Source organism: Phymastichus coffea, unplaced genomic scaffold (assembly GCF_024137745.1).
Source record: "Phymastichus coffea isolate CEN01 unplaced genomic scaffold, Cenicafe_Pcof_1.1 PCOF00111, whole genome shotgun sequence".
Lineage (NCBI taxonomy): Eukaryota > Metazoa > Arthropoda > Insecta > Hymenoptera > Eulophidae > Phymastichus > Phymastichus coffea.
In genome coordinates this window covers 596162-660508 of record NW_026706922.1, presented here as the reverse complement: position 1 = coordinate 660508, position 64347 = coordinate 596162, and the positions used below count along the sequence as shown (strand labels likewise).

At 45.2% G+C, this 64347-nt stretch overlaps 11 protein-coding genes across 21 annotated transcripts; 4 read left to right on the top strand and 7 right to left on the bottom strand.

Moving 5' to 3' along the window:
• Nucleotides 1–8232: 8232 nt before the first annotated feature.
• On the bottom strand, nt 8233–14666 carry LOC131670489 (uncharacterized). Of its 4 annotated transcripts, none has more exons than XM_058946128.1 (6): nt 14220–14666; nt 12899–13181; nt 12164–12266; nt 11228–11741; nt 10504–10657; nt 8233–10043 (listed from the first exon to the last, which is right to left on the bottom strand). In XM_058946128.1, exons 1-6 carry the CDS (start codon nt 14649–14651, stop codon nt 9781–9783), a joined length of 1749 nt encoding a protein of 582 aa, XP_058802111.1. In that variant the 5' UTR covers nt 14652–14666; the 3' UTR covers nt 8233–9780. The 4 variants fall into 4 exon arrangements, with proteins under 4 accessions (XP_058802111.1, XP_058802112.1, XP_058802113.1 ...); XM_058946129.1 differs by having other exon boundaries at nt 11264–11741; nt 14220–14526; XM_058946130.1 differs by having other exon boundaries at nt 11276–11741; nt 14220–14525.
• A 1856-nt stretch (nt 14667–16522) lies between these two features.
• Nucleotides 16523–19474, top strand: LOC131670504 (katanin p60 ATPase-containing subunit A-like 1). The gene is made up of 9 exons (XM_058946162.1): nt 16523–17072; nt 17267–17399; nt 17473–17662; nt 17748–17838; nt 17926–18047; nt 18122–18301; nt 18374–18629; nt 18701–18827; nt 18909–19474. Exons 1-9 carry the CDS (start codon nt 16814–16816, stop codon nt 19105–19107), a joined length of 1557 nt encoding a protein of 518 aa, XP_058802145.1. The 5' UTR covers nt 16523–16813; the 3' UTR covers nt 19108–19474.
• Nucleotides 19475–19514: 40 nt separating this feature from the next.
• Nucleotides 19515–20448, bottom strand: LOC131670505 (RNA-binding motif protein, X-linked 2). Its single transcript, XM_058946163.1, has 4 exons — nt 20247–20448; nt 20019–20171; nt 19805–19934; nt 19515–19740 (listed from the first exon to the last, which is right to left on the bottom strand). Exons 1-4 carry the CDS (start codon nt 20258–20260, stop codon nt 19618–19620), a joined length of 420 nt encoding a protein of 139 aa, XP_058802146.1. The 5' UTR covers nt 20261–20448; the 3' UTR covers nt 19515–19617.
• A 988-nt stretch (nt 20449–21436) lies between these two features.
• LOC131670531 (exocyst complex component 3) lies at nt 21437–23966 on the top strand. Its single transcript, XM_058946203.1, has one exon. It carries the CDS (start codon nt 21712–21714, stop codon nt 23950–23952), a length of 2241 nt encoding a protein of 746 aa, XP_058802186.1. The 5' UTR covers nt 21437–21711; the 3' UTR covers nt 23953–23966.
• A 457-nt stretch (nt 23967–24423) lies between these two features.
• Nucleotides 24424–25195, bottom strand: LOC131670532 (BRISC and BRCA1-A complex member 1-like; the record flags this gene model as incomplete). Its single annotated transcript, XM_058946204.1, has 1 exon — nt 24424–25195. A coding segment is annotated over one exon (756 nt), but the record flags the coding sequence as incomplete, so codon positions are not given.
• Nucleotides 25196–25207: 12 nt separating this feature from the next.
• Nucleotides 25208–30266, top strand: LOC131670530 (E3 ubiquitin-protein ligase RNF123-like). Of its 3 annotated transcripts, none has more exons than XM_058946202.1 (11): nt 25208–25658; nt 25758–25874; nt 25956–26275; nt 26361–27296; nt 27372–27508; nt 27578–27699; nt 27774–28906; nt 28975–29303; nt 29377–29539; nt 29604–29738; nt 29816–30266. In XM_058946202.1, exons 2-11 carry the CDS (start codon nt 25777–25779, stop codon nt 30148–30150), a joined length of 3708 nt encoding a protein of 1235 aa, XP_058802185.1. In that variant the 5' UTR covers nt 25208–25658; nt 25758–25776; the 3' UTR covers nt 30151–30266. The 3 variants fall into 3 exon arrangements, with proteins under 3 accessions (XP_058802185.1, XP_058802183.1, XP_058802184.1); XM_058946200.1 differs by having other exon boundaries at nt 27563–27699; XM_058946201.1 differs by having other exon boundaries at nt 25743–25874; nt 27563–27699.
• A 40-nt stretch (nt 30267–30306) lies between these two features.
• LOC131670547 (sodium-coupled neutral amino acid transporter 7-like) lies at nt 30307–32548 on the bottom strand. Of its 2 annotated transcripts, none has more exons than XM_058946225.1 (5): nt 32327–32548; nt 32052–32239; nt 31615–31975; nt 31284–31533; nt 30307–31206 (listed from the first exon to the last, which is right to left on the bottom strand). In XM_058946225.1, the coding sequence occupies exons 2-5, from the start codon at nt 32149–32151 to the stop codon at nt 30547–30549; spliced, it is 1371 nt and encodes a 456-aa protein (XP_058802208.1). In that variant the 5' UTR covers nt 32152–32239; nt 32327–32548; the 3' UTR covers nt 30307–30546. The 2 variants fall into 2 exon arrangements, with proteins under 2 accessions (XP_058802208.1, XP_058802207.1); XM_058946224.1 differs by having other exon boundaries at nt 32346–32548.
• Nucleotides 32549–34585: 2037 nt separating this feature from the next.
• Nucleotides 34586–35335, top strand: LOC131670525 (cytochrome c oxidase assembly factor 5). The gene is made up of 3 exons (XM_058946190.1): nt 34586–34777; nt 35019–35120; nt 35196–35335. The coding sequence occupies exons 1-3, from the start codon at nt 34673–34675 to the stop codon at nt 35235–35237; spliced, it is 249 nt and encodes an 82-aa protein (XP_058802173.1). The 5' UTR covers nt 34586–34672; the 3' UTR covers nt 35238–35335.
• Nucleotides 35336–35355: 20 nt separating this feature from the next.
• Nucleotides 35356–42322, bottom strand: LOC131670524 (uncharacterized). Of its 2 annotated transcripts, XM_058946188.1 has the most exons (7): nt 42007–42322; nt 40142–40356; nt 38747–38893; nt 37811–38048; nt 37459–37752; nt 36957–37155; nt 35356–36774 (listed from the first exon to the last, which is right to left on the bottom strand). In XM_058946188.1, the coding sequence occupies exons 1-7, from the start codon at nt 42101–42103 to the stop codon at nt 36759–36761; spliced, it is 1206 nt and encodes a 401-aa protein (XP_058802171.1). In that variant the 5' UTR covers nt 42104–42322; the 3' UTR covers nt 35356–36758. The 2 variants fall into 2 exon arrangements, with proteins under 2 accessions (XP_058802171.1, XP_058802172.1); XM_058946189.1 differs by lacking the exon at nt 42007–42322 and having other exon boundaries at nt 35356–37155; nt 40142–41740.
• A 736-nt stretch (nt 42323–43058) lies between these two features.
• LOC131670494 (monocarboxylate transporter 3) lies at nt 43059–51256 on the bottom strand. 4 transcript variants are annotated; one of them, XM_058946138.1, is made up of 11 exons: nt 50986–51256; nt 49918–50039; nt 47514–47856; nt 47246–47434; nt 46794–47046; nt 46416–46644; nt 46174–46350; nt 45221–45443; nt 44870–45115; nt 44677–44802; nt 43059–44109 (listed from the first exon to the last, which is right to left on the bottom strand). In XM_058946138.1, exons 1-11 carry the CDS (start codon nt 51218–51220, stop codon nt 43949–43951), a joined length of 2304 nt encoding a protein of 767 aa, XP_058802121.1. In that variant the 5' UTR covers nt 51221–51256; the 3' UTR covers nt 43059–43948. The 4 variants fall into 4 exon arrangements, with proteins under 4 accessions (XP_058802121.1, XP_058802122.1, XP_058802123.1 ...); XM_058946139.1 differs by having other exon boundaries at nt 46416–46629; XM_058946140.1 differs by having other exon boundaries at nt 46416–46626.
• A 1652-nt stretch (nt 51257–52908) lies between these two features.
• LOC131670544 (uncharacterized) lies at nt 52909–61484 on the bottom strand. The gene is made up of 10 exons (XM_058946220.1): nt 61026–61484; nt 58661–59120; nt 58383–58588; nt 56727–56955; nt 56146–56600; nt 55103–55337; nt 54854–55029; nt 54567–54789; nt 54232–54479; nt 52909–54155 (listed from the first exon to the last, which is right to left on the bottom strand). The coding sequence occupies exons 1-10, from the start codon at nt 61467–61469 to the stop codon at nt 54003–54005; spliced, it is 2829 nt and encodes a 942-aa protein (XP_058802203.1). The 5' UTR covers nt 61470–61484; the 3' UTR covers nt 52909–54002.
• Nucleotides 61485–64347: the final 2863 nt, after the last annotated feature.

Genomic DNA, 64347 nt, shown 5'->3' with positions numbered 1-64347 from the left:
TCACCATGCACCGCTCGCACTCGCCCTCCTCGTCGTCCTACACCGAGAGCGAGAACCAGCAGCGGGCCGCCGCGGCCGCGGCCCAGCAGCAGCACCAGCAGCAGCCGCGCAGCGCCAGCCGCGCCAGCCGCGCCAGCAGCCGCCACACCACGCCGCCGCGCTCGCGCTCGCGCTCGCGCAGCCCGGCCGCGCGCGCGCCGGCCCCGCGGCGCCAGTCCACGCCCTCGCCATCGCCCAAGCAGCTCTTCCAGCCGGTGCCCGAGCCCTCGGCGGCCAGCTACGCGCAGCAGCGCCAGGCCGCGGCCGAGGCGGCCGCGCGCCTGCTGCGCGCCCACGACCTGCGCAAGGGCTCCTTCGCCGAGCTCAGCGACGAGCGCTGCTGCTACGGGCTGCTGCGCAAGCAGTGGTTCACCGTGCACGCCCAGGGCAGCGCGCAGATCGACGTGTTCTCGAGGTTCGCATTCCCCTTCGTTTTCGCGCTCTTCAACGCGGCCTACTGGTACACCTACACGACGGCGAACGAAGACAACGTTGGCCAGAACTGACGATGCCCCGCTCGCTCGCGCCCGGCCCTGTTCCTCCGCTCCCCGATCCCTGCCGCGCGGCCGTCTTCCCTCCCCGAGTGCCTGTGCGCGTGTCCGTGGCTGCGTGGCTGCGCGGTCGGCGGTCGGCGGCCGGTCGGCGGCCGGTCGGCCGGCCGGGGCGGAGGGCCGCGCGCGCGCCCGGCGCGCTCGAGAGCGCGGACCCGCGCCATGAAAGTATGTCGCCACGCGCGTTAGCGGGGCGGGCGCCCGCTCTCGGCGCCGCCGCGGGCGCGCGCGTCCGTCCGGGCCGCGGCCGATCGCGACTGGTGCAGCCGCGCGCCGCCTGCGGCTCGCAGTGCGAGCGGCACGGCCGCGGCGAGAGGCGTTCGGGACGGGCGCGCCCATCGCTGGCCTCATCGCAGCGAAGCATCGTCCGAGTAATGCATTACATCCGGGGTGACCGCGCGCCACTCGTTGAAAAATTAAAAAGCAAAAAAAACAAAAAAAAGTGGACAGACTTTTTATAGTGGGGCCATGTATAGCCACGGCCTATAATCTCCGCAGACAGATAAATCGACGACAAAAATGATGGATAAAATCTTCTTCTTCTAGCCAAGTAAGCAAAACTAATTGTAAGGCTCTAGCGCGTAAGCTTAGCGTACGAACGGCAGCAATAGATTTGCCGGATTACACGATTATCATCGACTTTGAACGAGATTCGAAGAGGGGGACGATGATCGTGTACGCCGCCGTCGCAGGCACACAAGCAAACTGTGCGCGCGAACGCGCGACCTCATTAGAACTTTATATATATACATACGATATTAACAATCGGGGATATAAAAATGCAAGTGTAGTTAAGAAGTGACGTGAGAACGTGAATGGTTAATGGAATATAAATTATATATATGAATATATGCAAGAGAAAAATATGCCTAAACGTATCGAATGATTATAAATAAGTGCAGGCGAAAAATCCAAGTATGATGTTGATTGTGCGGAGGAGACGCGTTTTTTTCTCTTTTCGAAAGCGAACGCTACAGGATCTTTGTGCATCCGATGCTCCAGATGCAGAAAACTGTCGCGCTCAAAACTAAGAATCACAAGGGAACGCCGAGTATCGCGCGTTCTCGTCGGACGAAAGAATTAATAAGATAAGAGAGCTTCTCCGCGTCACGGCGATAAACGTACGACGCTCGCGTATCACGCGTTTTTTTTTTCTCCGCCTCGGAAAACACAATTTTCACGTTTGTATCTCGAAAACGATAAAAAAAGACAAAAAACAGGCAACAAAAAAAAGAAAAAATGAATAAAGAAAAAAATAAAATAAAAAAGAAAATACAAAATACACGCGCAAGGTAAAGTAAAAAAAGAGCGCCGCGAAGTGTTGGCGAGCGTCGTGATACGCGCGATTGGCGCACTTGAAAGGGAAAAAGAGGAATCGAGAGGGGCAAAAGCCGTGCCGCAGGGCAGCTCGTTTCTCGTTAGCTCCGTTAATTGGAACATATGTATAACGGTATATATATATATATATATATATATACATACGAAGACGCGCGTGCACACACACACACACACGCACACACACGCACACGCACACGCACACACGTAAACGCACACGCATACAATCACGTGCGCGAGACAAAAGGAATTCGCGTTGAATTTATTATACATATATAAATATATACATATAAATGCGCAGGCGACTTTGGCGTTGGCCGTGCGGGAGCGCGATACTACCAGACGTTTCGCGATCGAACGCGCAAGGCGCGCAGGGAGCGCTTGGCTCCGCTCGTTCGGCGCGTTGGCGCGACCGACCGAGTGGCAGCTCAATTTGTCGCGCGCCACGTCAATCGAGAGCCAAGGCGAAATCGAAGCCTCGAGCGAAATCGAAGCCTCGAGTGTCCTTCCGAGGCGGGAACGCTCGCCGGCCGACCGCACGACCAAATGGAGATTCGCACGCGCCACTCGAGCCCCGAGCAACCGAGAGCGACGACGGCTAAGCGCGACGAATGCATGCGGCCAACTTGGGCCGGCCGCGCTCCCTCGCCGATCGGACGGACGTTGCGCTCCCCGCATCCCGGAGCCCCGCGAGCCCTCGAGCAGAGCGATTCGCCAACGACGCTCGATTTACCAATCGCGACTCTCTTACTAAACCACGAGGGCGGTGCGACTTACTCCCGACGAACGAGCCGCCGCGGTTGGCGCGCCAGCGACGCCGACGGACGCGTCACTTGCTCTCCTCGTTGCGGTCAAACTTTCATCATATAGATTATTAATGAAAAACTACGCTATACAAATATAAATATACATAACGGGCGGAGACCGCGAACGAAGCAAGTAGTCGTGCAAGGGAAGATTGCGCCACCGCCGACGTTCGGTAAAGTCTCGCACCGGGAAAAAGAGCAGCGCGGAACAAACGAAAATAAAGATACGTATACATATGCATATATATTTATAGATGTAGATGCACAAGCGAAACGGGAGCGCGCGCGAGACTGCGCGGCGAAATGAAAGGAACGCGCGCGCGGGGCAGCGATGGAATCCGAAGAGATGAGCTTTACCGGGAGAAAAGCTATGTAAAACTGATATAGATATATATGTGTACGTATATGCGGATTCGGAAAGTGCCACCCAGCCCGGGGGACTCCGACTGCTCGTTCGCAGCTGCGCACGTATGTCGTACAGGTAGAGAATATATCCGCTCGGGCGTCGCGAGTTCAGAATGTCGCGAGCTTCTAACCCAACTCACATACCTACTTACTCTTTCCATCCCTATCTCCCCCCCCCTCCCGCTCCTCTACCCCCTTTCCCCCGGAAAAACGAGAGTAAAACGAGCTTTTAAAACCAGAAAATCTCGCGGATTGTGAGCTCGCGCTCGCCAAATCAAAAGGGGGAATAGGTAAGCTAAGTACGTGTGTTTTTTGCATGTCGATTAAACCCGTAAAGAAGACAGAGGCAGCTCATTTTTATTGTCAAAGCGACGCCCGCACGCTGACAACATCTTATTACCGGGACAACAGCAAGACGCAACGTGCGCGCGTATACTCTCGGATTATTAAGCATATTAACATACTCACACGATACGTAAACACACACATAAAACACGTACGTCTTTTTATCGCGTTTACGGACAAAAAACAAACAACACATAATTATTACATAGTTATCGAGGTAACGACCAGACTGTAATCAGTGCTGGCTGAAAAAAAAACAGATGTTTTTGTATTATTGTTTTGATGTGAATCGGAGATATATAGCTTATCCCACGCCACGAGAGACGAGGTGTAAACAAGGAAGAAAAAGCAAAAGAAAGAAACAATTAGAAACACGCAAGGGAGGATGGAGATAATTTTTAAACAGCGGAAGTTGTGTATAAATGTTTAATCGAGTTGAATTTACGAAATTTTATTGGATCTATGGGCAGGTTGAGTAAAAAAAAGGGAAGAAGAAGCAAGATCAAGTGGAATGTTATGTACCGCAGGCTCGTTATGTGTCGTCGGCAATTACCCATTATTATGCCTGAGTACGCTTTTACACGAATCATCATTAACACCCATGAACGCAATGTAATGGCGCATTCGATATCTAGTTAATATGTCTCTATTACTGTGTTGCATTCGTTATATAATATGCATTTCCGTTTTATTATCATATATATATATATAGTTTATCGATTATTATTACCGCAGGTATGAGATCGTTATAGTTTAAACCTCTCCGTCGTCCCGTGAAAGTCGAGAAAAAAATATTACATAAAAAAACACATAATGGTAAATAAAAATAACGTAAAATAGTGTGGACAACAGGAAGAAACCCAGGGAATATAATTGTTAACGGAAAAAAAAGAGAAAGATAATGTACGTAATATGTGTATGCACGCATGCGGAAAAAAAATCATCGATGTTATTCTAAAATAAAGAGAAAAATTACTCACAAAAAAGAAAAAAAGATAAGAGAAGAACAAAAGTATGATTGAAAGATGTATAATGTCGCGTCTTATACCTTGAAAATCGCACACACTGATGAATAAATGATTTTATGAGATATATATTACCATTCGCGACCGTTTTTCATTTTAAAAAATTAAAATTTCTTCTGAATACATTATACACACTCGAAAGTATAATTTTTCTTTTATTCTTGCTTTTACAGCCAATTAATAATCAAAAAATAAAACACACATTTACTCACGCAAAATGTACTTTAATCGGATTATCGTAGCAACGTTGTGTGTGGATCGTTTGTAATCGTAAATTAAATTTTTTACATTTCACCTAGTAATCAGAATTACGACAAGCAGAAAAATGAATACTGTGTTGTACATTCGTCATCACTTTATCGTCTGATTATGTATGGAAAATATACGAAAAAAGCTAAAAGCCACAAAAAAATTAAAAAACAAACAAATGTCACCTTTTTTGTGTAAAAGTGTAAAAGAAAACTTTTTGTGAATGAAATTTGTAGTAACAAATCGTTGTAATAAACATCCCGAATCCGACAAAAAAAATCTAAAAAAAGAAAAAAAATAAGAATCCGCAAGTTTTGCAATTTTATTTCCCCTCGCCCCCTTTCTCCTCTCTCGCTATCTCTACGAAAATTCCATTCCCGCAAAACACAAATTTTTTTAAGTTGCCACTCGAGAGCTGTTTTGCCTGTGACCTCCTCGAACTGCGCTGCCGCAGCCGAGGAATTCTCAGTCGGCGAAATCATTGAAACGCTCGAGAACCGAGAGAAGAAGAGGAGGAGACGGCGAGCGAACGAACCTGAAGTAGAGTAAGTATACGCTCGGTCGGACGATACCCGACAAAGCAATGAATATAAACTTAATTAGACACTGCGGCAAGTGAACTTTGGAAAAGCGTCGATATAAAACGAGCTCGTACCGAACGTTCATCCCGCGATATTTTCGCCGCCAAAATACGAAATTTCGTTTCCTGACATTGAGGAAAGTGGTTCCGCGGCGCGCTCTGACGTCATTCGCCTTGATGCGCACACACACGCATCATTCTCGCTCCCGAACAGCGACGCGCTTCTCTCTCTCTCTCTCTCTCTCTTTTCCTATTGGTATGTATCCGATAATTGGCAATATCCAATTAGGCAAACGCGGCTTACCGACGTATCGTGAAAAGAGCGTCCGAGTAGCCTTTTTAATTGGCGAGGGCCGATCGGTGAACGCGAATCGGGGTTGCGCGTCGTACGTATAGCGCGCGGGCTAAAAATAGGCCTCGCCCGCCGACGAATGACGCGCTACATTCGCGAAATAACCTTATTATAAAATACGCCTGAGCGAGCGCGTCGGCGACAGAGAGATAGATGCCTTTGACAGGCTCGCTGCGGTGTACACACGTAGCTTCGCTCGTGACGCGCCCTATCGCTTATGCTCTCATTAACGGCACCCTCTCTGTCTCTCTCTTTCCCTCTCTTCTTTTTCATGCGAATGCATCCCCAATCAATTATACTGTTTACTTCAATGCCAAGACCATTATTATTATTATTACCGTTATTATTATTGTTGCGCCAAAGAGGTTCGGTTTGTCGGATGCGGATTTGGTAGGAAGAATTTGGTGGCTCGCTTTAATGCTGATGCATTCAAAACGTTGTGCAGGACATTCGCGATATATATAGCATTGTTAATTGGGGACTGACGAGAATTTCTGTTTAACCCACTTTCATATCTCAATTGATGCGCAAAAAAAGGAAAAGGTTGAGAAGTGCACTTTAGGTTTTTACTTCTTCTCTTCATTATTTTAATATGATTCGCTTTATTTTTATCTACTACTGCCAATTCGCAAATGAGATTAATATTAGGATCGAGGACTATTATTAATCAAAATGTACTTAACTTTTTTTTGATCTCGCGGTTTTAAAAACTAGAAATGGAAGATTATAAAGTGTGAATAACGATTAAAAACGCGCAAAGAAATAAATTTTCCGCGCACGGTAATTACGCAGGGGCAAACTTAATAAAAGTGCGCTGCATAAATACGAGGGAAAAAGGGCGTACGCTGTAAATCATTCCACGCAACCGTATAAAGTTCCGCAATGCGATATGGTTAGCCATTCGTATATAGTCGGCGGTTTAAAAGCTGCCTCGGCCAGGCCAGCCGCTACTGCGTCGATGTAATATCTCCGCCAATTAGGTGGCGGATAAGAGAGTCGCCGAGCGCGCTTCTCGCCCAAGAACGCTTGTAAAACTTTCACGCAAGTGAGAAGTTGGCGAGAAGAAAGCTGGGTGTACTTGTGTGCAATTACGAGTATACGCGCTTTACGCGCGTTAGCGCGCGAGTCGATTGAGCTCCCTTCGGTTGCGCGCGAGGCAGCGCGAAACGCCTCTCGCCGCGGCGTGCTCCAACCGCTCGAAAAAGCAATAACAGTTGGCTTTTATTGTGATGAGATTTTGCAGCCGCGCTCGGCTACGGTAGACCGTAAAGCAGAAGATATACGTTACGTATGTGCGCGCAGCTTTATTCGAGACGACGACTAACGCGCACGCACGAGCGAACGCGTCGTCGGCGCCGCGCTCGAGAGGAACAGGGTCGCGAGGAGGATACGCGGGCAGACTTTTACGATCGAGGACAAAGAAAAAAAAAAGAAGAAAAAAAAGGGAGGATACGATGTCTCGTGAATAATGCAACTATTGAAATGTGCGCGCGCGTGCTTTACATGCGAGCTCCGGCGCGCGCGTTCTCGCTGAGATCCGGCTGTGTATCGCGAGAACGTCGTTTCCATCGCCAACGAGCCGCGACGATTCGCGCCCGCGTGCGATCCATAAAGTCCTCTCCACGGCCGACGAAAGAGCCGCCGGTCGTGCTTCCACCTCGTCGAGCGTCCGTCCGCGCGGCAGACGTGTGCGGCTGCGCCACCTCCTTTCCGTTTTTCTATCCGAGGGCAAAAGGCGAGTGGCGGCAGGGGGGGGGGGGGGCAGCAGGAGATCGAGGCTTGGGGCCGAGCGAGCGCGCGTGCAGCGAGATACGTAGATCGAAGGTCCCGTTGCGAGCGTTGCCACGCGCGGGAGAACTAGGAAGTGTGCATAGTTCGCTAGATATCTGGCCGCGCGCGCCTCACTCCTTTATCTGGCAGCGCCAGCGACGCGTGCATTTCGTACGTATGGAATGCAGCGGGGCATTATGCGATTTGGCCTATATATCGCGCCACTTCGCTCTGTGCACGCGCGCAATTTATTCCGGGATCGCAGCCGAGCCGCTCCTGGATTATTCTACGTTATGGGCTCCGCCGGGTTCCGCTGCGTTTCCAAAATGAGACGCCAGTTGTCGCGATTCCTCTTCTGGCCCGCCGGGATATCGTCGTCGTCGTCGTCGTCGTCATCCGTGAGCAAGCTTCCATAGGAAAGTTATTGCCTGGTTCGCTTCAACACAACGCGTTGATAGTTGACGGCATCGCGATAAGATACGGCGGCTCTTTCGTAGCGGCACCTTGCGATAATGTCGACGCTCTAATGACTCCTTTAGCCAATCCATTTGTTGGCTAACGATAAGAGGTTTGTCGAACTACGTGATACAACTCAAGGATGCAGTCTAACGATATCTCAATTGAACGCATATCTCGCCTTCAATGGTAAACGCTTGCGTTATACTGTCTCTTTCGCCTCTCGGTTCCTTTTTTTTCTCACCGATAAAATTACAACTAGGCGGGGTTTAATGAAAAGAGTCGATCGTTTTTCTTTTTTTTTAAGATAAAATGCACATTTTATTTACTCGCACATTAGCTTTGTTTTTTCTTTTCTAATACATTATATAAATCTACAATTTATTCCCCCTATTAACGAGCCAATGATCCCCTAGCCGATTTGGTTCTTTCTATTTGGTTCTCTCTATCTACTTGCGCGCTTTGTATTTTTTTTTTCATTCGCTACATTTAAAAGCTCGTATCTAAAAAGTCTCCCTTCGCTTCGTAGGAAAACTACTTATCAAAAAGATCACAAACAAGATTGTACGGCGTAGAAAAATCGATTTTTTTTTTGTTTTATTTGCTTTGTTTTTTCATCTTTTTCTCTGCATTCGCTCTTTCTTAAATCAACGCAAAACTTTGTTCAATAAAAAACGATTTCGATAGATATACAACATACATAAAGAGTAACCTAACTGAACAACCTAATAACGTAACTTTGGCGTAGAAAAGTAGGCGTGACTAGTAATGTGTTAAAATAGTTTGGTGACCATAAATAAGTAAAAAAGGTAAGAAAGTTGGTTTCTTTACACTTGACATTAAAATTGACAAGAATGATGATGAAGAAGGTACTAGCTAACTGTCACAATAACGACGTTTAGAATTTAAAAGTGTGTAGTGTAAAAAGTAGCAATATCATTTTTGTTTATCTATACATATATGTCTTAGCACGTGGTGTATATCCTTTTTCTCTTTTCTTGTATCATTCACTAATCTATATCGAAGCCAGTTAAAAAATAAATAATTTGCTAAAATTATGATTTAGAATAAATGCGAGTTATGCGATACATACATATGAGGTAAATAGAGAGATTATTAACAAATTAATGAATGAATCTCTTTTGACTTGGAGAGAAGAAACATTCGACGCAAGAAGAAGAAATTCGAATATATTATGTTACGCTCATTCACACTGAATTGTCCATTTCGCATCAACGAAATACCTTAATATCAAAGGCTACAAACTACCATAACAATATAAAAAAATTTTTTGTCTCTCTCTGCTTTTCTTTCGTTTCGTAAAAAGAACGGAATCATCGTTATACAAATGGTCTTTCGCACCTTGTCAGAAATCTAATGACGTATTAGCAGCGTTTTCGTAGCTTGAAAGTGTGTTAGCGATTACTGTGAGGAACGTTGACTGATAGTTCGTTGCATTTAAAAAACAAATCATTTGAGCTTTCTTATAAAACGCCAAACAATTCTTGCAACATGTTTTTTTTTGTTTTTTTTCATTTATTATTCCCGCAATAGCGGCGAGTTTTGCGCGTGAAATTCTACGAGAAAATGCGAGAAATCTCAACGCGTTATTACTTTGCATACATCGTTTAACTCGAATAAATCTCAAGGCTCGCGAACCGAGCTTATTCTCTCTCTCTCCTCTCGATCCGCATGCACTCGCACACGCATACAATATAAAAAAAATAATAAATCCGTCCCAGGCAATCTTCATTCGATGAAGAGCCGAGAGGAGCTTGTTTTTCTCTATCTCTCTCTCTCTCTTTCTCTCTCTCACTCGCACATCTCAGTATCTATGGTCGTCATAGATCCGTTGATCCCGTCGATTCTATATGGTTGGTATGTAAGTACCGGCACCGCGCAGCAGCGTGCAGTCGGGCGGATGCTGGTTGATCGAGTTCTTGCGCGTGCGCTGCTTGCTGCGCGGTAGCGTCGGCTGCAGGTTCAGCGGCGGCAGGTTCGGGTGCTCGATCCTCGTCGGCGAGCTCACGCGGGGCCGCAACGCGCCGCCGGGGCTCGTCGTCGCCGGCAGTGTAGTCGGACCGGCGCTACTCCGTGGCGGCATGCCGTACATGCCCTGCACCGAGAATACTGCAACAAACCATGAAGACGTTAAGGTAGATGCTCGCGTAGCAGGTTGCCGTCCGTAGCACCGTGATCGCGCGGCTGGCGAGTATCCCGCGAACGCCACGGCTCGCATACTCGTCGGTCGCAGCAGCAGCAGCAGCAGCAGGTTGCAGCGCGTCTCTGGCGGTCACAACCCGAACTAAGAACGTTAATCGATAGCGAGGAGCGCGCCAGCGGCGACGTCGTTTACGTGTCTCGCCGTTTAGACCTGTGCACGCACGCAGCCAGCCAGAATGCGGATACACCTTCTCGGCTTTTTGCCTTTTCTTTCGTTTGCATTTCAATCGCGCGTTCTGACCCCCCCCCCACCCCCCATCTTCCGCGCTCCCCCCTCAGCCCACCCTCATGCATAATTCAGCGCGCGCGCAGCCCCGAAACTTAGGTCGCGGCTAATGAAATAAGCCCCGTGCGCCCGCGCACTTACTTGGATCGCACGGCTCCAGCACGTCGTCGAGCTGATAGTACTCGCTCTTCATCGAGTGCGGCTCCTCGTAATCGACGAAAGCTGTGTTGTCAAAAGCCTTCTCGTCCTTCGGCCGAGTCATAACAGGCGACGGTGCGGGAGGCTCATTGTAAGTCTGCAAAGATCGACACTGTCAGTGACGGCCGTGTGGCGTCCGAAGGTTTTCTCTCTCGAACGACACCAAACAGTGATTACACGTGGATGCAGATAGGAAAGTGTTAAATGAGAGTATAGGCATGTCGTGCGAGAAGCCAGGCTTGTTGTGCGCAACGCACTACGTTCGCGATCGATCAATTGTCGCCGGCAAGCTGTCGTGCTCCGAACGCGCCGTGCCCGTCAATTGTCAGCAACGTGCGTGCGCGACGCTCGCAGGCGTCGGACGACCGATTCGCGAGCGCTAAGAGTAAAAATGAGCGAGAAATCAATCGCGAGCGCGGCGGATAAATGACATCGGCTGAATAGTGGCCGAGCAGCGACGGCAGAAATAGGCCAAAGATCAAGTCGGAAAAGAAAGAGCGGAACATCGGCGGAAGACAGGCGTGCACAGAGATAGCTTCCGAAAGATAAAAAGTTGGTAGACAAATAGATAGAGATAGAGAGATACACACAAACGTACACACACGCACACACACACACATCTAGAGCGTGCGAACAGATCTAAATTGCGCTGGCAGTGGGCTCTTACATCCGAGTGGTATGACAAATAAATTGTTGGAATTGCCTTGAGGTTTACATGTTCAGACGGGCTCTCAGGGTAATGTCTCCTACTGTGATCGTGGTGCTGGTGATGGGCCAGGCCGAGCATGCCGCCGGCGACGTAGGAGGAGCCAAGGGCTTGCTGCGAGGGCGGCGGCGGCGGCGGCGGTGGCGGCGGCGGCGGCGGCGGCAGCTGCGGCCCGTGGCAGACGCTGCCGATGGTCTCGTAGGTGTGCTCCTCGAGGTAGTGCCTGGTGGTACCGCGCGGCGTGAGCGTGGCCCACATGACCCGCGAGTCCTCCTGGCCGCAGGGGTACAACACGGCCGCCTCGTGCTGCAGTCTGGCTATGGTCCTGCTGCTGAGGCAGGGCCCCGTGCCGCTCGTCGTCGTCGTCTGCATGCTCGAGCTCGCTGTCGAGGTGGACAGCGTGCTGTTCTTGTTGCTGCGGCTGCTGCACTGCGACGCGTCGTCGTTCACGTGACGGCTCACGTCGTCCGGCTGTCTGTTGCCATGCGCGTTTCGTAGTCGTTGTCGTTGTCGTCGTCGTCGTCGTCGCCGCAAAAGCCCAAAGCGCAAAGACACGCAATACACAGAGAGAACAGATCTTTATGATGATATGAATATGTACTCGCACCTCCACGTACTCCCCGATACGAATATGCGTGTGCCAAAAAATATCGATGCGGGATTATATTGAGAGACCAGCGAAAGGGAAGTAAGAGGGCAAAAAATACAGTGACAATATCGAAGAACGCTGTGCTATATACACTTATATCAATGATATCGATTTCATGACCGATCGTACGCGATCGAAGCTAAGTAAGCGAGTAACGACGATGTAATGCTTAGATGACGACGACCATCATGTAGATCATGTAAACGATCAGCATATAGATAAACCATCAAGAAAGCGTGAATACTTACAGTTTGCACTTGATCAGCATCGCCGCGAGCACAACGCCGATCAGTATAACGCCGACGCACGAGGATATTAGCACCAGAAGCCACGTGTCGTCGAGCATGCTACCTGCGAATTTCCAAGCAGCACCAAAGAGTATTAGTCGCAGTGCTCGGTCGCGTCGCTCGCGCACGCCAAATGTTAACCCTCGCGGGATGAGAAAATGAACTGCCGCCGACGAAAAAGAATCAACAGTGCCGCGCGGCGTCGCTCTTTTATGCATGGCGACATGCCTTCTCACTCGCACGCCCCCCCCCCCCCCCCCCCCCCACCACGGTATCGCTCAACCATCGAGATCTTTACTGGCGATACCTACGCCTACACTCCTTTTCACATCCAGCAGATATGAGTTTCTCGCGCGCGCCTCGATCACTGATCTCCCCTCGACCTTTCCGTTTTCCTCCTCTTTTCCTTGCTCCAGCCGTCCGCGTTGATTTTGGATCTCGGAAAGAGCGAGGGGCCGGGAACGCAGCCGCGCTCATGCACGCGGAAAGGGAAACAACAACAAGCCGAGCCGGTCGAACAGAGAAACAAAACAAATCCGATGACAGAGGTGATCCGGCAGCGAAATGCGCCTGCACGCGACAGGCCGCGCGCGCGGCGCGAGCGAGGGTGAGGGGCGCGCGGTCCGGCCGGGAAAAGCAGCCGTGCGGCGCGTCGGGGGAGGGACAAGAAAAACAAGGGAGCAATCGTGTACGCACCTTGCTGCGGTACCTCGACGTAGTGGACGCCCTCGGCACGCCACTCGCACGAGTGCCGGCAGGGGCTGCTGTTGAAGCGATTGTCGAGCAGGGGCAGGCCGGAGGATCCGCTGAGCGCGCCGCTCGGGTAGTAATCGGCCAGCAGGAAGGCCGGCACGGGCGGCGGTGGGATCTGCAGGATCGCGTTCGGTGGCGGGCCTATCGCGCACCACGAGCACGTCGTCGAGTCGTCCGCCGAGTCGTTGACGGTCATCGTGCCGCTGCTTGCCACCTCCGCCTCCGACTGAAACAGCCACGCAACCTCGTCATTCCTCTGCCTCTGCGGCGCTCGGCGGCAACGCAGACGTGCGCGCACACGAGCAGCAAACTCTTGCCGCTGACAGAGGCCATCAATTGATGTACCATTGACAGTCGGCTTTTAGCCGCGCGGCGGCAGCGTCGTTAATGGATTTTTGATGATACGATGTGTGCGACGCGTGTGCACGTACGTCCCAGAGCCCCAGCGCGCGGATCATTATAGCCCCATTATTTTTCGTGTACGTTTGCAGCGGCAACTACGCGCAACACGCTCGTGCGCGAAAACTGTACGAGACGCGGGGGTTCTCGCGCGCGCCGTCGAGGCGTGAAGAAGAGCGTTTCGGTGTGAAAAATGCAGGCGGATAAATCACGCGCCACTGCCTCTCTCGCGAGCCAAGTGCTCCGCGCGCGAGTTGGTAAATCAGTAAGCGCGGAGAGACTGAGATAGCGAGTCTCACTGGCTCGCTGACACACATCCGACGGAGGGCTTTAGACTCCTGACGTAGCAGCTCGACGAGCGCGTCGACGACTACGTCTCTGCGGCCGCGTTATATTTAAACGGTCGCGTACGTAAGCACACTGTCGTAGTTGCTCTTCACCGACACTATTTCCGCGTGCGAAGCCAGCCTCGTGACGCATGTGCTCGCGCGCGCGCCACTCTCTCGAATTCCTCGCGGCCCCGTGCAGCTTCGCCTCCTCTCGCGCCCGGGAGATGATCGGCCGCGCGAGAATCGAGCCTTCGCGTCCTTGCGTTTCTTCGTCTCGGTTTCGATCAACCAACCACCCCACACGCTCCACTGGCATTCGACGTGCACGCACACTCGCGCGCTCTACACCCGCGCGCAATCAATCGAGGAAGAGAGAGAGAGAGAGAGAGAGAGCACACGCCGAGACCAAAACAAGGCGAACGCTCGCACCGCCAAAGCTCGCTCCACCAAACAACACAGGTCCGAGCGGGATTCGGCCCGGCGAGCCCGAAACGAGGTGGAAAGCAAGCTACCCGCAAAACGGGCAGCACACTCACAAGGCTGGCCGCGTCTATGGAGTCTGCATCGCAGCGGCAGCGGCCGCGGCAGCAACAGCAGCGGCGACAGCACGGCGAGCGAGGATCAGCGCGACAGCCGTCGCTGGAGCGGCACTCGCGCACACGACGCCTCGCTGCGCTAAGTGGCGGCGGGCATGCCAGTGGAGGCTGTTCTCGCGTCGAACGCCGCTCTTCACCTCGGCATACTCGCGGCGAGCGTGTGCCAGCAGCGCGACGGCGACGATTCACGCCAGTGCTCCGCGCCGTCCGTCTGTATACAGACGAGAAGAGCCGTGCGCGCGCGCTCCCCCACGGCGCGAGCGAGCGAAGCAGCCAGCCAGCGAGCGAACGAGCGAGCGAGCGAGCGAGAGAGAGAGGGGCGCAGATCGAACCGGGACGCTCTTTTTCTGGTGCGCGCGCGGGCCGGAGCATCTGCGCCGTGGGCGCAGGCGCCGGCCGAAAGGATAATATTGAACCGATGCGCGCGGCGCGCAGCGCGCGCTGCGCGCGCTCCCGCCGCGTACGCGCCGCGTGCGTGGCGCGCGTGCGGCGGCAGCGGCCCGAATCCCTATCCTATTAATTGGGCACCCGCACCCCCGCCCTCTCCTCGCACCTTCGGGCAGCTGCTGCTCCGCGCGACGGCCGACGCGAAAGCCCCGGCGCGGCGGGGGCGGACGGCAAAGTCGTCGTAACTGGCCGATTGCTGTACGCGCGCGCGTGCCACTTTGCTTCTTTTATTGCGCGGCTTTACGATGTTTGAGCGGAGGTGTGAGAATTAATGGGTCGATCGGTGCCGGGGCTTACGACGATTTCCGAGTTTCTCTCGCTCGAGAGAGATCAGCTGCGCGCGAGCATTTACGGGATTAATTGCGGCTGCCGAGTTTATGGCCGAGGGACCGGGGGTGGAATTCGGGAAAAATGGGGAGATCGACGTGCACGGTGCCGATTAATAATCACGATGATCCGAGCCTTCGGGGTTGCCGAGCCACGGGCGTGAGTGGGGCGAGAGTGGAGGCACTAAGTGCTCCCACGATGCGCTCATATAGCTAATCATCCTATAATGTAAACCGTCTCCTCCGCAGTGATTACTATTACGTAGTGGCTGTTGCAACTCGAGACACCACTCGCTGCCGGGCGCAAGCATTTTCAAAGGAATGGATACAGAGTCCGGCGGCGGCAAGCGGCGCGCTGCACACACCCGATAATGCAAACGAGGCGCGTACGCGTACGAAAGCACAGCGTTCAGGTGATCGCTTACGCGAGAGCGCGCGACAATTTATGCAAAATCGTCTTTACGTAACGCCCCGCTGCTCGTTTCGCGGCATAGTTCTCTCTCGCGCGTACCGCGCGCGGCTACGCCTTCGTGGAGCGCACAAGGTAAAAGTCGTGCGGCGGAGCCGTCGCGTTTTTTGTCACTGCAAAAGGAAGCGAACGAGTGTCGCTCGCATGTCCCTCATTTACTCGCTCGCGCGCGAGTGCGTGTCGCCAAACCACCTCTCTCTCTCTCTCCGCGCTGTTGTTTGACAAGCGCCCCCCCCCCCCCCCCCCGAAGCTGAAAGGAGAAAAGGAAAGGGATATTGTCGCACGCGCGCGTTAACTGCTGTGACACACTGGATTACTTGACGGCAAATTTCTCAACGACGCTTTTCGATCGTGATTTTTCTAATTACTCTTTCTTTTTGTCGATCTCGATGGGTGTTTGATCGCTTTACGAAATGAGATCCGGCGAAAGGAGAAACGCGATAATTATATTGAATGTCGGGAGAGCCCATACAAGCCCATCAAACGCGAAAAAATAGAGGCGAGTGCGCGAATGCCAGTGAAGACGTAAAACTACTCCCAACAGCCGTGAGGTATTAAAGAGAAAGAGAGAGAGAGAGAGAGAGAGAGAGAGAGAGAGAGAAGTCGGTCGGCAATTAAAGCGGCAGAAAAAGAACGAGTGTCTCGACATAGCTGTTAAATCATTCACCTCAGCTCCCGCATCCAAATACGATCGATCCGTAGCGTTCCGCTCTCCTCTGCCAGCTCGCGACAATTTATAAAGTTTCCTTGGCGGTCGCACAAGGCAATCATCTCTCGCTCTTTTTTGACCTTCCCCCCGCATTTGGCTCCTCTAACGTAATATTCAACAAAAAAAAGAAAGGAAAAAGAACACACGAACCATTTAACTTTATCGCGTACATATGATGCACACATGTAGCTGGTCTACCTTCTTCTCTTGCGTGTGTGCGTGTGTGTCAATTCCCTTCTCTTCGTGTGATCTTGCTACATCTCAGTATCTTTCACACACGCACATACGAGCTCGTCCCGTAAACGCCACCATCTCTCTCTCTCTCGCACGCTTTGTCGTGCGCTTATACACACACATACTTGAGTTTAGAGTCACGTACGAATAAGAGGATAACAAACAGTTAATGCACGTTGTTCCGTTATAGTACCTACGACAACGACAGTTATCGCACGAGCGTTATTAAATGCTGTCGTTGTTATCCGAAAAGTGTCAGAAGGAAACAAAGTCTACGAATGAATCGTAGTCGTAGTCGTAGTACGACGAGCTGCCTGCCTATTTCGGGAAGTTAACCTTGAGTGCAAGGATGTCTATTAGCGAGATCTGCGAGAACACCAAACTCGCCAGGGAGATGGCACTTACTGGAAATTATGACACTTCTGGAGTTTATTACCAAGGTGTTGTCCAGCAAATTGGCAGGTTACTATCTAGCATCGTCGACGCCAGCAGAAAAGCCAAATGGCAGCAAGTACAGTCACAGATCGTTCAGGAGTTTGAAAAAGTCAAGGCCACCTCCAGCACGTTGCAATTATTTAAAGTTGAAACACACAGTGATAGGCTCATTGGTTCGTTTTGAATAGCTTTTATTGTTCAAAAGAAATTGTTTGAAGGTTGCTTTGTGTTGGTTATGTGCAGTGTTTACCTGCTCGATAACTTTTCTTTTTATCGAGGTCCAAATTGACAGCCTTCAAATTCTTTCTGCTACAATTGTTTATGTGTACAAATTATAATGGTTTATTTATTAATATGTTGTGTATAGCTCCAGCATGTATATCTTATGAAGAGGCAGCACAAAATACTGCACTCTGGTCATGTGGACCTTCTAGCAATTGGACACCTACTCCACCAAGAGATCCGGATGTATGGCCACCATTGTCACCTACAGAACAAAAGTGAGATATTTTTTTTATTTATGTAGAATAGATTTTTGTTGAACAATAATTTATGAGTGTTTTTTCAACATAGAAATTCAAGAATACTGCCAAGAAATCAGCAACAAAAGCCACCAAATCGATCCAACATACGTAAGCCTAGTATAACATCTGCTAAGAAAACAGATGTTAAACCAACAACTCGCAATAATCAAAAAAATAATGGCACTGATGATAAGAAAAATGTTAATTCAAACAGTGTAAAGAAAGATGATGTAAATAAGGTATAGTTAATTTTATGTAATACCCTCATAATGTTATCATCGAGTGTAGTCAATATTTATTCTACATTTATTATTCGTATTGTAGGATAAACTAGAAGGAGAAAAGACAGATGTGGAAGTTGAAGAGAGAAAGTTTGAATGTTCAGGCATTGATCGCGATCTTGTAGATACATTAGGTATAACAGCAACTAAATATCCATATCGCTTTTAATACTTTTAATTTGAGTACTATTTAATGTTTTCTTAAATATTTTCATTCTTAGAACGGGATATTGTACAGAAAAATATTGATATTCATTGGGATGATATAGCTGACTTGCATGATGCAAAGCGCTTATTAGAGGAAGTAGTTGTTTTACCAACCTTAATGCCAGACTTTTTCAAGGTAATTGATAATATCACTTTAAAATTTTTTTTATTTAAAATAAGTCATAGAAAAAATAATTCTAAATATTTCAGGGCATTCGAAGACCTTGGAAAGGAGTTCTTATGGTAGGTCCACCAGGTACTGGAAAAACTATGTTAGCAAAAGCTGTTGCTACAGAATGTAGTACTACTTTTTTTAATGTTTCGTCTTCAACATTAACATCTAAATATAGAGGAGAGTCAGAAAAACTTGTTCGGCTTTTGTTTGAAATGGTAAGATCTAAATTTCCTAGAATTTATTAATATACTGAATTCTAAAAATAATTTAATGTCTATTATTTGTAGGCACGGTTTTATGCGCCTAGTACAATATTTATTGACGAGATCGATTCTTTGTGCTCGCGACGAGGTTCAGAGTCTGAGCACGAAGCATCAAGGCGAGTAAAATCTGAACTTCTAGTTCAAATGGATGGTATAAGTTCAAATAATGAAGATCCTACTAAAGTAGTTATGGTTTTGGCAGCTACAAACTTTCCCTGGGACATTGATGAAGCTTTAAGAAGGCGATTAGAAAAGCGAATATACATACCTTTACCAAATCGTAAATATAATTCCTCATAAAGTTTTGAAATAAACTGAAAGGTTTTTAATAACTTTAAAAAAATATTTTAGGTGAAGGAAGAGAAGCATTATTAAAAATTAATTTACGAGAAGTTAAAGTAGACGAGTCAGTCAATCTTAGCGATATTGCCGAAAAATTGGAAGGTTATTCGGGAGCAGATATTACGAATGTTTGCAGGTATTTTAAAATTCGTTAAATTAAAAGGAGAGTTATAAAAGTAAAATATGTACTATTCTTATTTCTATTGAACATTTTTAGAGATGCTTCTATGATGTCTATGCGAAGAAAAATTGCTGGTCTAAGGCCGGATCAAATAAGACAGTTGCCAAAAGAAGAACTTGATTTACCAGTATCTGCAGCGGATTTTGATGAAGCAGTAGAAAGGTGCAACAAAAGTGTATCACAAGAAGACCTTGAAAAATATGAAAAATGGATGAACGAATTCGGTTCGTCTTGATACCGTAGCTCTTGTGCATAATTATTGGATTTACAAATGTATTTTTTTACCAAAGGCAGTATCAGCCTCTATTATAATGTGAAAAAAGACAACCAAATTAATCCAAATGCCTATTATTAACTAAAAAATATCATTTTAAATGTAAAATATGACTGTCGTGGGACCAGTAACTTCAATCATCAATGTGAAGGGTACCTACCTATTTTATGCTATTGTTGAAGCATATATTACAAGTAATTTGCTTGCAATTTGTACTTAAAGCTATCCTTCGCATAGGTTTTCATTCAAGTTTCATGGTCTGACATGTAAAATTTGACTACGCACAATTAAAAAAAAGTATGTTATACATTTTTAATTCTTTTATCTGTTAGTGAATAAATTTAATTATTATAAGTATAAATGTTTATTTATATATTTTTAAGTAATAAAATACCATCATGTTATAACAAAAATAAATTCATTTTTTATTGTAGAGAAAGTAACATAAATTTTAAGTAATTCTAAGCAAACTTAATTAAATTTTGGCCCACATCCTTCCTTTATTAATTTTTTTCTTTCTTCATCGGTTTTTTTCGTTATTGTTGGAGGGGTATAATTTTTAGCATGATCCACCCTGATTGTCCTTCCTAGAATCTAATTACAACAATAGATTATTAAATACTTATTGAAATCAGCAATAATATAATAGCAACTTTACCTTTATTCCATTCAGGTTGTCAACTGCAACAATTGTACTGAGTTGGTCTTCATAACAGAGAAAACCATAACCTTTAGATCTACCTGTTTCTTTGTCTCTGATTAAGTTTAGATTGACAGGTTCTCCATACCTATAAATTTAGCGCACATATTTTATTCAGTTTCATTGAAATGATTTAGTAAATATTATAGCATATTAATTATTAAAATTTTACTGCGAAAAGATAGTAATCACGTCGCCTTCAGTCAGTTCAAAAGGTAGTCCTCCTATAAATATCCATGCACTGTCGTTATAGTCATCATGCCAGGATGTTTTTGTATTTGTATTTAATTCCTGAGCACTTAGTTTCGTTACATTTTTAACATTCCTACAATAACAAATTGTTAAGATGTAAATTTTTAAATGCAATCTGTGTATTCATACTGATATATAATTTACTTACGTCAAAGGATTCATAACTGAGTTTAACAAATATTGACTTATTCAAAGTAAAGAGAAAACTTTGAACTCGAATTTTTTTTATATTATTATAATAATTAATGCATAAAATACATGAAGATATTTTTTATAAAACTCCATTCACTGTGATCCATGAATAGTGAAGGCAACTATGTGTATAATATTATATTGGTTGCGCGGCTGCAACTGCGCAATGTGCAATTGCTACTGCGCAACCGGATCCATGCATCTCAATAAGACCTCTGAAAGATAGTCACGTGGTACAACAATTCACGTGTATGTTACATACATACATACATACTACACGCATTTGGTTAGACGCGCGAAATAAATCGTTACATTACATTTTAAATTGCATTTTAAGATTATGCTAATTATTCATTATTACTAATTAATAATCTGATTTTGTCAACTGTAAAAATCTCAAAATTATTGTCGTTATGGTAATAGTAATAATAACAATAATGCAGAATAATCATGTCAGAGTTGGAAAATTCGTTAAAATAACCATTTTGAATGTGATAAATTGTGAAGTTTAAATATACGAAACATAAATGTTTTATAATTAAATCAACTTTCCGATTGCAAACTATAACTGACTAATGTCGTAAATAATCAAGTGATAAGTCAATTAATTATTTTGTACGAAAATAACAAATTAATTTAAATTTTTAACTTTAAAATCTTAACAATCAATTTTAAATAATTTTATTCATTTCGTCTTAGCCGTGAAAAGTCAACTACAGTTTGCTGTTTATAGCTGTATATATTATAGTTAATTTATGAATAAGATTATACATCTCAATATGTTATAGGAAGTAATAATATTTGACAATTTTTTCTATATTTATGTATTTTAAATTATGAAATAATTTTCTTATTTCTCTCAAACTTTAGTTGATTATTTAATATTCAAATTAGACAGTTATAAAATTTTTAAATTATATAATCATATCATATGTTTCATTGTGTATTGGAGTATTTAAGTTCGTTTGCAAGAATGTTAGTTTATGAACAGCCTATATAAGTTGACACACAAAAAAGAAAAATGCGTTCATGACACAGATAAAAGTGTCATGAACGCACGAAACGTGTCTAAATAGTATAATTACGAAAGTGATACCAAGCATACCGTAAGTGTACAACTTATTGGCTTATATTTTAACATGGCGTCATATTGGAGGCGTTTTTGATTGGTTCACAACTGCAAATTGTATATAAAGTACACCAATTGTTTACTTCGTGGATGTGATGGGCTACAAAAATTCTATAAATCTACTTGATAACTGTCAAGTCTTTCAACAATTAAAGATTACATATTTTTACACTTTTCACTTATCATTAGCAAATGGTCTATCGTTACACGGTGTTGTGTTGCGTTAATTATTTTGTTTCAATTTTTTCTCAATTTTAATGCTTGACTCGAAATTTACAGACAGCATATTATTATGTATGATCTAAAAAAATTGGAAGAAGACGCCAAAAGTGCAGCCACAAAGCATGTCATTAATATGCTGCAAAGACCAGGTCAGTTGGAAAAAGTTGATCAATATAAACGCCGGGTTACCAGAAAGAAAACGTCAGTGGAAACCATGCTAAAAACTGCAATGCAAAGTCAATTGGACGGTGTAAAAGTAGGTTTTGATCAGTTGCAAAAGTCTTTGTCTAGTATTAAATTAATCAAGGAAGAGCTAGATTCTGTTGGGAAATTGTTTGAATCTGCACCAACATTTAATGCTAAATTACAACAAGTTCAGTATGAAAATATGCGACACTCTCAGTATGTCACAGCCAAGGAGAATTTAAAGCACATATTTACTGTACCTGAAAGTGTAGAACGCACAAAAGCATGGATTAATGAAGGTAAATTGCTGCATGCTCATCAAAGCTTGATGGATCTGGAAAGTTCTAGAGATGATTTACTGTATGAGTTACATAAATTACCTAATGAGAAACCAGCTGATAAGATTATGCTAAAGGCATATTTTGAGGATGTAGAAGATCTTTCTCAAAGAATGGAAAAACAAATAAGATTAATTCTTAGTAGAACACTAAATACTGTGAGAAAAGAACCAACTATAATTGTCACAGTGTTGAGAATAGTTGAACGAGAAGAAAAAGCGGACCATTATGCAGTGCAAAGGCATAAACAAACTGGATTTATGCCTCCAGGAAGACCAAAAAAGTGGAAAAATATTGCTTTTGAAGTATTGGAAAAATCAGTAGCAAATAAAATAGAAGGTACCCACATAGATCAGAGAGCCGATACTAAAATGTGGTTGGTGAAATATCTTGAATTAATAAGAATACTTTTTGTGGAAGACCTAAAAGTTATAAAAACTTTATGTGTTCCTTGTTTCCCACCATCATATGATATTGCTAACACACTGATTCAAATGTACCATACAAGTTTATCTTTACACTTGAAAGATATTGTTAATGAGGGATTGGAAGGAAATGAATATGTGACTTTACTAGGATGGATAATGAATACATATAATGGACCTGAAATGATGGGTATACCGGAATTAAAAATCAATGTCGATGAAATTGGACCATTACTGAGTAAAGAAATTTTAGATGATTTACAAGATAAATATTTGAAAAATGTGTTGCAAAATTTTGAAGATTGGATGAATAATACATTGGAAGGTGAAAAAAATGACTGGTGGAAGAAAGAATTATCTGGTATCAATGTACATGAAACTTACCATCATACTTCAGCTCCTGTTATCATTTTTCAAATGATTGGACAAAATCTTACAGTAACTAAAACTATAAGCCAAGAATTGACATCAAAAATGTTAATTCTTTGCATTGCTCAAGTTACTAAGTATGGCTTCAGATATAGACCAGCAATAATGGAATTTAAAAGTAAACATTTTGAGGATCGAAGTCAAGTACTTTATTTCACTCAACATATGATTGCTGTTGTTAATAATTGCTTGCAATTCATAGAATTAGCGCAACAAATGAAACAGCAATATTGGATGATCAATACTAATGTTGAAATTGCAACTAAATTTGAAGAACTTGTTGATAATTATCAGAAACTTCGAAATGAGGCAGTGTCAATTTTACTTGAAGAGTCATTCCTGGATTTAGAACAACATTTCCATGATTTATTAACTCCAAAATGGATGTCATCTCCAATTCCTGTTGAAACAATTTGTGTCACTTTAGAGGATTACTTTCAGGATTATAATCATTTGTCTCCCAAAAATTTTGAATATGTCATAACAGAGGCACAAAATTTGATTGCAAAACGATATATTTCAGCTATGTTACAACGTAAAATTTCATTGAAAACTTATGATGAATGTTTGACATGTACGTCAAAAATAATAAGTGAAGCTGAAAAATTAAAAGCTTTCTTTTCAAGACTTGCACCTCAAGTAGAATTAGATTCTCCATTTGAAATTATCAAACGTCTTGCAGAAGTATTAAGATGTGAAGATTCTGAAATTCTTTCTCTCGACTTGCATTCATTAGTAGAAAAGTATCCAGACATTACTGATGATCAATTAGTTAGGCTTCTTAGCCTTCGTGGTGACATATCAAGAAGTGAAGCAAAAGAAAAAGTCTCTTATATACTTGAAGCTCAACGTAATAGAAGAACTGTTCAATCTAATCCCCGTAGTATATTCAAGCACATTATAATCCAAGACAGTTTTTTAAGTTGGAAATAGTAATATGATTATGTATAACAATGTTTTTATTTAAAAATATGACAAATTTGTTATAGATCATATAATTTATAATATGTTAAATTTGAGACCTCGGAAATTTGTAGATGTAATCAGTTTTTTAAATATTAATCTAAAAAAACGTTAACAATAATATTGCATAATTAATTATCAAGAATGATATTAATATTATTAGCGTGTTAATGAAAATATTTTTTATATTTTAATTATTAATAGGTGAGTTGTATCAAAATTTTACAGATGGATAAAAAAATGAATAAAATTGATAACAAATCATTTATTATACACTAGTAATTTTTCAATTTATACATTGATATCAAAATATATCATGTATTTACCATTTTTTTCGTAAAAAGTATTAATTTAGCAAATTTATACATTATTTATCATGACATGAATAAAATAAAATGTATAGTTTTAAATTGTAGAAGTTGATCATTTTATAAAAAATATGAGAGGTAGATCTTAATCATTTTTCAGATGCAGCTTTTTTCTTTGATTCTTCAAATGCTTTGAGTATCATTGGATGGATGGCTGTATTGAATTGCTTTAAAGGAACACGTTGTTTTGGATGAGCAAGAAACTTCCCCATTAAATTATGTAGTCCTACAGCATCTCTTGATACTTCCATAATATATGAAGTATTTCTAATGTCTAATTTTTTAAGTTCAATGTAAATTTCTTCACATTTGTGTTTTTGACAATTTAACTCATGTATGTACAATACATCAAAGTAAAAATTTGAGTTCTTGATAAGTTCCTGCACAGAACTATCGGCCAAATTAAATCTTGGAATAATATTAGATCGAGTGTACAATAATATTACCCTAACCACATAATCATCAAGTAATTTTTTATTTTCTGATACCTGTTGATGCACTATATTAAAAATTGGTTGTATATTAAAATATTTTTCATGTTTGACATTGCTTTCTTTAATGGCATCTAATGATGGAATTATGTCTTCTTTTTTAAAATTAGAATGCCAATTAACGTTTTGAGAATCCAATGTCATTATGGCAAATTCATTTCTTAAATTAAATGATAACTTGTTGTGTATAAATATTTCACTTATACGCTTTGTCATCAAAAGTGAATTGTATTTATCACCATTTTTTGTTTTGAATCCAGTTGAATTGGGTTCAATAACTGTGTCAATTACTAAAATAATTTTTTCCGCTACGTCTAATGGAATATCCATACTGACAGTTTTATTATAGCTAAAATTTTTTACACGTTAGCAATTAATTTTATTATAACACACAAGATATAAAACAAACCATGATATAAATTATTTCTCTCGATGAAAAACCAGGTCTTTACAGATTTGGTACTTATCAAAACAGCTGTATATACAATTAGTCAATCCGTGTGTGGGAAGTACGTAGCTACCTTGTGGAGATCACATACATATATATGTGATGTGAAATGTAAGCCAGTGTTGTTGCGCGTAGTACAAAATCGGATGGACTATTTTTATTAAATCATGTCAATCTTTTACCATATAAGACAAATTTTACAGAGTATAGTCAACGAGTCTGACATTCGAAATTAATGAATTCTCAATGGAAACTAGTCACGATCATTATCTACAATGTAAATCAACGAAAATAAGTTCCAACAAAACCTCGAACAGAGTATTCTAACCTGAAATGTGTTTAATATGTTTACATTTATTTTGTTTTTAAGTAAGTATTTGTTTGCGTATGTGTCATTTCAATGTCGTCATTCATGATTGAAAAGCAATAATCTGTTCGCATATTGAATGATAGTTACGCTTTTTATAGGTATTTTTAGTGAATCAAGATGAGTTTGACAGATTTGGTATCAAATATTTTTGGGCCAAATTATTTTCAGGATCTAAATTCCTTAAATCATGATTCAAGTAATAAAGCAAATGCTGAGTATGTATATTTAATAATCCACATGATAAAACAATAATAATAATTCAAAGATGAAAGTATTTATCTAACTTCATATTGCAGAATCCAACAGATAATAAATATTATTGAGGAACATGTGAGTAATACATTTATGAAAGATTTTGTAAATAATGTAGAAGATACAAGAGAAGGAAGACTTGGGCCAAAACTTGTCAGATTAGATACTTCTAGTTACCATGGCTTATTTATAGCGTCTCCAGACAGACTTGCTGTTCATTCGCAAAGTAATTTCAGTACATTGAGAGCAAATACTGGTGTCTTTCAAGGTAAATGGATGTATGAAGTTCAATTAGGTTCAAAAGGTGTCATGCAAATTGGCTGGAGTACAGTCCAGTGCAAATTTAATCAAGAATCCGGAGTTGGTATGTCGTGCTTTTACTTGTGATATTTAGCTTTTAGAGATAGCAGTTTAGTATGTTATGATTACATTTGGTGGTTTGTTAACAGGTGACATTATCAATTCATATGCATATGATGGCAATCGAGTGAGAAAATGGAATGTGTCAACGCACAAATATGGAGAGTCTTGGCTTACTGGGGATATCATTGGATGTACAATAGATATGGATGAAGGCACACTATGTTTTTACAGAAATGGAAAAAGTTTAGGTGTGGCTTTTGAAAATATATCAATGGGCCCAGGTATTGTTTATTTTCCAACAGTCAGTTTGGCATTTGCTCAAAATCTGACTGCAAATTTTGGAACAACACCAATGAGATATCCTGTAGAAGGTTTTCAATTACTTCAAGAAGCTCCAGTTTATCAATTGCAAATATCAAAAGCACTTTTCCAATGGCTGGAAGCTTTACTTTTGCAATACAGAGACATAGATGAATTCGAAAAACAATACAAGGAAGAACAAATTATAAGTGTCAGAGCCTTTTTGGCATGTCTAGCTAGAAGCATTTTCAAACAAATTGGTCCACTTATTGCAATACCTTTTATTACTCAAGAGATTTTTGTGCCATTTATTAAAAAACTTGCAAAAATTGACAGTACATTGATTTACAACTGCTTAGATCTTATGTGGACATTTTCAGAGAATCACGAAATTAAGAGCTGTTTAGAAACTACTGTTGCCTACATGTCTTCTGTATTTCGTCAAGTTTCTATAGTTCTAGAATATCCTGACCAACGTACAATTCTGGAGTTACTGAACTGTTTGTGTCAACACACCAGAACTAGGCAACATCTATTGCAGTTTATTTTATTTGACAAAGTGAAATTCGCAAATTTCGTTCACGTTAAGCCATTAGATGAAGACTGTTTTAGTAATGTTGTAAATAAAATATGGTATGATACCAACCCCTTAGATCCGTCAATTGAAGCAAATAAAGTGCAATATTTAAAGGCTTGTGATAAAATAAAGTATTGGGCATCAGGTACTTTCTTTTTCTATTTATTTTAGTACAATTCATATAGTATATTGCTAAATAAACTATTTTCTTTTGCTATAGAGGTGGAAGCACTCCAGGTGGAGCTTTTGACAATACTTTTAAATAATAATGATGGCAGTGCGACCACGCCTACTTCAAGAACAATGTTTTTAAGAAAGTTTCGACGTTTTGTTCAAGAAAATTTAATGTCTGGGCGTGTAAGTTTCATTTCCTGAACATTGAGTTAATTGGTCTTTATGCAAAAAATTTAGTCTGAACTTTTTCAGCCTATGTCGATGTATCAGACTTCATTACCGCTAACACTTTGCTGTTTTCACCGTCTATTGGTGGCTTTTAGAATTTTGTGGGATAATGAAATTGGAACAAATCTACACTATATACCCTGCAGGTTTATAAAACTTTCTCTACCTTCCACTATAAATTTATCTTTCGTTTATCTTATGTAAATATTCGTTATTTCAGAGCATTCTGCGACGCGACGATTGATTATTTAGGAATTGATAGACTAGGTGGAGTGATATCTCACCTCAACAAAACGTTCCGAAATGACTTACTCCAAATCCTTGGCAGCGATCACGAAGTTCTTAATGAATCCAACGAATCGCAAGCAACGACGAACACGCAAGAGGCAAGCGTCAGAGTTGTGGATTCACCTGTATTTTCAGTTTTCGTCCGAATGATGAACATGAATTCTATAAACGTTGGAGGATCAACACTTTTAGAAAGAATAGGATACCTTCCTTACTCCAGAGAGGATAATTCCCCAATGAACTTGGGTTCGGTAGACTCAGCTGTTTCTTTATTCGAATTATTAGATGGAATTATTTTATTTTATCACGCTGCAGCGAAAAAGCAAGTTGCCAAAGTGGCAAGCATAAGAGAGATCATGTTAGAATATGCCGTAGCTATCTCAGACTTGAAGACACGTTTAGATTTGGTGAAAAATTTGAAGGACGACGAGTCTTTGAGCGTGCAATTACAATTACAGAAAACTATTGACATTTTTAACAAAAAATTGAGTGAACAGGTTCGCCACATGGCTTGGGTCAAGGCTGTTGTATACTCAGAGGAGAAGCAGGAGCGTTTAGTTTGGTTGTTGAAAATAGTATTACTAACGTTGCAAAATGCTAGCGGGAGTGGAAATCTTTTCAGTTTTGTTCCAGAATTCTATTTAGAAATTTTAGTGGATTTGATCAACAATTTGAAAACTCACATGCACCCAACAGTATCCATAGAAAATATTCCAGATTTTCAAGAACTTTTGAAAGACATCGCTCAATTTTTATGTGATCATTATAAGGATGATCGTATTGTCAATGCGAATTCGAAGGACACGATGATTTTAATGCTGGCTGGTTTCGCCTCCAATCCAATAACACTCAACGCGTTAGAAAGTGTTTCTCGAGAATCGAGATTGAAGATGGTTTCGAATTTGATCAGATCGTATGAAAATAGAGCTTGGGCACAGTCAAATTTTATTTTGGTGAGATTTTGGCAAGGTAATGGTTTTGCATTTCGCTATGATAAAAGTCCACATCTTAATAAAAAAGTTGGACCAAAAATATTAAATTTAGAAGCAACGTCGCAACCTCTGCGTAAGTCGAAACTTTGTAAAAGTCATTTTGCAATTGTAGATTACTAGTAAATATTTTTTTCATTTTAGAACCGTGCCCATCTTTGGTATTCCAAGGTCACATAAAAGAAGTTCTGATGAACAACAATCAAGCAACTACGTTGTTTTTGAATTCATTATTAAATCGTTTGAACTGGGCATTCTCCGAATTCATTGGAATGATTCAAGAAATTCATAATGCGTCGTCAAGGCCAGAGCGAGTGTTCATTGAGTCGCGACAATTAAAAAAGTGTGCCACTTGCTTCGAGTTGGCTGTTTCGCTATTGAGGGTTTTAGAAATGATTGCTTCCTGCGCTCCCGATGTGTTTTGCGACTTTAATTTGTCATCTAGTGAGAATCTTCTTGCCAGGTTATCTCAGGTTGACGAAGTTTTACAAATTACAAGTTTGAAATTTATTAGAAAATATGTGTATAACAAGGAGTTTTTTACAGTTACTCTGTCAAATATTAAATCGAACTAGTATGCAGACCAGTTCTTTCCAGCACATTGTGTTATTAGATATACCAGACCTTCAGACAGTTGATCATTTTCCAATTTTAACTGCTGTTATGGGAATAATTATAGCTTTATTGAAAGATGATTTGTCATTGACTGGTAATATTTTTAAGTTAGTTTTAGTTCTATCTAAATGAATTAATAATTATATTGTTTATTGCAGAGTCAGACGAAATTCCTACAGTGACAAAAGTCTTATTAACTGAACCTAGCTTCCAAATGGCTTCTTTGTATTTTGTATTAGGTGATGTGAAAAATACAAAAATGAAAAATTTAAAACCCTTTTCATTCCAAAATTGTAAGTATCTTTAATGCAATTATTAGAATAGTATACTTTTATATACGATATACCTGATGAAAACTTCATTGTTCAAGATCAAGGCCCAGATGGAATATCACAGACGGAAATAGAAACAGTGAAGAAAGTTATTCAACACTTAGATATTGCTCGTACGAAATTACCATTAACGGAGACTCCCTGCAGCGACGACGATCTCTGCACGATATGTTACGCTTATCCGATAACCGCATGCTTCAAACCGTGTAATCATTCTTCTTGCCGCGCTTGCATAGACAGACACCTTTTGAACAGTAGAAATTGCTTTTTCTGCAAGGCAACAATCAATCAAGTCGTAACGACCGAAGGCAAAGTTTTACACGAGTTCTCCAGCGACTCGTCGACTATCGATTCCATGGACTCGGACGCGTAGCAGCCTTAAAAAACAACAAACTAAATTTATCTTGTTATCTCTGTGAAGTTAATGTTACTAACGTGAAATTTTAAGAGGACGACGGTGGTTGTAAAATAATAAAAAACGCTCTTTAAAAAAACAATTTCAAATAAAACTTTTATTTCATTAATTAAAAAAAAACTATAATACATTGTTCAGTTCTTTTTTTTTATTGCATTTTTGAAGTAGAAAAATAGGAGCAACTATATATATATACGTATATATACACACGTCAGTCTTTGTGTTTTCAGATCCAATCTCATACGTGACCCGTGCGAAAAAATTATCAAATTAAAATTTCTTTTCGTATAAAATTTATCATGATTAACAGTGATGCCAATAGTTTCTCATTCAGTCAAATTAATACAAAGTTGTTCATGTACACAAACTTGTGCCTAATTGTGCTTTGAAACCGGTAACCAAAGGACGCTGTAGTGGTTTTTTTTGTAAATCCTGAAGAGCTTCTGTAAATACTACTCCACAAACGAAAGCTCCCATCGCGGTTAGCAAAATAGCAAATATTATTAAAAATCTATCTTTGTTTAAATACAAGGAAGGATCCTTATATAAAATACTTTGGAAGAGACATATTCCTGGAAACACAAATATAAATGCAGCAGATAGGGAACCCATCATATTAATGAGTGGTGCTATGTCTGGTACTAATATTGCGATAACTAAACATAGTGTAAACCATATGATTGTTATCGCAAATCTAATTATAAAATGACAATCGACATCTTTACCAAATAAATTTAAAATTGCATCTCTTCCACAGTACAAAACAATAGGATAAGTGGTAAAATTTTTTACTGCTATTGCTATTATTGCAATTGTGAGTGTTGTACTCTTATCTGTGTAGCCTTGTAAAATATCACTTGGGACTTTTCCTATACCAAATGTTGCATATCCAAAATAGCCAACTATAGAGTATGCAAAAAAGCAGATGACCATACTGATTACTGCACAGTATGTGAATTTTTCAATTTTTCTGTCTTTCATGCAAGCATACGTAGGTATGGCAGTCATGTGGCACTGAAAAAAGGACATTAAAAAAATTAAATCAAACTTTCTAAATTATTAATGTATTTTAATAATTTTTCAAATCATACCTGGTATGCAAAACAGATGATTGGCACTATTTGTAAAACTTGGGTGGGCTCTTCTGGCCAAATGTGCACTGGCTTTGAAGGCAACTTATGATGATCTAAACTTTCATAGATTATCAACCAAATGACATAAATAATTGTAACACAGCCAATAGAGCTGGCATAGTTCAAAGCATCAAGCCTTTTGAAAAATGACAAAGGCAAAATAAAAATAACACTTGTAAGACATGTTATGAATGTCCTTGACAAATACCTATATTACATAAAATTTATAATTAATCATACAAAAACATGTTATTAAATTATTTTTATAAAAATTAATAATATTTTCTACCATGTATGGCAATAATCCATGCCAAAGTAAGTGGCAAAAACTCTATCAAATTGATCTCCTATAACTATCAAAAAAGTAACACAGCATCCAAAACTGTATATAGCCACACATATTCCACAGAAGAACAATGACTTTTGACCACATAAACCTGCAAAAGCACCTTGCATTGTTGTGGTATCTGTGACATCGCCACAGTTTGCTAGAATAACTAAGGTCGTAGTAATGAACACAAGGAAGAACAATTGAGCTATTATTGCTGTTGCAACCCCTCCTGACTTATCAAATGCTTCTGGAAAGTTTAATAGTCCAGCTCCCAATGTGGCATTGATCATTAAAAATATTGTACCCCATGACCCAGTTCCTTAAACATAGAATACTTTCTGTTAAATTAAAGAACAGGAATCTCAATGCTAATTATCTTTGAATAGATTACAAACCTGTTCGTCGATGAGACATTTCTCTAGAAGGGCTTACTGTTGATAAAACAATTCCACTGTTGATGAGACCATCTTCATCCTCTTCACTGATGTAACTCATTTTTACAGTTGAATTAAATTAAATCAAACTAGCTATTTACTCGTAGCTCAACGAACAAAAGAGAAAGTGTGATGCATATTTTTCCCCACTGTTGAGTACGTAAAAAGAGCATAGGTCAAATGACGAATCAAACAATTAATTAAATAAAACGTTAGATAATATTAGTCATATTTACAGTAGTTACGATTGCATACATTTATATCAAATTAGCTACCGTCAACATTTCGATAATCTCTTGTGGACAGCAAACGCGTGCAACAGATAATTCTACTGAAATCCACTTTGACTTTGACAATTCACTTTATGAAAAGTAATTTACGCATTTAATTCTTCTATCTACGAAACAAACAATAACAGTGGAAAGTGGAATGTAAGACTGTAAGAGGATGAAACATCACGTCAAGGGAATATTCTATCAAAATAAATATGTGTGTATGTAACTGTTACCAACGTAAATATATTTACACGACTTTATATTATCTATAATAGCGTATCTATATCAGCTTCTGAAAAGTTTGAAGCTAGAATATCATCTTATTTGTTTAGACAAATTTGAGCGATATAACTTGAGTTAATTCTTAATTACCACTTAATTTATATTTTCAAGTAAAGATCTAACATCCAATGAATATTTCGAGTTTTTTTTAAACAATTTGAATTCGACTTTGTGAAATTAAATTGGCAACAATGCCTAAATCATACGCGCAGTCGCAATCATCACTATTACGCAGCGTTGCTGCTCGAAAATTTTTTCTCGGAATCCCTGGAAATTATTGCATTACGTTAAATGGGATAATTTTTAAGGACACTGAAAAAAATTTTCCAGCGGCAACGCTGCTATTACGTTCCCAAAAAATTAGGCATGAGTGTTGGTTATTGGAGTCGAAATAAGAGACCCACCGCCATTCAATTAATCTAATCTAGCTGAAATGCTATCAAAGCCACGATGGCTCAGGATAGAACACCGATTTTTCATGTATAGATATCCGCGGGGTTTGATTCCCGGCGGGTACCAATGACTTTTTTCAAAAAAAGTGTATATGCCAAAATTAATGTGGCTCTGGTCTGGAGGTTCGGATTACATCTTAAGCTGTAGATCCAGTATCCGGGGATGGGCTTCCCGGGTACTTTAGGAGTCATTTGCCATTTGTCTTTCCTTAGAACACGATTAAATTACTATAAAAGCAGTCCGAATGTTTCTCGAAAAGACCCCCTCCCCAACTTATAACGAAAAAAATCTTAGAGAGCCACCGCCATCTAATAAACCTAAACTTAAACCTAGGGAGTCGTCTATTGAAGCTTCATTGCCGTCACTGAGATAATTAAGGCATTTAAAACAGTATTTATATTTTCTTCATGCATCTAAAAATGGAGCAGTCAAACAAACGTCAGGAAGAAGAAGCGAGGTGTGCGCTATTATTAAAGCAAAATTGAAAATAACCTTATTACAAAAATAATATTTACATATAAATATTATTTTGTATACGCACAAAGTAATTTAACAACTGTCTTCATTAATTCGATCTATAGCCATTTATTTGATATTTTACAATATTGAAAATATGTAATTTATTCATCAAGTACCTATATTTTTATCTGCATTTATCCGCATAAAGCATTGGAAATATTTGAAGACAAATCATGAACCTAAGTGTGAACCACTACACCAGAATTAATATACTTATGTTAACCGTAAAAAATCATTAAAAATATCTAGTAATTATATTTTAAAACAGTACTTATACATACTAACATCCTATGTATTTATTATTTATAAAGTATTGTAAATTATAAGTTTGCGCAACAAGAAATTTCAGAAATTCTAATTGATTTCGTAATTTTATACAAATTTGAAAACTAATTAAATTTTTCTTAAGGGGACCAGCCGGTGTTTAATAGTAAAAATTGAACGTTTTCTTTGTTAGCGTATAAACGTTCTCCTAATAAAGATATCATCATGAAACTTTTTACATCTTGAAGGACTCGGTATGACCTTTTATTTTCTTGCTTGTAAGTCTCGAAATCTCATTTAGAGGCTCTAAAACAACAAAGGGAAAAAAGTTCCCTTAATAGTAACATTTTTTGTTGTTGAAAAAATTGATTTTACGACGTCTTTTTGAACGTTAGAGTGAACGAAAATAATTTTTGAAGGACTCATTGTTTTTGTTAGGACCTGAATTGTATGGAATGAGTAATGAATGGATCCAATTTTCAAAAAAATTACTTTCTCATGTTTTTCGACCGGTTTTCGAATTTTATTAAGAAAAAATAATTCATAATTTTGGGAAAACTGTTTAACAATCATCAAAAAATAATTTTTATGAAAATCGGCTCCACTCATATATAGTATAGATATCCTAGCTATATATATTCGTCATTACGCTTACCTCGTTTTGAATTTGATCGGTAAAAGCGATTGTTAGGTTATCGAACATGCGTGCTAGGTGTTTTTAAAAAATCAACAATAAGGTCTGAAAAATAACGTGTTAGCAAAATATTTATTTTTTGTGTTAATTTTGAAATGGAGTATTCTGAACCAAATGAGAGGCCGAAAGATGAATCAAGGTGTGGTGCTCTTCGAGCGCAATTAAAAATGTGTTTATTAAAAACAGATTGCTGCAGAGTTGTGAGTGATTGATTTAAATATAACCTCAAAGAAAATATCATTTTATTTATTGTTTTTAAAGATTTCAATATAAAAATTACCAAATATGCTAGTATACAAATACCATTTGTCTTACTTTATATTTGTACCTCTTTAATCGTTTATATCAGAATAATTTTCGGATGACAGTTTATTAATAAAAATTGATTAAGAATGTGTAATTGGCTTATTAATTACTATACATGATTTGTACGATTTTCAGTATAAAATAACGCCTCGAGAGTGCTTACTAACACATCACGAGTCTGTACCAGATGAATGCTACTTATTAAGAAATACGTTTTTTGAATGCAAAAGATCTCTTGTGAGTATATTTGAGATATTAGATATATTGTTACTATACAAACAATTGTTGTAATAACTTTGTCAATTGCAATAGATTGATGCAAGAAGACGATTCAGAGGTCCGAAAGGAGTATAACTTTCAAATTATAAAAAAACACGTGCATGAAGGTTGTTGATAATGTAATCATCTTACATCATAAAGAGAGGACAAAAGATTTAAGGTAATGATTTTGGAGTTTAAACAAAGGCAAGAATGATTTAAGAAGTATAATTTATTCTTACTTTTGTTTTCTATTGTACATAATTAATAAAGTGTAGTTCTGTGATAAGTTTAGTTACCTATAAAGCAAATATGTTTGCCAATGTAAATATATACAACTGTGCTGCAAAAACGTTTATTTATTATTTTTCCAGTTGACTGTAACAAAGAAAAAATTGCATTGACAAAGAAGTGCAAATTTGTAGTCGATAATGAATACAATTTGGTTTATTTGTTTTTTTTATTTACTTTTTTTGTTCTCTGTGAAGAATTCAAATTCATTATAGCCATACATAGGAAACAATCATCTTAATTGGTTCTTTTGCCTGATATTCCTTTGTTGTATATTTATTTTATTTTATATAGTATGCAATCACAGTTGATTTTAATAGATTTTTATATTATTTTTTTGTTGGTTTTGCCGCCGTCGTTATTTATTAAACGCAGCGCGCGCATTGATCACAGTAAACAATTGCAGATATCTCGCGAGCGAAAGACTCGCTTTTATTTTATCTACAAATAAAATATAAATGAATGCTGAATGAACGTAGCAATGTGGAATGAAGATGAAAGATAGAATCTAATTGCGTCAGCGCAATTATCAGCCAAAAATATTATACAAGTGACTATATTGTCCGTGTCTGCGTTTAAGTGTACGTATATATCTATGTAATTTGAGACTTGTTTGTACTACGAAGGCCAACTCGATCTATTTACGTATTTAAAAATCTAATTACACTCGGAAACTGTCCGCCTCTTCTTTTGATATATAATACATACATAATACTTTTTGTTAAAACATTAAAACTCTCCGCGATTATAGATTCACCTATACGTACTTAATGTATGTACAAGCGAGTAAAGTCGATTTGATTTGAAATCTCTGAAAATAAAAGAGCAGCAACGTTACACGCACGGAACGTGCACGCGTATTGACACTTGGGTGTCGCTCGTGTTCCCTGACAAAAGGTTCTATACAATAATATATAAGTACGTTAACATTAAATTGCTGATATTTGAAAATGAATTAGAGCTCATCGTGTATATGTTATTCTGCTGGGCGGTGTCGATCGTTTGCAGGGTCTCTATGTAGGCGTGTTATCAATCATATCTGAATTTGGTCTAGAATCTCTGCGACACTCTGTTTGTCTGTCTCCGAGGATGGCGGTAACCATTTGTTTGAGGTATGTACACATCATGTTGTAACGCCACGCGTATGCGTGCGTAGGTTTTGGATGAATCGGCAATGCATTATTATCGATAAATCCGGTTGATCGTCGTTGAGAGAGTGAGGCTTATGCACACTTCTCATCGTATATACGGTTAAACGTGCGTATCTGAATATATGCGCCATTGTCTCGATAATATCACAGTTTTTCTCACTTAGTTTGTGATATGTTAACGTTGACGCAATCTGTAAAAATCCGCATATATGTACACGCGTTGTCGCATAAGAAATCGATTTTTTTTTATTTCGACGAGGTGATTGAGAAAAATATTGAGAAAATTATATATCGTTCTTTTCGTTTGCTTGTCGTGCAGTCCGAGACACGCCGAGAGTGAGAGAATTGTTACATGAATTAATAACAGACTGACGGCCTGTACAGTCCAACGTAGCCGCAAAGTCGTGCCCTCAAGGCAGGTAAGAGGATCGCCGCTGCCGAGAGGTTCTCCTGCAGCTGAGAGCATTCGCAAATAAGTAGGTACGTTTTGTCGCCGTGCGACATAGACTTGTGCAGTGTTATGCGCCGAAGACCCACGGATTTGGGCAGGTAACGGTACATCATGCGAGCACCTGTAAAATGAAGTAACGTGAGAGTGGCGAAATTGGCGCGAGCACTTGTGTCGCGTTTGGTCGTCTCGTTCGTTCGTTCGCGCACACGCCAATGCGAGCCATCTAGAAGTAATCGCATTATCATTGTTGGCTGTGCGCATTAAATGCTAATTTGCTCGAGGAGACACCGAGTACACATGCATTCGCCTCGGCGATAAATCAGTAGGCGCTAAAACCGAGCAAGCAGCAAGATATGCGAGATTTGCCAAGTGCGTGCACACGGGGATAAAGTAAATTGGAGAAAAAAGTGGCAGGTGTCCGTACCGGTCCAGTACAACCAGTTCTGCTCGAACTTGAGTCCGTCGTCGCCCTCGAAGACCTTAAAAATAGAGACGATATATCCGGTGGACGGAATCGGTGGTCGACCTCCGGTGGGCTCGAGCGGCGGCCTCGCGATCGTGGCCACCTCGTTGAACAGGTCCAGGTTGTGGTTGGCCGTGTAGCGCAGCTCGCGCGGGTCGAACTTCTTGAGCGCCGCGCACTGCACCTCCTGGTAGAAGTCGATCGGGTCGGTCTTCTGCTTGTTCACCACGTAGTAGGCGATAAACGGGAAGTCCGCTGTGGCATAGTCATCGTTGAGCGAGCGAGCAAGGCTTAGGGCGCGCCGGACGCTCACCGTTGCGCTCCATGTTGGTGAGCAGGATGCTCTGCGAGGCGGACGGCGCCAGCTCGGACAGCAGCTCGGCGGCGGTGTCGCGTTGCAGCACCAGCGGCCGCGACACCGGCGACTCGACCAGCGGCTCCAGCGGCTCCAGCTGCGTCATGAAGTGCGCCAGGATGCACTGCTTGGGGTCCTCCACCTCCAGTACCGAGAGTGGACTGCCGGGCCGCTTCTTGTTCGCCGCCGGCACGCTCTGCAAACGTTCGATCTGCGTCTCAGGCGTCGCGGCGAGCAGTCCCGCCTCGGCCTCGGCTCGCTTCTTGTTTGTCCCGCCGTCTCCCGTCTGCTCCCGCGAGCTTATTTTCGGCCGACCCGCTCGACCGAGCCGAGCTTCCGTTTGCCTTCGGAAAATTTCGTGGATCCGGGTAGATTTCCGCTGCTCACCGTTCGTCGAGCGGCAATATTTCGTCGTCCGACAGTCATCTCGTATATAAATCCAACGGCAATCGTGAAACGACGAGCCGAACGATGCGGCGACCATCGAGCGAGGAACGACCGCGAGCCGTTAATTGTCAAAAAATAAGAAAGAAAAGGAAGCCGAGTCGCGGCCCAAGAGGCGCGGATCGATGTCGGCTATTATTTAACTCACGCGGGCGTCGCTGAAGCCGCATACGTAAACCTCGAGAACACGCAAATCAGTACAGCCGGTCAAATATTTACGCGCGCTCACGGCAAGTGGAAATAAACAAACGGGCTCGGAAAAAACGAGAGAGGCGGAAGGCGCGCTTCCGCGTTATCCATATCGAATGAGCCGACGATCGGGGGAAGGGCGGTCAGCGTTTCCTGCCTCGCGCCACGTGGGGTCGAACGCGAGACTCGCGCTCGCCTCGGTTCCGTCGTGGCGAAGGTCGTCGGCGGCCGGGCAGACACGAGACAAGTGCTGTTGGTTACCGGGACGCCGGCTGGCAGGAATCGCTCGAGCGAGGCCAGAGGTATGATGAAGCAGTCCCGGTCGAGGGTCGCCAGTGTGATGGGCTCGCTGCGCGCGGGACTGTTGCCCTGAACCAGCAGGCCTTGCCTATTGCCATGGAAAGACACCTATATGCAAGGCATGCACAACGTGCTCGATTAATCAATTGCCTTCCTCTTCTTCGTACTCCCACATCAATCTTTCACGAAGAACCTCTTCGGCATCGATTCGCGTGCCCCTCGCCCCGCCGTCCGCGCCTTCGCGACAATCGAGCAGTAGCGCCAACACGGAGATTCTCGCCGCGACAACGACTGCTGTTATTCTCGCGAGGGCGAGGGGACGAAAAGAGAGAAAAACTATATTCGGAGCGCACGTGCCTGGGGCAGCTTTCACGGTTGCGCGAGCGTTCGGTGCTGGCCAAAAACACGGAGCGCGATGGAGTGTGCGATCTACGCGCGTCACCGTCAAACGACACACCTTGCTGCGAGAGAAAGAGAGAGAGAGAGAGAGAGCGAGAGAGAGCGAGCGAGCTCTAAATAAAACCGAGGCGAGGGCATGGGGCAGGTTTGCCACGCTGTCGCCGGCTTGCTGCACACCAAGCACGCTCGGCCTGTTTATTCGTGGCGCGAGGTTCGTCGAGCGCGACTTACGACCGTGGCGAGGTGCCGATTGGCCGTTATCGATCACGAAGCGCCGAGCTTTGCCGCGCATACAGGTGCCAGCTGATAACGACCGCATGGCTTAACGCTCGACAAGCGGCGCGCCGATCGATACGTATTGTTTAGGGAGTGCGCGGTCAGCATCGACTGCTTTCTCGCATTTGTCCGAGCGTCCGCCTAATCGCGATTAGCCAGCCCCCTTCTTCTCTCGCCGCGAGCGAAAGCACAGCAAGCTGCCGCGTTGCGTGCGCAAGCTCGCGCTCTTGACGCTGTTGCGATGACAAACAGCTACTACTTTCGTTGCAATCCAATTACATTTGTTATTCCTCTCTCTCTCACTCGCACGCGCGCGCGTGCGCGCGCTACGCCGAGAACGGCAAGGCAGATAATGCTATTCAAATGTCAGCGCGTGGCGCGCACGATAAACACCGAGATATCGAGCGAAACGCGCGGCTTTTCGACGAAAAATATTTGCTGGACGCGCGAGCTTTTCTGCTGGAAATGTACGAGAGATATTTCAGAGACGGAAATCAATAGCCTAAATTAAACGACGGGAGGAGGCAAAAAGTGCGTTTCCTCGTAAAACGAGAGCACAGAGAGAGTCTCGTAACGCGTAAAAATGCGCGTAATCTCGTCAGAAGCGTCGCGCACGAGAGCTTGGTTGGCCGCGCGACACGAGCGGAGGACCGGCCAAAACCGAGCGCGGGGATGCGCTACCTGTCTGGAGGCAGCAGTAGGAGTGGGCGGCAGCTCGGGCAGGCAGCCGAGGTCCTTGGCGAGGCCGCTCTGCTTGCGCCGCTGGGCGGGCTGAGGGGGCTGGCCGCCCTGGCCGCCCTGGCCGCCCCACTTGATGAGGTGCGGCCCCGAGGAGGTGCGCCTGCTGCTGGCGGCGCCGAAGCGCTCGCCAAAGTCGCCGTCGTTGGCATTCGCACCTGCGTGCGCGGGCGCGAACAACAGGTGAGTGCGGTAGGCTGGGCCAAAGCCGCCGCCGCCGTGCTCGTGCTCCATGCTCGTGGACGGGTAGTAACCACCGCCGCCCGCGCCGGCCAGCGTGGCGAAGTCGCCGCGGCCGCGCCGCGCGCCGGCCGCCGACGACCTGGCCGCCGCGGCCGAGTAGCTGGCGCCCTCGAGCAGGCCGCCGCCGATCCCGCCGCCGCCGACGGCCCCGCCGCCCCCGCCGCCCCCGCCGCTGCTCTTCTCGAAGTTCTTACGGAACATAAGATTCATGATTGGCGCTGCGCCGGCGTCGCTCGCGCGCGCACACAGATCCACACGCGGCGCCTAGCGCGCTCGCGACACGCGCCTCTGCGCCATCCCTGGGCGCGCTGGACCTGCTCCGGCTGGTCCGCGGCGGCGCTCAGCCGCGGGGGGCGCCTCCGCCGGCGCGCAGCCGCGCCGGCACGCTGCTGCCGATCCGGCGCCAGTGGTGGCGCGCGCTCGGGCCCATCGCCGGGGAGCGCCGCGGCGCCGCGCGCGCTCGCGCGCCAGGCACGCGCGGGCGGGCGGCCGGGCGCTCGGCACACGCACACGCACGCACACCCACGCTATACCTACGGCGCTGCTTCGCTGGCCGCCTCGGCCTTGCGCGCCCGCGGACCCAGCGCTGCGCGAGCTCGCGATCGATCCGCCAGCCGTGCTCCCTCGCTCTCGCTGCTGTTTCGGCTGCGCGCGAGCTGCGCGAATCGACTCGTCGGGGCGAGCGTCGGCCTCGCACTGACCGCGCGCGCAGGTGGCACTGCACAGTCAAAGCTCCCGCGAGCGTGGAGAGAGCGAGAGAGAGAGAGAGAGAGCGAGCACGCGCTACACCCACCCGAGTCGCGCTCTATAGGCGCCCCCTCTGTGTGTGCACGCGCGGCTCAAGGTCACGCGGCCAAGCGCGCCGGATCTCGCAATCGCGACTCGCAAGCTCGGCGCGCGCGTGCAATCCGGGGTCGAGCGATCGGCGCCTTATCGCGACAGCGAACCGCCGTGCCCTGGCCGATTTACAGCGTTCGACGGCCCCATGGCCGCCGCGTCGATGTCGTCGTCGTCGTCATCGGCGTCGCGGCGTCGAGACTCGCGACTGCGGCCGGGCAGCGTTCGTCGCGTAGCTCTCGCGCTGGCCTCACCGGCTAATTATAGCGCCGCGCGCGAAACTTACGTAAATCGTTGCACCGCGCGCTCTTGGTCTGTCCGTCGCGGCGCAGACCGGACAGCCAGACCAGCGGACCGTGGTTTGGAACAGGCCGCGATTGGAGGGGGCGCCTGGTGGGACCGAGATTTCACAGCGTAGCGCGCGTGGCTGCCAATCGAGCCTAGCTGCTTTTTACCGCAGCCGGCCGATAGTCGGAGCGTGGCGATTATTGATCGACCGCTCCCTCTCTACCTGGACGAGCGTGTCGTTCGCCGATGCTATGTCGCAGCGATCCTCCGCGGACGCATCACTCGCGCCCTGCCGGGCGGGGGGAGGGGGGCGAGCGGAGTGTCGTCCGTCCTGCCTCGAGCCGGCGCCTCTCGCCACGAGGACGACCGAGCGCCGGCGGCGGTGGCCCAGGTGGATGCCCCGTGCGTGGGTGGTCGGGGAGCCGAGCGGCGCAACTTACCGTAGTCGTGGTCGTCGTGGTCGTAGGCCGGACAGGGCAAGTAGGCGTAGCGGGGCGACGGCAGGCCCGGCTGCGCGGCCGTCTTTGCCGAGCTCATCGCACGGGCTAGGCGGCAGACGGCGCGCGACGGAGAGCTGCGGGCCCCGAGCGGCCTCGAGACAGCTGCGGGGCCTGGCCGGTGAGACCTTCCCGGAAGACGGGCGCATGCGGCACTGTGCGCTCGGGGTTTGCCGCAGAGCTCGCGGGCCCCCCACAGGCGCTCGCGAGCCTCGCTATCTCCGCCTACCCCTGCGTGCACGCGAGATGACACTCGCAGCCGGAGCTGTGCGCCTCCTCTCGCGCGATCAGCCTCCTCGCCGCTGCAGCACCGTTCGCCGGCGAGTGCGCGCGCAATGCCTACCGTGTCGCAATGCATCCGCAGCGAGCAGAGAGAGAGAGAGAGAGAGAGAGAGCACGGCGCGCTATGCTCCTGACCCTGGCCCTCGAGTGCCACCGAGCGTCGAGTCTTGGCACGGCTCCGGCCGTCGATACTCTCGGAGCCCAGGCGCGAAGACACGCGAGCGCGCTTCCTCTTCGCGGCGGCTCGTCGACCTCGTCGACTCTGCGCGCGGCGTCGGCGATGCGTCGGCTGCGAGTCGCGTTTTCTCTCGCCTCACGCGAGTATCGACCAGGATTCCGCGTGTCTATTTTCGGAGTCTTTTTACCTGGCTTCTCTTACCGCAGCTGACCCTCTTTCCTTCTCTCTCTCTCTGCGGAGAGACGGCGAGACGCAGAGGAGGAGATTGAAACAAAAACGAAGGAATGTTGTCGAGTCTTATCTTCTTAATGGTTGAGCTTTTGCGTCAACGATACGTGCGTTTGGCAGAGCGATTAGTGCGATCGTAAAAGTCAACTGTATTTTTTCGTGTTCACCGGTATGTATTTAGTAACACGTAAGCTCTTGTCTTTGATGTTTGTTCAATAGTTAGCGCAATCGGTTGCACTACATATAGCAAGCAGAGTAATATTCGCAATGGACAAAAATAAAATTCATTCTCTGTTCTTTTCTTTTTTTATTTTTAAAAAATCTAAGATCATAAACTATAGAATTATGCTATTCCTGTAAAATCAAATGTATTACTTTTTTGTGCTCGTAACATTCTGTGCGATTCGCAATGTCTATATATAACAGTCGTTCGCGCGTTTAATGATGCACGCGAGAAAAGAAGAAACAATTGACTCTAATATCGCGAAACTAATCATCTGGAATAAAAAGCGCGCGTTTATCGTCTGAACCGAAAGAAGAAAAACGGATTATGGTTCCACGTATTGCGCGCCGACGATCATACAGGATGAAATTAACCTACACACACATTAGGCACAACAGGCACGTGTATACGATGCGAGACATATATTACAATAAAAATGCAAGTTTGGCGCGATAGCTGATGCACCATTGGAGAGGAGAACGCGAGCGATCGGCGCACGACGCCGCGCTCATCTCTCTCGCGAGATGCAGTATAGAACAATCTCTAGATATGTACAGAAACAGAGCGAACGCGTGGTCCGAACAAACTGGCTGGCGAGGTGAGACGGGAAGTTATCGTTGCGTGGACCGTCTTTCTCGCTCGTGGCAATGGCGCCTTGATCACGGCGGCTTTAGGAACCAGAAGGAAAAAAACAGAAGCAATTATCAAAATGTATATTCTCTGTCTCGCGGGCGCGCGCGCGCGCGATCGACGCGGGGGCGAGTGCGCTCGCGTCGAGGAATGCGCGCGGGATAAGACACGTCGAGGAAGAAGGAAAAGAGGTCTGTCCGCGGTGAGTACTATCGTCAGGTGTAGCGTGCGCGCGAGCGAGCGGCCCGCGGCATTGACCGCGCCTCCGCAAGCTCGGCGACAAGGCCGCGCGCCGCTCGGTCGTGCGGCTCGCGTGTATGGCACACTGCTCGCGCGAGCGCTCATCACGACTTGGCCAGCTCCTCGTCGTTGCTCGCCGCATCCTTGGACTTCTCGCTGTTGTTGATCTTCTTTAACGGGTAGCAGATCGCCGCCGAGAGCACGATCAGCGTGCCGGCGAAGAAGAACGACGCGTCGTAACTGTCGGTGAAGTCCTTGAACGCGCCTGAAAAACACGCACACAAGCAGCCGCCAGTTATTTTCGCTCGTCGATTAGCCACGGTTTCGATATGTAAGTGTGTTGCGCGATCGCGCGCAGCTAATGAAACGTAGAAGGCGTTTACCGTCGCGCAGTGGGCTTTGCATTTCAAAACGACGGCGTTGAGAAATCGCGTGACATCACGTCGCGGCTCGTTGAGCAAGTTGCCGATGGCCCCTTCGCGCAACCCAACCCATCTCTAATCGCGTTCGTTGCTCGCGGTTCTTTCGCTGCCACTCGAATCCAAGGGAAAAGCGCGCGCGAACAGAGTCGTCCCGCGATTCAGCTCGCACGTACGTTCGTCTCGTTACTTCCCGGCCAACGAGCGAATGAATCCTAGTCGTCGGCGAATCGCGTCACCTTGACGATGGATGAGACATTCGGTTGTCTGCAAACGAAAACGGAACGCGCACAGTCGCTTCCCAAAAAGTCGGACGGTTCAACGTCCTCGGCCATGAGTCTTCTTTAAAATTAGAGAGAGAGAGAGAGAGAGAGAGAGAGAGAGAGAGAGAGAGAGAGAGAGAGAGGCCTTACCAGCGAGAGGCGCGCCTATCGTGGCTCCCAACCCTTGGAACAGCAGCAACAGTCCAAATGCGTTGGTCAGCTTCTCCAGCCCCAGGAGGTCAACCACGAGGATCGACCTCAGCGAGGCGAAGACGGCTGCAAAGCGTCAATCGATCAGAGTCGAGTGTAATCGCGCCGCTCGACGGCGCGAGCGTTCACTTACAGACGCTGAGCCCGAAGGCGGCCGAGTAGAAGAACTGGTAGCCGCGGGTCATCCACAGTCCCGACAGCATGGTGAGCAGGCCGCTGATGGTGATAAACACATTGTTGATCAAGAGCGCGTCCACGCCGGGCAGACTGCTCACGAAGCCGAGCGCCACACGGCCGATGGTGTTACCGATGCCGATAATCGACACCAGCCACATGGCACTGGTCTCGTCCAGCGGCAGATTCGCCGCCCTTGCCCGATCTGCGCGCCGCCAGAATACAGATGCATTATCGGCACTCGTTGCTTCATGCAGATCTTCCGTATCTTTGCGCTCATTGGTTCGTGTCAACGACGCTCACCGCTCACCGGTTATGTAGACGAAAGGCGTGTAGAAGCCCGTCATGGTCAGTCCGCCGCTGATGGCCAGTATCAAGAAGCTCGGGCTCTTCAGCAGGCTGAGGTCCAGCATCGTGCTGAGGATTCGGCGCACGCTCTCGGGACAGAGGTAGCAGCTGCCGCTCTCCTCTTCGGCCACGTCTTTGGCCGTCGGGAGGCGGGTCACGGACATGTGGTAGCCCACTGATGATAGCTACACGCGTGTCCATCGGCGCATCGGTTATTTTACAAAGAAAACAAACTTGTGCGAAGCTCGCGTCGACGAGAGGACGACGCGCGATCGTTTCGCCGGGCGGACAGGGGAGGAACAGGTCGATCGCTCGCAATGATCCAGAAGACGCGGAGGTATCGATCGAATTCATTAGCGCGACGGCTGTCCCTTTTGTCTCGAGCATATTTCAAACGCGCGCTCGTATGCCAAGCGACTCGCATTGCAGAAACAAGACAATATCCCATTGCGGCAAAATGTTAGCGGCGCGATATTGGACGTTACTCCCCGATGTATAAATTGTGCGCCAAGCCGCACTGGAATAAACGTTTGGAATGTAACATCTTATTCGCTCGGAAGGTTGCATAGTATTGATTTTATGTATATTCAGCGATTTCTGACCGAAGGCAATTTCAACCGGCCAAACAGAAGAAAAAACAAGATTTTCGAAAAAAAAAAAAAAAAGGATAAGCAAGGTTGCCTCGGGCATTAATATGCTTAATATGCCAAACGCGCACGCACGCGGGAGTCCTCGTCCATCCTTTTCTCTAATTCTTTTTCCAAACAAACGATTACGTACGTGTGCGCGTCAGCTCGAATTAATGCCCAAGGTGCACGATTGACCATTCGGTCGCCGATCGAAGAGAGGGATATATCATTCGGGCCGAAATTTACGAGCGACACACCTACGTACGTAAGCGCGCGAGCGCCTTACCTGGGATCTGTAGTGCGGCAGTCTATTGAGCGAGCCCCCGTAAAATATATCGTCTCGGTAGAAGGGCCGCTGCGGCTCCTTGGCGACCGAGCCGCGGCGCTTGTCCGCTTTGAACGACTTGTGGCTGGTGACCGAGTCCGCGCGACTCCTGCGGTCGCTGATCGTGTGCCTGCGTATCTGCGGGAAGCGAGGCGCGCTGGATCAGTCGACTCGGCGCGCTCGAAATTTGGCGTTCGCCTTACCGTCGGCACCTTGCCGTTGAGGCGGTCCGCGTCACCGTCCAGCAGGTTGTTCTCCTCCTCGACAGACTTGAGCTCCTCGTCGTCGACCACCTCCAGCTCCGGATAGATCGGCACGGACAGCCGGTTCTCCGAGGCGCTCACCTGGCGCTCCAACGTGCGCATCTCCACGGCCTTGTGCAGCGAGTGCAACGATCGGCTGGTGCTGCTGCTGCTGCTGGAAAACGCGCGGCTGCTTGAGTGCTCGGCCGCTATCGATCGGCCGATCGATGCGGCCCGTTACGTAAAGGTCGGGCGGGAACGGCACCCGATAACAGCGAACAACGAGTCGTCGATAGAACGGCGCGCTCGAGAGATCGCATTGCGAGTGCGTGCTCGTACTTGGCGCCGATGTCGTGGACGCTGCCCAGAGCCTGGGCGGCGGTCGGGTACTCGGTGTTGTTGTTCGTGCCGAAGAAGCGGTTGGTGATGGGCTGGCTGGCGTGCAGCGAGGCGGTCGACACGCCCTGCGACATTATCGTGGTCCTCAGCTCGATGCCGCTGGCGACCGTCTCGGGGTTGGCCGCGACCTTCACCCGCTTCGGCTTCAGGGGCCTGAACATCGCCCCGAACACCGCGCAGTTCAGCAGCATGCCTGCGGAATCGACACGGAACACGTGAGCTCGGCAGCTGACGAATTCCACGAAGGCCACTGATAAGATTTCATCGTCGTCGGTACTCGACCTGCGCCTATCGCCCCGGGGAATCTCTCCGTCTGACCGATAATGACGACCAGTCGCTTCTCTATTTTTTACTTTGCACACGACCGGTTTCTCGCATTCGTCTGTACTAACCAGCTTGTATGAGGATAGCGCCTTTCCACTCGAACGAGTCGATGAGCTGCTGCGAGATGGGCGCCAGCACGAAGGCGCCGATGCCCGAGCCGCACACCGAGATGCCGGTGGCCAGCGCTCGCCACTTCTCGAAGTAGAAGCCGGTGGTGATGACCGCCGGCACGTAGATCAGCCCGGCGCCGATGCCACCTACGGGCAATCGCGCGCCGTTACGCAATCCGCTTGGCAGCGAACAAGAGGGGATCGAGAGAGCAACGAGTGTACTGACCCATGATGCCGTAGGTCACGTACATGAACTCGATGGAGGTGGCGAAGTGCGACAGCACGAAGGACAGGCAGGCAATGACGCTGCCGACGATGGCGACCAGGCGGAAGCCGTAGCGGTTGGCCAGCGCCGACACGAACGGCCCGGCCATCAGGTAGAATCCGGTCTGCAGCGAGCCCGCCAGCGAGACGCTCGCCTTCGACACGCCGAAGTGCTGCGAGAGCGGGCTCAGGAACACGCCGAAGCTAAACATTATCCCGTCGACGACCAAGTTGCACATAAACGATGCGGCGACCACGACCCATCCCCAGCCGCCGTCCGGCGGCACCACCATCTCCACGTAGCCCTGAAAAGCCAAGCAGAGACGTGCGATCGACATGGGAAGCGGCCGCTTTTTCTGCGACGCCGCTTAATTCATTGGAACACACCAGTTGATGGACGACGGCGACGCCAACCTATCGACTTTAATCAGAGGCACGCCGGCGGCCGACGCTCGTCGTTCACCAAAATCGTATTGCTCTTACTCTCTCGCGGGAAAGCAATATGCCGCAAGCCTCCCATAGAACTAGCTTTCTTTTAACTTGGCTTCACCAGCCTATACCTCAATTACTTTAATAAGCAAATTTGTGCTTTTTAAGTCATGCGCTGTCCAGTGCATCCACGTATAATGCTAATTAATGCACCAAACAAAACTATGTCAATGGAATGCAAAGACATTAGAAAATTATTTGGACGTTTAGTAATCATTTCACTCGTCGCGATTATACTCTCCTTGTTTCTTTCTTTTGCGTCTCGAGCAATGCATCGGGAACAAAACAATTTAGCTTCTCTCGCCCGACTCTACTCGATCTGTCTCTCGAAATTAGATAAAACGCGCAAACGCGTTTTGCAGCAGAGTAACATTATTTTTTGTTATCGCCGTATCCATTATTCAAATAGTTAATAAGCGATCAAACGTTATAGTTACAGCTGACCTGCTCGTTACTATACGAAGTCCGTTGCGAGGTGCGATCCTTGGAGAGAAAAAAAATTGATCAAGAATAGTATGTGTTAGAAACGAAACGAGTCGAAAGTTTTCGTGACTCATTAGCAGTCCAACATTGACTCTCGATAGATAATAACGATGACGTGGGCGAAAGCCCGTGTTCGCATTAGTTGATTTTCGACATCGGATTTTTCTAATTATACGTCGCCGAGGAATCGTCGAGTGCGTTAGTTTATTCACTTGTTCAAAGCTTACATCATGCCAGCGTTGGAATCCATGCAGGTGTCGAATATTTTCACGCAGGAAAAAAAATCGACGTTTGCTGATCCGATCATCCAAGATGATCGTCACACGCAAACATGTTTTCCAAGATTATTAAAATGCGATATTCCCACTCGCTCGTGCAAGTCCGAAAAAAGGAGCAGCAGCGGCAGCGGCAGCGGCAGCGGCAGTCGCGCGCGCGAAAGATTGTCCACACACGGCGCGTAAATTAATCTCTCGCGTTTTGTTTTTGTGTAGCGGCAACTGGCCGAGGGAGATTGCAACAAGCTTATCACGCGAGCACGCCGAAAGACATTACACAATTGCAACGAGCTCGTGCCCCTCCGTCGCAAGCTTTCAACGGCGGCTTCGTTTCCAAATCGCCAAAGTCGCGCGCGTCGTACCTATAAATACCGTCGAATTGATAATCGCGACGAGAGAGAAAGAGAGAAAAAGAGAGAGAGAGAGAGAGAGAGAGAGAGAGAGAGAGAGAGAGAGCGAGTTCGATGATGTAAATTTATCAGCTAACCCAGAATCGTTGCAAAACCGATTATAGGGGCTCGACGAATTTTCCACGCCGACTCTTCCGTTCTTTCTTCGCAGCTATGCGCCGCCGCAGCACCCGTGGAAGAGTCAACCGCGATAATATTCAAACACATTGCGCCTGTTTTCTTTTTATCGTATGTTTATTATTAATCGCACGGCGCAGCCTTTATCAGCATCCTCGTTCCTTTTTCTCCTACTCGTTCTTACAGTAAATAAATAATATTCATTGACCTCGTTTCACTCGAGTCGCGACTTTTCTCAAAAAATGTGCAACGTTCTATCGGCAATACATACATATTTTTCTTTTCGACGGCCAGCAGCTGCTTTAATGTCCGCGCGCGTACACGGGATTAGCATTCGTGACGACGCCAGAACGCGCTCGCTCAAGGTGCAGCTTATTTATCCGCGATATTAAAATGTGTTTACCGCTGTAATCAATTTCCAAGCGAGGCGCGTATATCTCACGAGGCCGAAATGGGGCGATGATGCAACGAGAGACCGAGGGAAAACGCTCGCGGACTGTTGCTCGTCGATCGCATTGTGCAACGTCGCCGATAAGGGCTTGCTCGCGCGTCGCGCGGACCGGATCAACAATGGACGATAAACGCCACCCACCTCGTCACTCCTGTCGACGTCCCTTACTGGCTTGACCTCGTGGTTGGAGTATCCGTTCTGCTTCATCTGCGGCTCTTTGCCCTTGTCGGGCTCCCTGTCGGCTACGGCCATCCTTCCGAAACCTTGCGATCGCCAAGAAGGAACAGCGACAACGAGAAAAACAGAGAAAAAGCCTGCGATTTACAAATCCATCTCTATGTCGATCGTTCGAGCATAGACGCGGCTTGGCGCGCGTGAACAACCGAGAGAAAGAGATGTACGGAGGTAACGACAAAGTTCCCGCGTTATAAATATGTGCGTTCGGCGCGTCTCTCGCGAATGAACTGATAAGCCGAGTCGTCGGTACACACGAGTCGAACTCGGCGGGCCGCGCGCGGTCGCTCTCTTACGCTACCGCGCCGGAAGAAGAGAGAGAGAATAAGAGAGAGAGCCAGCCAAAGTTCGGCTGGAGGTGGGGCGGCGGCGCGACTCGATTGTTAGGCAATTTATACGCCGACAAAAGCCGATTGGTCTTTTTTCGTGAATAGGCTCGACCATTCTTAACGCTCGCGTTCGTTTCACGGAAAAGCCGTGGGAAAATGGAGGCGTCCATTTTCACGAATAGACGCGCGGCTAACAGTCGGGAGAATTTCGGAGTGGTGGCGTAGCGAGTCGCCGAGCGACGGGCCTGCCTCTTGTCCATTGGAAAATAGCCGTCGGTTGACGGACATTGGGACTAATTGGTGTAATCGATGCCGATTTGTTAACGGACCGACCACTTTGTGCTTGAAACGCGTGCGTGCGATGCACGCGCTTCTCTCTCTCTCTCTCTCTCTCTCTCTCTCTCTCTCCTCTCTCTCTCTCTCTCTCTCTCTCTCTCTCTCTCTCTCACTCACTTTCGTCGATCGACTTCACGAGAAACGGATCACCGATTGCGCGTGGGAAAGTCAGCTTCGCGAATCGATCTCGGTGCCGACTTTTCTCGTGGATTGACGAACAAAGCGGGATCTTCTTTGTCGCGGCAACTTTTGGCCGGAAAATCGTTCAAGTACAATGTCGAGGAACGCGCGCGCGTGGAGTCACTCTCACTTTCTATAAATAGTCGCAGCACGTGGCCGCAAGCAACAGCACGTGCGCCAATGGCGCGCTGGCTTTTCTCGCGAGGGAAACAAAGGACGAATGAGTTGTGCGAGCAGTTTTCCGAATGCACAAGCAACACGCACTCGACGACAATTACGATGACGGCAAAGACGGCGACGGCGAAGACGACTATCACTATCTCGGTGCCTTCGAGGGTGTGACAAGTCAGCGGCAGCGTGTGCATTCCAGTGGCGCGGTAGGCGCTCAACTGAGTCCAACCAAATCCAGCTTTTTCGGAGGAGATCGACGAAGAACCTTTCACTCCCGCTACCCGCCGCCCGCGGGACTCGCAACGCACAGGCGAGCGGAGAAACACAGACTTATCAGTCTGAAGCACACGTGGCGATTGAAAAAGGGACGATAAATAACAAGACCTTCGATACTTGTTTTTTTAATAATAAAAATTCATAATTATTCATCTTTCAAGACTTCTTTTTTTTACTTGTTTCATAACACAATGTTTTTTGTTCACCTAGCACATGCACACATACACATTCATTCTCTCTCTCTCGCATTCGTCTAATTCTCTTATCTTTTTTTGTACCGTATAATCTCTTTCTCTCATTATCATCTTGTTCGCGCTATGTACACATACCCACGATACACTCCCTCGCACGCTTTCTCTAGGGCCGCTCCCTATTTTTTTTCTCTCTTCTTTTCGTCTTTTTTCTGCACAGGCTTTGCTGCGGTGCTATTAAAATATAACGGCTACAAGTCATTTTGTTCAATGACGCGGGCGCGCGAATGTCGGGAAACATATAGAAACGCTTGAGTGTAGAAACGTTAATCCAACTACTACAAAATTTTATCTCTTGTCTCGCCCATAATCTTCAACGATTTCTATCCCCTTTCGTTTCGACTCTCGTCTAATATAATCGCCATCGTTCGCGGGAATGTTTCTATATGTTTGCTTTGTCTGCAATTTCATCATATACTTGTGTATAACGTGTGTAAATCGTCTACGCCACCGCAACTTTATTTAATCGACGCGTAACGCGCGTTCATTTTTCTTTTTTGGCGTTCAACAAGTTTTACAATGATTCTCTTTTTTTTTCTTGTTCGCTCTTTGCTTCTGTTTTAGATCATGTACATAAATGTGTATACATCATCGAATGTCGATTATTACATACATATTTCTTTTATATAAATCACATCACTCGCTATTTTGCTGTTAAGTCATTAGAATCAATGTTACAGCGATACCATAATAAAAACGAACAGGAAACGAACAACAACGAAAGAAAATAGACAATGAAAAAACGTTTAATTAAGTGTGACACACAACTGGCACTTGTGCTCGCTCTGTGTGTAATGTGTGTGTTTGTATGCTTACTTTAGCATATACACACACGAGTTTTTTTTATTCTTCTTATCTCATTACCGTATTACACACACATATACGTATGTATGTATGTATGTATGTATTTTTTTCACTTAAGTAATAAAATATTAGTCATTGGCCAGAGTTTGTGTTAACTAATGCTGCGTCTATCAAATCTCAGTATGAACAAGTCTTTGATGCAAATTGAGATGCTTATTATTAATAAAAATTCAAGCCGATAACACTTATCTCGGCTCACTATAATTGCAATAAGTTTTTCACATTAATTAACACAAACGAGGTACTGCGGATTATTTTTTCCAAATGTAAGAACGTGTTTTCTCTTTTTTTTTCTTCGACTCTGTTCCACTCTTACTTCATTTATTGTACATATATATGCTAAAAAACAGTAAGAGATCTCTAACAAAGAATTAATTATTATTTCAATTAATACACTCGTTAGCTTGCGTCCATCAATATATATATATATATATATATATATATATATATATATATATATATATATATATAATCTTTTTTATTATATTCGGTAATAACGTGTATATATTATATGCTAAACTAAATTTGGATTTTTCTGTTGCTGCATTCCTAAACCAAAATGCACGTGTCTATATAAGAGTGTCTTGTTTTCTTTCTTTCCATGTATTTTACAAATCTCCTGTGAGTTTCATTAATCATATTATTTACAAACTAAAAATCATCGCGTCCTCATCGAGTTTTCACGCTCCGTAATTGATTCATTAAGGTGTATCGTGCGTCAGCATTTTATTATGTACATGTGCCATATTCGTACATAAGAAATATATTCATTTTTTTTGCATTTTTTTTCTATTTCGACAAAGAAAAAGAAAGCTTTGTTAGATAATAACCTCTTTCCTCCGAATAATAGCTTCTAATCTTCACATAGCAAAAATGCAAGCCTTCTTTCGTTACATATTAGTATACATATTTTTTCATGCTTTTTTTTTCAAATATTATAATTGTTATCTACGTGGAATAAAAAATTTTTTCAGTATATACACACAAAATAAACGATAATTTATCGCATTACCTATTCGTTTTCACATTACCATTTTTTTTCAACTGTTTGTGACTTTTTTTCCTAGATATACTGACGATCGATACTGATTAAGTTTAATTAAAACGCCTTCGACTACCAGTTACGCTATGTATCAATCACTAATACAGACGACAAAAAAAAGAAATATACGACTCCGCTTGCCCAATGGAATTTTTCTTTCATTCTTGCTCGTAATAATGTGTAACAACCCTATATATATATAAGTTTACAAAAGAAGAAATTGATTTAAGCCATGCGTTTGAGTAGCATACGAATAAGCGTTCCGTAAGTATAGTGAAAAATAAGGATAAAAGAAAAATTCTAGCGGGTTTGAATTATCGCGATTACAATTTGTGCTTGTCAGGCGAGAGTTCGCATAGAAATAAGAAATGATATATTTCTCTATCTACTACTTATCTCTCTTGTTTTATGGAAACAAAAATTTTTTTTTCTTTTAGCCGTATCACAGTGTAGCTCGGACGACGTCTCAAATTATTTTTTTCTGTTCTTTTTCTTTTTTTTTTTTGCTTCGCAAAAGCGACTACAGATGCGCTCTCATAGAAATTACAATACCGACTCGATCTGTTTGATCTCTTTCTCGGGCTGCTCCTGCAGGGGTGATGGCGCCGTTTCTACGATTTCAGGGATATCGTCTTCGTTCTCTTCCTCGATGTCTTCGTCTATCGGCGTCAGTGTATCTAATATCACAGGCTGAGTCTACAACAAACACCCATAAGAAATTTTAACTTATGACCGAATGCACGGATCAATCGATCAGAAAACACTATTTTACCTGCGGCTGAGTGCAGCGCTTCAATGTAGGAGCCACGAAGCTCGTAATGGTACTAAGTAAAAAGCAAAACGTAGCCATGTAGAAGGTGGAGTCGTAATTATTAGTAAGGTCGTAAAGGTTGCCGGCAAGAGGAGGCCCGGCAATAGCCGCAATACCACGGAACAGAATCAACAAACCAAAAGCATTAGTAAGCTTCTCAAGACCCAACAGGTCTACTAGGATTATCGACGTGAGGGAGATATAGCCAGCTGTGAACAACACAGTCACGAAAACATCATTAATACACAATAAATCTTGTCGTTCGACACTCTACACAGTAAAGTGGAAACACTTACAAATAGCGAAGCCAAAGAGAGTCGACATGATCATGTAATGTATCATCGAGGTGCAAAATGGCGCGATAGCTACAGATATCGTAGCGACTATCAAACAGATATTGTTTAGCAAAAGCGAGTCCACTCGTGGAAAGTCGGCAATGTAACCGCAGCCAACTCGACCGATGGTGTTCGTAATACCGATCACGGATATGAGTAGCGAGGCGGTAGTTCTCTCGATGCTCTGAAAGATTAAATATTTTTTTGTTTCTTATTTTTTTCCAATTTGGTTTCCGTCGTTTGCTAACCTTGGCGTGAGCTGCGTCGACTAAGTAGAAGAAGGGTATGTACAGTCCGGCCATACCGAAAACATTGCTAATGCAAATCAGTAGGAACACGGGATTCTTCAGTAGAGACATATCCATCATCGTGCCTAGTGCTTCCTTAAACGATTCCGGCAATTCTAGACATGGGCATAGGGGTGCTAGAAACATTCAAACAATTTCTCATAAATCTTTTGAAAACATCATGATCGACCGAAAGATGTGACTACTAACGCTGTGGAGCTTTCTCGATGTCACCATCTTTGGCGTCGACTCCTCTTACGGACTTGGGAAGCGAGATAACGCTCTGACGGTAGTTGGCTAAGGATTTTTGACTCTGGTATTCGGGCAAGTTGAGCACACTGCCGCTGTAAAAGATGTCCTTACGCGACAATGGCCTCACCATCATTGGCTTCTCGGGCTTTGGCAATCGCTGGGTACTCGTTGTAAATGTAATGCTCTCGCCGTCCTGGAAAACATTGTGTATGAATTATTTTGAAACGTGATGAATGATATCTCGAATGCAGTCTCATTTATTTCTCGGTAATTGTATTTCTTTTATAAAAATCATTTTCTTTCATTAATTCTTTTTTTCAGGATACACTCGAAAAATCAAGCTTCTATTCTTTTCACGAGTAGGAGAAAGGGGAGAAAGAATTTAATCCTCGTGAAGAGAGATTTGGAAAGCAAAATCGATAGATACCGCGCATTGAATTGCACAGGGAGTTCACTAGCATACCGCTACATTTCGTGACAACCTTCATTGTTATTAGATCGGAAATAGCCTTTTTTTTTCGAGATGTAACGTTACCATAAAACATAATTGACGAGTAACGAGAGTAATCATTTCGCACACATAGCCGGATACCAAGAATCGACGTCATTATTCGAATGTTCCCGTCGAAAAGGGCACGCACAGCGCGTTTTTCGTCGAGCAGAAAAAAAAAAATTGAACGTTGAAACTTGATCTTATCCGTGTTAAATCACTGCTGAGATTAAAATTCAATTATACAGGCACGTTACTCACACTTGATACTAATCGCGCTATCTTAGCATTGAACTAAATTCTATAAGTAGCATTGCGCTCCATGAAATTCATCGTTTAATCCATAGCTCTACATCGGTTACCTATCGGAGAGCCGCGATAAAAGGCGATAATGCTAATCCAACAGCGTGAAATCATATAATCCGTCTCTCGCTATTTTCCTCGCGAACGAGACGACATTTCCTGCGCGACTGGCATGAAAACGTGGAAGAAAAGATGGTCGTATACTAACGTCGAGTTCGGTGTTGTTGTTGCGCGAACCGAGCATGCTGCTATTGGACAATCGGAGATGCATGCTCTTCCTGATGTCGCCGTTGGAGTTCAGTGTCGTCCTCGACTGATTCTTGATGGCGCTCAAGCTGGGCTTATACCTCTCGCCGGTGCTGGTCTTGCGGATGCGGTCGAAGAACGGCACGGAGCCGTTCTTGGGCAAGCCTTGCACATGAGTGGTGAACGCAGGCTGACTCGCATTCCTCGGAATCACCGGCTTGTTGAACTCGCTCTCCGGGGCTTTGGCGTCGGGGCTGTCCTCAATCTGCCGCCGACTGCGCGACTTGACCGACGACGACTTGAGGTCCTGCGCGCTGCCGCTGTTGCTCGTGGCACCACTCGACGAGTGCTCCTGCACCTTCACCTCCGAAATCGTTGGCAGCGTCGGCACCGTCGGCACTGGTGTCAAAGGTGTGCCTTATTGGTTTTTTGGAGGATGATGATTTGTTTTCGAATTTCAACGGCGACGACGGCGACGACGACCGCTGGAGTCGCCCGGCACACGCACAGCAAGTGAGAAACAAGCGGAAAGCGTGCACTTACCAGGCACTAATTGGTCTAAATTGAAGCTGGAATGAACACCCGGGTCGACGTTGATCGGCATCTTCATACGCCTTTCCATCGAGCCGTCCGGCAATTGTACCATGAAGTACGAACCGCCGATGCTGCCGCGCTCCATCTGGAAACGCTTCTCCTCGGCCATCCGCTGCAGCAACGGCTTCACCGACGATGCTTTTGGATACTCCAGTGGCCTCATCATTGCGCCAAATATCTGCGTGTGGAGTTTTACTTTTCATTTTTTCCCTTTTATATTTTTTTTAGAAGCTGTCAGTTCCAAAAGAGATTCGACATTTCGTTACTCCATTTTTTCTTCGCGAGCACATTGTATCCAAGGTCGCGATCGTAAGCTTTTTTTGAAACGTCAATTTTGAAGAACACCGAATTTTCGCGTCAATTTACGTGATAAGGACGTGTATCGGAGATCAAATACGAGTGTCACGTCTACATACAAAGTTCGATAAAGATTGGATAAACAAACGCGAGAAACAATTTACAATAGCAGTACCAAATGGTATTTTTTTTCTTTCGAACAATCGACAAAAGGAGCGTAGTACGAGCGCGAATATAAATATATTTATATATTTTTTTCCGACGCACTTGAATTACACTGTTGTCAGCGTAATCAGCGCATTTTTTAATCATTGGATCTTCTTTTCTGCAAGATAAAGTCTCGCGCGCGCTGGATTACTCGTCCACGTGTAGCGCTGAATTAACGAAAATCCGATTTAATAAAAAAAAAAAAGAAAATTATTGCAGAAAGCGCTTATCATAGAGACAGGAACAAAATAATGTCGGACGATTCTCGAAAATATTCATCTGCCATTTCGAGCGAGAAATTTCTTGCGAAAAAAAGGATAAAAATAAAGAGAGCTTATCGTCTCTCCAAAGCGATAAAGAGGCAAAAAAAACAAAAACACGCGTACACGCCTCATCGACTGCCGAGGCATTGCGAATCTCGTGTGTTAATCGCTCTTATTAATAATGCGAACGCGCGGAGTTCGTCGATCCCCTATTAATAAAGCGTTGAAATGATTGTCTTGGCATCGAGAGCTGCCAACACCGCGTACTCTTGACTCGGTTTTTTTCGCAGTGGCCTTTTCGCGTGTTGTCACCGTTCGAAGCAAGGTAAACAAACAAATAAAGTGCACGGTTTCGTTTTTTTTTTCCTTCGCTTCATAGCATAGAGGCTCGCTCGCTGTCGCGTGTCCTCGGAACTATTCATCGCGGAGCTCTCCAGCTCGCGCGCGGCTCGTGCGTACGCGCGCGCGCGCGCGCGTGTGTGTGTAGATGCGTGCGTTTGATGTTTAAAAGAAACACGACACTAAACGGCGGAAAATGACGATTCTATTTGTGAAAATTGAAACGCGCGCGAGCCTGCCTCTCCGTCGTAACGCGAGCAGAATGCTTCTGCCGACGTTATCTCATCGATAGAAAGATTACTTAAAAAAGAGAGCGAAACGAGGTGTCGTTCGAGTGTCGCCGCGTTACGCAATATGCATCGCCGTTGTCTCGAAAATCGATTCCGAACTTTTCCAATAGCGTTCGCGCGTTCTCGCAGTGCACAGATAGAGAGGGAGAGGGGGAGAGACAGAAAGACAGTGACTGGTTAGAAAGGAAAACAGTTCGACGGATACTTACGGCGCAGTTGAAGATGAGGCCGGCGAGTATGAGGGTCGCGCCCTTCCACGCGTAGGTTTCCAGTAGAACGCCAGCCAGGGGTGCGAAGATGAAAGTTCCAACTCCGGAGCCGCATACCGCGATGCCCGTTGCCAATGACCTCTTGGTTTCGAAGTAGTAACCGACGCACACGACCGCAGGCAGGTAGACCAGTCCGAAGCCAATACCTGAGCAGAGCGCGAGAAAAGCTCCGTTAAGTAGAGCCAATGGCGCGAATCCAAGCAGAGCAGGCAACTCACCACCGAGGACACCGTAAGAGATCATGAGCATGGTTACTGACGACGAGAAGGTGGACAGTACGAAGGCCACGGTGCCGATGCCTGCGCCGGCCATGCAGACCACCCTGCAACCGTACTTGTTGGTGAGCGCCGAGACGACAGGGCCGGCCATTAGGTAGACCCCCGACAGCAAGCTGCCTGCCCAGGCGACTTTGCTACGACTCTCCTGGAAGTAGTTGGCAAACTCGCCGAGGAAGATGCCGAAGGTGTAGGCGATGCCGTCGACGATCAAGTTGCACATAAACGAGGCGAACACCACCACCCAGCCGTAGCCGCCATCGGGCGGTGGCGGTATGTCGTGGTATTCGCACAGCGAGGCCGCGTCGCCGGCATCGTCGGGCGAGGTCGGGTCGTTGTCGCCACCCGTGCCGTCCGGCCCCGTCAGCCGCGACTGCTCCTCCACCGAGTACTCGCTCTCCGTCTGGAAGACACACGCGTACGCCAATTATACGGCCGAACGGCCCTGAGAATTGTTGTTGTGTCGAGAGAGCGAGAGCAGCGCGCCGCGATCAGCTGAGCGCACGCCAGGGACTGCTCGCTTTTTCTCTTGCCTGCTTTCCTCTCTGCGCGGACTTTTTCGCGTGCAGGACTTTTAGACGAGTCACGAGATTAATGCGGGGTAAAAAGCGACAAAGGACATGTACCGTGCTGATTTTCCTCACACGACGACTGCCGTACTTGTTGAGTGAGGCTCGCGACATTGTGCAGCAGCAGTAGCAGCAGCAGCAGCGGTCTTCTCTGTTTTTTTCTCTTTCTTTCAGTAGCACAGTAGCAGCTCTAATTTTTCTGTTCGCGCACGCAAAAGCAGGCTCACGACGCTGACTTTTTCACCCAGACTGTCATCATTATCATCACCATCGGCACGACCATCTTTGCCACACACGACAGCAAAAACACGCACGCACAGCACTTATTATATTCTCTCTCGACAGTGTGCTCGCGGTCGCGCGCGCAAGAGAGAAACTTTGAGAAAGATTTCTATAAATATCGCCTGCTATACTGCTCTCCTCGCATTTTACGCCTCTGTTATTCGTATACGTGGATTGCAGTGTGCTCGCGAACGTGTCAGCGAAACGTAGACACAACAGCAGTCTTGATGACTTTTGATATTGAAAGGTACGTATGGAGATGCGCGAAAGAGAAAGAAGCTAACCTACAAGAGAAAGAAAACACAACAAAAACGAGCTAAGCACGACGCCGTAGCCATACTGCTAGGGAGCGAACTGACTGGTTGCCGATCGGTCGAGCATACTCTACGGGATCCCCCACCACTCACAGCGCGCGCGCTCTCTCTCTCTCCCTCTCTCTCTCTCTCTCGCTCACTCTTTTACTTCGAAACTCGGAGCGCTGTTCATTGTGTGTTGCGTGCTGCGCTAGCTGCTGCTTCGCGGCGACGATGCATTTTAGGGTGCGGGTATTTTTCTCCCCGCGCAAAAAGTAAAGAGCGCACGACGATTGCACAGCGAAATAAAAATCTCTCGCTCTGTCTCACTTTCGTACACACTGAGATGATTCACAGGATTGAAGAGAGAGAGAAAGAAGAAGGAAATTTCGTCGATCGCTATCGCGCGCAGAATGCCGTGCGCGAATTTTGCGCTGCGTTGAAGTCTGACACACGCAGTTTCGACGAGGCTTATTTTTTTTTATCTCCGCAGATTATTTTGCAGGCGTTTGGGACTTGTGGATTTGCAAGGCACTCGTGGTGTGTTCTAGTCGCACACACCTCGTGATTTCGTAAGCGCGTGAAAGATTCCAATCGATCGATCGCGCACGTATGTGTACGATATCCGCCGATGTGAGGCGAGGAGAAAACGAGGGTTACCTTGTATTTGGACGGCATGGCGTACTGCTGGGCGCCTCAGCGAGGCTAGAGAAAAGGACTAGATGCTCGTTCGCGGGAGGAAACGCGCTGCGAAGGCGGCCCACACTTCGCTGCTGGGTGCTCGCGAGCGCACTATTAAAACGCACTGCGAGAGAGAGAGTGAGAGAGAGAGCACAGCTAGTGAGCAGCAGCAGCGGGACGTACACACTTATCAGCGGACGCGGCCAGTTTACAATCCCCACTTCTCGCATACAATAAATGATTGATAGAATCTGCACGCGCACGCACACGCACGCAGACACTGACACTCGAAGATTCGAGGAGCAAATAGGTGTACGCGAGAGAGAGAGAGAGAGAGAGAGAGAGAGAGAGAGAGAGAGAGAGAGAGAGAGCTTGCGGAAGAGTGGCGAAGTAACGAAAAGCTCCGGAGCGCGGTTATGGCAGAGAAGCCATGGTCGGCGCGTGCAGTGGGCGCGAGTGCAATCGATGGCGGCGCATACTCACGGTGTTGCTGGGCAGCTTGATCTGTAGGCCGGACTCGTCCTCCTGTTCACCGAACTGGCTCTGTCGGCTACTCGCAGGACCCATGGCCGCTGGCCAGCAGCATCTACCCGCCAGGCGCGACGGGCCGCAGAGATTAGGCGAGCTTGCGAGTCCGAGGGGGCAGCTGTCGCGCGCTAAGCAGACACTGCGCGTCAGCCCAGGCCGCCAACGTGCAGCAGCAGCACCACCACCGTGGTGCTCGTCGTCGTGCTCGTCTGCTCCATACCGCCGAGCGGCCGCACTCTCCGTGCTCGCGACGCGCGACTGTCCGTCGCCGCCGCCGCCGCCGCCGCTGCTGCTGCTGCTGCTGCTGCTGCTACCGCCACCACCGCCGTGGGATAGACCTTCTCCGGCTGGACAAGCAGGGGCATGCGCGGACGCCACCACCGCCACCACCCCGACCATCGATCGCTCTCATTCATGGCGACGCTCTGACTCGCGGCCCTGACACCGGATTCGCTTCTCCGTCGACGTGCCACGGGAAGGATGCCGTTGCTCGCGTCCGCCACCGATTGCACCGCGCGACGCGCCGCGATGCGCTGCTTCCCCTCGGCCGACGGTATGTCGCGTGTGTGCGTCTGTGCCTTCGCGTATGTGCGAGCACGCGTACGTATGCACAATTGGCGAATTACACGTTAAATCAATAGTCGTTATCGTTGCACGCGGCTTTCCAATTCGCGCCCGAGACAGATTGTTCGAACGAGTTGCGCTTTAGCACGCGAGTCCTTGCCCCCACCCCTCCCTCCGTTCCGCCCTCGCAGCTGATGTCTTTTTTCATTTCAAGGTGTTATTAAGCGACGGACGCACGCGCGCGCACTTATAAATATAAACGATATAGAGGTTGCGCGTTGCTATTAGTCGTCGCTCGTTAAATGCCATTAATTTTCGTTAATTTCTTTTCTGTTTCGTGCTCCGCGCCGATCGGCCGAGCATAAAGAGGGCTCTTGTTTCGGCGGCGCGAGCGAAACAATCATTATGACGATAACGACAATTGGAAAGCGAAAAAGCAATTATAGCTGCGCGCGCCTCTATTTTTTTCAAGTTCAAACGCGAAATCTGATTTACACATCTGCGGCTGGTTAGTCCGTTAATGTTTTCTCTTGACACGTGTCGAACATGATGGATGGCGCGTCGCGCGAAGGCTAAAATTACATCGCGGCCGAAAGTAATCGAGACGACTGATCGTGGCTGATGATGCGCCGCGATCGTATTTTTTGTTTTATTTTTAAAGAGAAAATTGCTATTGACGAAAATGGTGTATCTAGAACGGGCGCGCGATAACCACTCCAAATAGCTTTATTGATAAGTATCGCCGAGAGCGAAAATTTATTGTCGATTTTTTTGACAAGCAGAGCCGAACGACGGCCGAAAGCCGGGCACAATAACGCCGCGCGTTTTTAAGATTCCAATTTTTAAGGAGATTAGATAAAAGACAATAGATGCTCGATATACGGACAGCCGCTCGAATCTGAGAAATTCCTCGAGCAGTACACACAGCACAGACGTCTATCTGCCGAGTTTACGACATTATAATAGTTTTCTTTTAATCGATTAGCAACAATGCTGATGCGCGTAACATCAGTGGTCGCTATTACACAGCGCATCGATCAGCTCGATCTGTTTACTTGCCCATGAATCACGGGATCGATCAATTAACTGCAGCGTCCGCAGTTGCGCTCGTAAAAATTCTTTGCCGCGTATACGAGGCGCGCGCGCTCTCCAATCGAGCGCAATAATAAACGACTACGACGTCACGAGCGACAAAACGACTCCCCGCGAACACAGAGTTTAGCGAAGGATCGAGCTTTTTATTATTTCTGAACTGCTATTTTTAGGCGTATTTCGCGCGACTTGCCGAAATTTCATTGTGAACAGTTTGCGTGAACAAAGGAAACGACGCCAATCATTTGAGTTTCCATTTACATATTTGTCGGTTCTGGTCGTTTCTGGTCTTTGTACGTGAATGTGTTGCATCATATTGTTAGAATCTATCAAGTCTAATCTTTGAACAGTCAATTTTTTTTTTGAACTCTTTGAATATAAATTCGCAAAGAAACTAGAGTGTACGATACAATTATCAATGATTTTCGTGCAGAATCGTCAATTTGATATGTAGCTATGTATAATAGTTCATTAGCTAACCAATGCGGGAAAGTATATTCTTATCCCGTGTGAGGTTTACACCAGAGAAAAGCTCAAACGAAAAGCTCACGCTCGGTACAATATTTTTCAACAAAACGCGTGGAAAGCGCTAATTTGAGCGTACGTGTTTCGCCGAGTGTTCGTAAAAGTCGTACTTGTTCGCACGGCATGTTGAAAAAATTATTAGAATATTTTAAGCAACCAAACATTAACTACGACTTTGGATTCCTCTTGAAAATTCAGACGTGACACACTTGCTTGCTAATTTTCAGGAAGTATCACTTATTATACTAGACATTTTTACTTAACATTCAATTTAATAATCTTCAAAATATTAAACACTTTTTTAAATCACGTTTTTATTATATTTGTCGATTAAAAGCAATTAGAGACGTTTTAATTTTTAAAGATTCTTTCGTTAAAATGTTATCTCTTTTCCTACCATCCATTCATTCGATCAAAATAAAATCAAGCAGACTTTCTTGTTTCAATGGCTCTGTCTTATTGCTTAAAAGCAATTCATACCTAATCCAAAATTAAATGGGCCTTTTACCCGTTATACTTTCATCGTATGTAGAACTTAAGTTTTGGGAGCTTCATAGAGACCTACACACTTGCACATACATATATTCAGATATTTCTTAGAAATGATATATTATCATTTTTAAGTAAAAGATAAAGCGTTCAATAAGAAAAAGCAAAAGAAATAAACTTTCAAAGACAATTTATAACTTTATAGCTTTGCTTCAGTTTTCATGCATATTATTTTCCTTTTTTGACGTTTCAAAGCGCATTTGTTGATTTGACAGATATAGAAGTCATTTAAACTTCCGCCAAACGACAGCAAAAAGATAATTTATTAATCTTCCCGCTTCTTTTTGAAAAGAAAGCTTTAATAAAAACAAGTCGAATTGATAGGGTGTAGATTGAACTTAAAAAAAGTGGTACAGCCTCATGACGATCGATGCACCTATATAAAAATACTTTGATAAATTCGTCTCCCACATCATTACAGAATGGGGGAGAGGAGGCGGCGTTTATCTGTATGCCTCTTGATTGAATTATATCGGTCTCTTGCATACCTCTACAGAGTTTCAAATGATTTCATTTATTCGTAACAACAATAACAATATAAAAGACA

What these genes read in the sequence shown, in the direction of transcription:
- LOC131670489 (XM_058946128.1), bottom strand. Translation starts at nt 14,651, where the DNA reads ATGCTCCGGCCCGCGCGCGCACCAGAAAAAGAGCGTCCCGGTTCGATC. An exon ending in CCATAGACGCGGCCAGCCTT is followed by an intron (nt 13,182 to 14,219) that starts GTGAGTGTGCTG and finishes TGGCTGTTTCAG; the next exon opens with TCGGAGGCGGAGGTGGCAAG. An exon ending in CGTCGAGGTACCGCAGCAAG is followed by an intron (nt 12,267 to 12,898) that starts GTGCGTACACGA and finishes GGAAATTCGCAG; the next exon opens with GTAGCATGCTCGACGACACG.
- LOC131670504 (XM_058946162.1), top strand. Translation starts at nt 16,814, where the DNA reads ATGTCTATTAGCGAGATCTGCGAGAACACCAAACTCGCCAGGGAGATG. An exon ending in TTGTCACCTACAGAACAAAA is followed by an intron (nt 17,400 to 17,472) that starts GTGAGATATTTT and finishes TTTTCAACATAG; the next exon opens with AAATTCAAGAATACTGCCAA. An exon ending in AGAAAGATGATGTAAATAAG is followed by an intron (nt 17,663 to 17,747) that starts GTATAGTTAATT and finishes TTCGTATTGTAG; the next exon opens with GATAAACTAGAAGGAGAAAA.
- LOC131670505 (XM_058946163.1), bottom strand. An exon ending in GTGATTACTATCTTTTCGCA is followed by an intron (nt 19,935 to 20,018) that starts GTAAAATTTTAA and finishes CTAAATTTATAG; the next exon opens with GTATGGAGAACCTGTCAATC. An exon ending in ACAACCTGAATGGAATAAAG is followed by an intron (nt 19,741 to 19,804) that starts GTAAAGTTGCTA and finishes TGTTGTAATTAG; the next exon opens with ATTCTAGGAAGGACAATCAG.
- LOC131670531 (XM_058946203.1), top strand. Translation starts at nt 21,712, where the DNA reads ATGTATGATCTAAAAAAATTGGAAGAAGACGCCAAAAGTGCAGCCACA.
- LOC131670530 (XM_058946200.1), top strand. Translation starts at nt 25,777, where the DNA reads ATGAGTTTGACAGATTTGGTATCAAATATTTTTGGGCCAAATTATTTT. An exon ending in AAAATTTAATGTCTGGGCGT is followed by an intron (nt 27,509 to 27,562) that starts GTAAGTTTCATT and finishes CAAAAAATTTAG; the next exon opens with TCTGAACTTTTTCAGCCTAT. An exon ending in AGATGATTTGTCATTGACTG is followed by an intron (nt 29,540 to 29,603) that starts GTAATATTTTTA and finishes TGTTTATTGCAG; the next exon opens with AGTCAGACGAAATTCCTACA.
- LOC131670547 (XM_058946225.1), bottom strand. Translation starts at nt 32,151, where the DNA reads ATGAGTTACATCAGTGAAGAGGATGAAGATGGTCTCATCAACAGTGGA. An exon ending in ATGGATTATTGCCATACATG is followed by an intron (nt 31,534 to 31,614) that starts GTAGAAAATATT and finishes TATGTAATATAG; the next exon opens with GTATTTGTCAAGGACATTCA. An exon ending in TCATCTGTTTTGCATACCAG is followed by an intron (nt 31,207 to 31,283) that starts GTATGATTTGAA and finishes TCCTTTTTTCAG; the next exon opens with TGCCACATGACTGCCATACC.
- LOC131670525 (XM_058946190.1), top strand. Translation starts at nt 34,673, where the DNA reads ATGGAGTATTCTGAACCAAATGAGAGGCCGAAAGATGAATCAAGGTGT. An exon ending in AAACAGATTGCTGCAGAGTT is followed by an intron (nt 34,778 to 35,018) that starts GTGAGTGATTGA and finishes TACGATTTTCAG; the next exon opens with TATAAAATAACGCCTCGAGA. An exon ending in TTGAATGCAAAAGATCTCTT is followed by an intron (nt 35,121 to 35,195) that starts GTGAGTATATTT and finishes CAATTGCAATAG; the next exon opens with ATTGATGCAAGAAGACGATT.
- LOC131670524 (XM_058946189.1), bottom strand. Translation starts at nt 40,651, where the DNA reads ATGAATCTTATGTTCCGTAAGAACTTCGAGAAGAGCAGCGGCGGGGGC. An exon ending in CTACTGCTGCCTCCAGACAG is followed by an intron (nt 38,894 to 40,141) that starts GTAGCGCATCCC and finishes CCTTGCATATAG; the next exon opens with GTGTCTTTCCATGGCAATAG. An exon ending in GAACTGGTTGTACTGGACCG is followed by an intron (nt 37,156 to 37,458) that starts GTACGGACACCT and finishes TTCATTTTACAG; the next exon opens with GTGCTCGCATGATGTACCGT.
- LOC131670494 (XM_058946138.1), bottom strand. Translation starts at nt 51,220, where the DNA reads ATGCACACGCTGCCGCTGACTTGTCACACCCTCGAAGGCACCGAGATA. An exon ending in CGCTATCCTCATACAAGCTG is followed by an intron (nt 47,047 to 47,245) that starts GTTAGTACAGAC and finishes TCGATTCCGCAG; the next exon opens with GCATGCTGCTGAACTGCGCG. An exon ending in GCCTTTCGTCTACATAACCG is followed by an intron (nt 45,116 to 45,220) that starts GTGAGCGGTGAG and finishes GGCGGCGCGCAG; the next exon opens with ATCGGGCAAGGGCGGCGAAT.
- LOC131670544 (XM_058946220.1), bottom strand. Translation starts at nt 61,469, where the DNA reads ATGGTCGGGGTGGTGGCGGTGGTGGCGTCCGCGCATGCCCCTGCTTGT. An exon ending in GCCTCATCTTCAACTGCGCC is followed by an intron (nt 56,956 to 58,382) that starts GTAAGTATCCGT and finishes CTCCACACGCAG; the next exon opens with ATATTTGGCGCAATGATGAG. An exon ending in ACAACAACACCGAACTCGAC is followed by an intron (nt 55,338 to 56,145) that starts GTTAGTATACGA and finishes AATGTTTTCCAG; the next exon opens with GACGGCGAGAGCATTACATT.